Below are 50,880 nucleotides of genomic sequence, written 5' to 3' on the forward strand. Positions count from 1 at the left end.
GTACCTAACAGAAACTTGTATATTTAATTCTTTAAAATGACGTTTTCATCTAAATATATTTTTTAAGGTTGATTGCATCGAATTAACAATAGGGAATAGTAGGGGAAGGTTTTGAAGGTTCGTATTAAAAGAGGAGTCCAATATTTGAGATTTTTTACTGAATGCCACACACACCGAATCAATTATATCACTATATCAAAAAAATCTCTTATTTATTGGGTTCATAATTCTGCCTCACAAAATTCCTGAAAGTCCTTGGATTTTCCTCTACAAGGAAATGAAAATGTAGCGGCATTTTTTGACAGATGTTTTTACGAATCTGCAAAATTCAGTTTTCCTGAGCTGCACGGGTGGAAATTTTTATGAATTTTCCTCTACCCACAAAAACGACCCCCTTCAAGCAAAAGATTTTCACTGTAAATATTAACCCTAACAAACCCTCTATAACTTAGAATAGTTGCTTTTTCGAAAAGACACTTGCAGTATGCAAAAATGCATAAAATATTACACATCAAAATTACGATTTTAGGCCCATTTTTTATTTTTGTCTTTTGGACCCAGGAAAAAAGGCCTCAAGTTTGTCAGGAAATGTGAGATGTAGGACTAGCTTTTAGATTATATGTCCATGGATGAAATTCATTTGGTAACTTGGAAAAAGATCAACTTTTACGAAGCTGCAACATTACGAAGGTGCAAAACCTTCCCCTAGTAAGTTTTCGAAATTGACAGTTTGTACGAATATTGCTTTGTTCTTCTTTCTTTTTTTCCAAAACAAAACTTTCATTCCATAAACAATATATAGCTATGGATAAGCCTCAAAAAAATTTTGATTGCTCATTTAAAGGAATTTGTGCTTTGAAAATAATTTGAAAATTGCTACACTCCCGATTTCAAGACCAAAATTTAAAAATTTTTCACACTTAACGAAATGCAACTTTTGGCTAATTTCATTATTTCTCTGCTGGATTTTTACGAAATTTCGCTGTCTTATATATAACCATATGAAGGGCCATAATCGTGGATACAGGAAGTATAAATAAAACATTCTTACCGTCAATGGGTCAAGTGGTAGAGCACTCGATTTATGATGCAAGGGTCCCGGGTTCGAATCCCCTTTAGGTCACCAGGATTTTTTCTGGCGTTAAAGGTATTCGGATTGCATCCAGTGAGCTTCACTGCACTTGATTCCACGGGTATGGGACTGACAACCTCATCCCGAACAAGAAAAAATAATAATAGCTGTTCCGAACTCCCCTTGTGGGAAGGCCTAGTTCTCCTATGGAACGTTGTGCCACCATTATAATTTTAATTATTATTACTAATTATTACCTGTAGCAAACCCCAAGCGATAACTCATTTCGGGGAACTCGGCTCAATCTGGCCACGGCCCCATGGAGAATCTAGGGAACTTACAGAAAACCCGGGGAACCCATACATTTTTTCATGGAACTTTCGGGAACCTGGGGAACCCATATATTTTTCAGGAAACTTTCAGGAACCCAGACCGGGGAACTCATACAATTTTCGGGAGACTCATGGGTAATTCTTATATGTATTCAGGGAACCAGGGGAGCCCATATGTTTTTACAGAGAACTCATGGGGAATTCAGGGATAATTTTTGAAATTATTTCAAAAAATCAAGAAATTAGACGATTCGTAATCTTGAGAAATTGAATAATAGAGAACCGTTGAGCGTCGGGAGATGGGGTAGATTAGAAAAAGACGATTTTTCCCAAAGTTTTCGGCTCGGACTCCAAGCCTTCCTCAGAGCCAAAAGCTTTGGAAAAAATCGTCTTTTTCTAAACTATCCCATCCTTCAACGCTCACCGATTCTCTATTATTTAAATTATTTGTCCGAAAATATTTTTAAAAAAAATTGAAAAATTGGTTTCCGAATGGCAAATTTTCGGATTTCAAAATTTTAATACATTTGACGAGTTTGACATAGTGATTTTATATTTTTTTGATTTTCTAAGACCAAAATCTTGAATTTTTCCTAATCTTCATTTTGACTTTGATCTCGGTCTTAGAATTGAGGCCAATATTTCATCTTTCTCACACAAGAGTCTCCGCATAATTAAAAATTTTTTTTTGTTGATTTTCAAAATTATGAGCCAAATGTACTATACCCCTTTACTATAAAAAGGCTTAAGATTTAGCGATTTTAATTAGTTAAATTAATTCAGTCATTCACTTATTTTCAACCGCTTATTCCTCTCGGAGTCTCGGACTTAGGACACCTAGGTTGGCAGCCCACGTCTGATTCTGCAGCACTTCAGGAAGGAATTCGGGATCAATTCACGCTGGCTTGCATAGCTTTTCTGGAGAATCTTGTGAGAAGGGACCTTGACCTCAGGGCAGACAAGGTTAAGTTAAACATTTAATTCCAAAATTAAGGATTTCTAATTTTGAGTTAAAGATTAATGGCATTCATCCATTCCAATCTTGCCTCAATTATATTTAAAGGTATAAAAGGCCGTTCTAGCCAATTTCAAATTTAAAGAAATTAAACAAATGTATAACGTATTCAATTCAGATGAATTAAATTTGTTACTTTGAGACTAAATCCAATTTAAAGATTTGACGCTTAAAGATTTATCTCAGAATTTAGGAGACAGACGACTATCTTATTTACGTTAATTTATTTTACAAGACACCTGCTTAAGGAAAGTCTTATTCTTATTCCAAAAACTTATGACATTTTTTCGAGGAAGTAAAGGGCAAGTTTTCCTCAATTCATCACCCCTTAAACCGAAACGTAATTTTCTTGCATATTTTTTCCCTCAATGTCCTACTTTCTGGGATTTATTCCACCTCCCAATGTGGACATAGAGAAAGTTAGATTGGTGACTAGTGTCCTTCGTCCTATATTAAATAGTATCTTTTATTTATTGGAAAAATTTGTGATGATTTCTAAAGGAATATATCTGTCCCCTGAATGAAAAAAGTCAAGAGTATCATCTTTTTATTTACATATCAAATTTATGGCTCTTTCGTGCATGTTCTAAGATGTTTTCTGAAAAGATTTTCATGGAAACTTCCTCAATTTTTCCTTTCAATGCGAAGGAAAAAATCAATCTAAAAATTTCATTTAATATTCTCTCGAATAAATTCCGAGGAAGAAATTATCGACAATTCCTTCTTCTTGATCTTTTTGTATGGTAATTGAGATGCCTGAATGATAAGGGATGGTTTCTTTGTGGAAAACAAGAAAGGATATCAAGTTGCTACCAAATAAATTGGTACACGTGGTAGTGCTTTACAAGACAGCTTGATTTAACCCTTTTCTCTATTCAAAATCAGACGTTCATGCACTCCCATGGTGGGCTTCTTTTTTTTTTAGAATAGAATCACAGAAACTAGAAGAAATAAAAAGAATTCAAAATAACTTCATTGTTTTTTAAATGTACTATCTCACTTTCTTCTATCCAATCATCCCCTCGTTGGATTGTTATTTATTTTTCTGGCCAAAAAATTTACATGGAACTTCATCACGTTCCTCTCCAAGGGTTGGCTCTTTATTATTCCACAGAGAAACTCATGCAATATGTTGGGTTTTCTGTTGATGGCGTAACTTAAATTAATGGAACAAAAACAAAATCTACTGTCTGGTTGGAAGGGTAGAAAAAAAACGCAAAAAGGGTGAAAAGCATCAGACAATTTACCAAATCCGCCAAGTAGGAATAATTTTATCAGTTTTTATAAAAGATTTTTTGGTTCTCTTAGAATTAATTAAATTTCCTTTTTGTGTCCACCTGGTGATACAGATGAAGGTGACAGAAGTTGAACTTTATTAAATTTTAATTGTGGATCTGGATTATATTTTTCCGATTTAGTAACTTGAGGTATTTTTCAGCAATAAATGCAGGAAGGTCACCCAAGAAGCTACATCCTAGAACCAAGTATTAGACAAGTCCTTTAGTGCACTCTTAAAGGACTAAAAGTGAGAATTTTCTGTTGAAATTCCTATAGAAGCTCTTAAGATCCTTAAGAGTACGCCACTTTACTTATAGTAATCTCAGTGATGGAACCGAAAGCGTTATAAGCAAATAAAAAGAATTTTGGCTCTATATTGCCTTACTTAGCGAATTCTACAAGAGTATATTATGAAAAATATGCTTCTTGGGCACTGTCAAAATTTTGTTTTTAGTTGATTAAATAATGAAAATTCATTTATTTATGAAAACTTATTCAACCATTTCTGTTCAAAAATTCTTTGGTTATAATACAAATCCTTACTACCAAAATTTTTAGCCAAAACATTCAGGTCTAAAACTAAATTTTAAAAGAAGTTTCTTTCAATTAAAATTTTTGAACATTTATTAAATGCAAAAAAGAAGATCTTAATGAAACACTGAAATAATATATTGACAAATCTATCCCAAGTAGCAAAACCTGATCCCTGCGACGCAATTTTTGCCCAAACGGCGTTTTGAAGGAAGATTACCATCAGTTGTCTGCATTCTAGTATTAAAAAAAAATACATCTATTTTGATATACGTGTAAGGATCAAATTATAAAAATTGGAAAGTAATTTTTAAAGGTTATTATGAAGGTCACTTGCACCTGAAATAACTCTGAAATTCCACACGAACGCATGAAAGTAGACACATTAAACGATCACTTTCTAGTGGTAGATAATAATTTTGTAATCCGTTTTATTTATTAAGTAGTAGAGTAAGTTTTTAAAGCTTTATGACTAATAAATGTATTATATTATTATATGTAATTGTTTCTACTGATCGAATATAATATATCGGATCGATGGGGATTATACTTAAGAATTAAAGAAATGGAGTGAAAGAAAAGCTTACAAAAAGCAGAGTTGTAAATTCACCCACATCTATATGGTACTAAGTTATTTTTTAAGTAATATTTTAACTATGAATTGATACAAAAACGACGAACATTTAAAGATTTCAAGTATAGGTAGTTAGCTTTTTTTTACAATTGTCTTCCAAAAACTAATAATTACTGAGACTAAAGTATGTATTTTTTTAGATCCAGGTATTTGTAGTTAGCTTATCATCAATAATTGATTACGTAATTCTCTTAGGAAAAGTAAAAGAAATTCACATTATTCGAAGGCAAGAACGTTCGAAGTGAGAGTACTTTCCCCTACAGTTCGTAAGATTTTCTTCAATTCTAGCACTTAAAGATAGTCTCTACTGATCCGGTCTACCATGTTTGATCTGTGAGAACTATTCTTATATATTTAGAATTAAAGAAAAGTTTACGAACAGTAGGGAGTCAAATTCAGCCACAGAAGATAGAGACAACTGCATCCACAGTAGGGGGCAATAGGGCACCTTTGAAATTGGGATTTTTCTCCTACGTTTAAGTGGAACTCAGTCATATCATAATGTAATTCAGCCTCTAAATCTGTTTGTGCACCTAAATTATATCACGATAAGGCTCAATTTTATTTAAAAATTGGCGAAAAATATCAATTTCAAAGGTGTCCCACTTTCCCCTACAACTCGTTTTAAAATATTTAAACTTTGAGGAACCAACGTTAGAGGCGCCACAGTCGAAATACAAATTGCCATATCACATAACCTCAATTATCTTGGCTCCCGTATAACCGATTTTGATGATTATACGATCTATCTGTAATCGACATAAGAATAAGCAGAACAAAATATAGAATAGTTGGTCACAGAATATCGTATTAAATTATTAAAAATATCAAAAATTTGGAATACATTGAAATCAGGTGAAAGAAGTAGAATAAAAACACAAATTTTCGTCCTTGGTTAAACCTCTTATTAGAAGTTACTCTCTTGATTTTTTTATTTTGATTAAGTGCGTCATTATTTAGGCCATTATTAATGGTCACTTATTGGTCACCATGACGTCAGCTCTTCGACAATAAACTTATACCAAATTGGATTACTGTTAAAGTAGTAATTTCAGCAGTCTCCTGACATAACATGAAAATGACGTCGTTATAACTTAATATCGTACCTTTAGTCAAGCAATGCCACTTGGGTAGTAACACTGATGACTACAGTATTATTTTAATAGTTATTTATTTTTGCATTTAAATATTAATCTATCATTTTAAGTAAGGTCGAATACTCATTTCTTGTCTTTCAGATCATGCTTATAAATACTAGATTTTATTTTGATAAAAATTCCAATTGAGTCATTTCCAGAAATTGGTACCATTTGAAATTATGAATTTTGTTGAAATGGTATATATTTCTCTTAGAAGTAAATGTATGAAGGGTGAAGAAACTCAATTTGTGTGAAAATTTGTCTATCTTACAATTGGGCTCAACCCTTTTTCGGTGCCGAAAATTTGCACAAAGTGGTGCCTCTGCCACCCTTTTCATTTACATAAGACGAATGGTTTGAGCCAAAGGGACGGAAAATACTCTCTCGGTTGTAGCAATTTTAGGGCGGAAAATTGCGGAGAGGTTGATGTAGTCGCAGCATTTCCCATTTGACACAACTTTGCACTATGTTTGCTCCTGAGTTTACCACCGACCCAGCCAAGATTTCCCTTACGACAAAAGGAATCAAATTGTTCTTACCTTGTATGTGCTATGCCCTAAATCCAACCACATCACACCTTTCAGCCAAAAGATAGGAGACATGTAGGAATGGAGGAAGATTTGGAGAAGAATATCAAAGTTGACATGGCTCCTCAACTTCCTCTTGTAATCTTCCTTCCATCGATTCAAGAATATCCCACTGATTCAAGGATATTGGACACAAATGATTCTGTCTTTCTATCCATTCCCCCTTTGGTTCGAGATAAAAGAAAGGGCACCCAGGAGGATCGATGAAGGAAAATGAACAAAAGACAGTATGCTTTCTTAGCACATCCTTCCGGGTATGCTCATTGTGCAGGTTTTATCATTTGAACAGCGGAATGTTCTCTTTTTTTTTTTCTTCAACGAACACGTTTAACTAGAAGTCATACTTCTGTACTACTAATGATACATTTTAAATTTGCAATTTCATCAAGAGCACTTTGTAGTATCTCTCCAGAGAAGGCAAAAGAGCAACTCATGGTAAATTTATGTTAAACTGCTCTATAACCCAGGGACGATAGAATTATATTTACATAGGACTAATACACAATTCCCAGTGCAGCATTTTCTTTTGCAATTTCACTTGCATTTCTTTTATTGCGAGAAACCATAAGTTAATAAGAAAATTTTGCTACTGCATCACGCTTACATGAGCAGAATTTTAATAGAGTTGTTATGGGAAAAATGTTGAATATTAAAAAAAAAAAAACAATTTAGCAATTTCAACAATGAAATCATGTTCAAATAATGTAAAATATTCCCAGAATTCAATACGAAAGAGACTATATCTTTTTTTAACAACTATGAGATTTTAAAAGTAAAGAAATAATAAAATATAACATTTATATGGGAGATTAAGATTTAGAATATGTGTTTAGTATATACTAATTTAATTCATTCTAAATGAGATCGATACTAATGCTTTAACTAAACTATATTTCATTTTTGATTCTTTACATTTTTTATACGTTTCTCAATCGTGTATCTCATTTGGATTATAAATGAAATTAAAAATTGTTATTCGTAAGTTTTAGAACAAATTAAGTAAAAATATTCTTGGAAATTGTATCTGATTAACATACTGTTTGCTCTGCACTTCAAGATGTTATTTCATTTGAAAACATTTACAGAGAAATAATAATAATTTCAATTCAAAGTGTGATAAAGATTTAGTACATGACTTTAGTATATTTGATATTTTCCAAAAGGATTTTTTTATCTCATGTTTTTATTTCTTTGATTTTATTTTTACTGCTTCTTTACTATTCATGTCGTTTAATTCATTTGAAATAAAAAGAAGACAACAAAATATTATAAATAATACCATTTAGTACAAAACTGAAACAAAACTTATATTAAAGGTACACTTAACACTAAACCTATTGACTGTTTTCGGTCGTTTTTCGGTTAAATGACAAACTGCGGTAGGGTACGATGCTCAACAAAATTGTCTTGGAAAATAGCAAAAAATTAAAATTTAAACACTGAAAAATATATTACATGCATTACATGTATATTTTAAGAAATTCATAAAGTTTGATTGTGACATTGTACCGTTTAAATATGTGTTAATTTTATACCGGTCAATTTGACCGGTTCTTGGTAGGTTTAGTGTTAACTTGCAGAATATCTAGTTTGGAATCTGAACTTATTTTCAAGAAAGGTATCCAAGAATGGTTTTATAAGTTGTAATTATTTAAACCGAAGATAAATATTTAGTATAAAACCTTAGCACATTTAGTACATTCCAAATAGATGTGGTCTGCTTCTTTCAATTTATTATATTCCTCATATGATTTTCCCAACCTCTTTACTTTCCTACCATGAACATATTTATTTGGAATAAAAAAATGAATGGATAAGTTTTAGAACATCCCTGTGACTTTTAGTACTTAATACAAATTAGAAAAATACACTTATTATAACTGTTATTTTGGTTTGTAGCTTTACATCGCAACCCCTTAATATAAAAATATTTTGAAAACTATGAACATATTGCTAAAAATACAAAAATAAAGGAATAGTAAATTTGATTTTAGTACATGACAATATTATCGTGATACTACTGTTTTTTTTTGCAACTAACACTATTTTTTAGATCTTCACAAATTTTCCCTGTAAATATCTAACACAAAAACATGGAAAATATTATCATACTGATTTGAAATGCATCCTCTTTTATAGTATGTTCTAAAAATTTCGCAACGCAAATTAGTACTTTATTATAATTAGTGTATTCAGTTCGTTCCAACTTGATTCAGTGTGTCTGACCGGTGTTGTCAAATATTATTTATCACTTTTATTTAGAGGTTTTTCATTATTCCATTCAAGAATTGCAATTTTTATAACAATTTGGCTTAGTACACATGTGTCTTAATTTCTACTATCTTCAAAGTCGTATACTTGAATATTTTATCTGTGAGAAAATCACTTAAGTTTCTTTAAGAACCATCTGCAACAAAGGACAAAGTTACAATAACAAGCTGATTTAAAGTGCAACGTCAAAGTATAAAGCCAATTGTACAAGATATAACATTGAATCAATAAAGTCAACAATCCCCGAGCAAATGTGGTGAGATTTGCTGACTTTGTAATACAATTGAAGAATCTTTCAACTACTAAAGATAAATCGAAGTTCAAAATGACGATAGAAGATGATTTCCGTATCCTCCAGACTTTTTATCCCGATTTCCAGTGAAGGAGTGGAAGTAAGAAGCCGCAAAGTGAGGTAATACTATCCATTTGTCATCTGGAGCTAACACAATATTTTCTTTCTTTCATCCGAAGTACTTACAATGTGAAAAAATCGCGTGAATGCCACATCAAATTGAGGCAATTGCTCAATGGCTTGAGGGGATAAATTTTGTGGGTGATTTGCTGCTAACAAAAAAAAATGTTTGTGGCAAAAGGGATAAGACAGTGCCAAGACAATTTGCCATTTAAGCATCAATAATACGCCAAGACAATATTACTGTCATTGCACATGTTGACATGATGATGCCGCGATGATGTTGCCTTTTCCTGGATCTAAATGGGGCTTTTGGTATTGGAAAGCGTATTCCGGGCCTTCAGACGACAAAGGTCTCCTTTTAATTTTATATTTTGTAGGAGGTACTAGAGGGAGTTTTAGTACACATTTCACTTCGATAATTTCATATTATTCCTTTAATGAATGTGATATATCTGACAATATAACTTAATAGGTAGTCTTAAGTCATCAATTTCTTGGAAAAAATAGGTTAGGTTCATTAAAAGAACTTGGAAAAAATAAGAAATGTTCGAAGCCTGAGTGCGTGCAAAGCCCGAAATTCCTGAGAAATTTCCATTTTTTACAACACTTAGACGGTCCCGGTCAAAATCCCAAAATCCTAAAATTCCGACAGCCATAATCCCGAATGGGCCAAAATCCCGAATTCTTGAGAGTGTCATAGCTACTCCCACGATTGCACCTACATTTGCTGGAGGCAAAGGAAAATTTTCTGTGTCTTGGGAAATTATTCTACACATTATCCTCCATATAATTTCATCCCTTTCAGGATTTTAATCTTTCGGGATTTTGACTACCTCCGCTTTTAGACCACGCCCCTTTTATTTTAGATCAACTATGTTTGAATAATTTACATCTTTAGTAGTCGTTGCAAGGTAAAACAGATGCCCTACATAAGAATATGTCTATATAAATTGAACTGTATGTGGGACTTTGAATTCCCCACCTCCAAAAATAAGCCACGCCTCTTTAGACATAACTTGTATAAAAACGTAAAATAATGAAATCATTTTATGATTCTGATACACATAAATTTGAAATATAAATACAATAATGTTAATGATAAAAAGGATTTATAAAATAGCTCCTCTTTTTAAGCCCCGCCCACTTATTTACATTACTCGCATTGTTTGGCTCGTTACTTAAAAATTTCAAAAATTAAATTAGTAGAATTTTGGAAAATGCTAGACGCCTAGAAAAATGTTGTGTTAATTCTAGAATCTGTTCGTTCTACATAGTATGTTTTATGGGGGGCGTGGCCAAATGTTTTTGAACCTGGTTATTTAGTCAATGATCAAGATTAATAGAATACGAATAAAATTAGCTCATTTTATAAGGAAATGGCTAAAGATCGACTTATAGGGGGCTGTTTAAATACCAAATATTGATACACTCGAGCATTTTGGACCGATATATTGCCAGAATTTCCAAGAAATTTAGACATGAAACTTTGAAATACAACAACTTCTTCATCTGCTTATTCATATTTATTGCAAATTCCATTAAAAACCTTCAGTAAAGAAAAATCAACAACATAACTAATAAAATCTACAACAAATTTAAGGATATTTGCATCATTTAATAATCTTTATGAATTTGAAACATATGTATCAACGTCAACTAACTGTTTTTCTAGTGTTTAAAGTTGCCCGTAATGAACCAAATTAGTGAGAGTCTACTGTATTCAAGTGGTGAATAAGTGACTCTCCGAGTGATAAGTGTGCGGCTATCGACAAAATTGTGCCGATCTGGAGCTAGAAGTCGACAAATCGGTAAAATTTGGCAAGAAATCGACAGATTGGCATTTTAATTAGCAAGAATCGGTAAATCGGCTCGATTTTAGCGAATAATCAGGCAACATATTTAAATATCCGTTGGGGATCTCAGTGGCGCAATAGGAAAGAATGTAGGCTCTTGGGCGGATTTCATTCATTCATTCATTTATTTAACATCTCTCTCATAGGTCATAGTGATTTATAATAATATGTGAATACAAAAACAAGATTATAGAATTAATTGGCCAGACCATGTGCGAGAGAGAGAGAAAACCCCCTGTCAAGCCAAAGTGGCTGTTTGACAGAAAGGGAAAAATTCATATTTACAGGAACAGAAAAACTTATTTAAAATTATTAACCATTCCCGATCTTTCCCGAGCTTGACTCACAGTGTTGTGAGTTGGAGTCCCTCCCGGTACAAAGATCTGAATGTCTGATTTAGACAATTTTTACATGTTAATAACGTAATATATATAATCCACGCCACGGAAAGGCGCTCCTGAACGGTCTACAAGGACTTCGCAGATTCTTCCAATACAAGAATTGACATTGTAAAAATAATTACCTTGTAATACTTCTCGATACGATTAATAACAATAATAATATCCGTTCCCCTTTATGAAGTATAGCATTCGTTTGAACTACTATAATAACTTTCATACAGACAGCTGGTAAATTTTAATGTACCGTACTGGAAATACTAATCTTTCGTAGAATTTCTAAGGAAATCCTGCAGAATTGGTAGACCGGTACGAGATCAACACAAATTATGCACACAAAATTGTGCAGATCGGCAAAATTTTTACAAAAGATCGGCGGATCGGCACTCGAATGAACCATGAGCGGCATATTTATCTACCCCTTGAGTGTATTCTCATATGTTGGTGTCACAATAGACTATTAGCTGTCTGTATAAAGCACTGTATCATAAATTTCTTAAAACTTTTGAAATTGCAATAAAATCCAACCTGCTCAGTCATAACCCCTTAATGGGGTGTGACCTGAAATTGTCATTCCATGGAGTTTACTCAGCAAATTCAGTACTATACGTTCCTCAAAAGTATGGGATATTATAAAAAAAAAAGAAAAGTTTTGCTCATCTGGAGTTATGCCGAAGGAATTTCTTGGCAAAGTGACACGTCATGCAATAATGTAATAATAATTTTATTGCTTGGCAATAAATTATGATTCCCTGCACTTGCCCCGTAAACACCCAATGCTATAAATTTCACACAAGAAAGCGCCCAAGAGACGATGAAATGCGAAATTCATCGGAACTTACCCTTGTCAATGGCACAACAAAAGCTCATCTTAATTTTACCACCTCTCTTGGTCTTTTTCTTCACATTCTCTTTCCGTTTCCTAATTATACTGCCTAAAGAGACGAGAGAAAAATCCTTTTTCTCAACACACTTTCAAGGGTTATTTCTTTTCTTCACCGAAATAAGGGCTTCCCTTTTCCGTTTTGAGGGTTGGGGGAGATGAAAAAGGATTAAGAGACCAAGATGGATAAAAGAAAAATAGAACAATAAAATTTCAGCCACTTTTTTTCACCCAAACACAAATCATTTATAGAACTTATATTGTTTTGAATATTAGGTGAGATTCTTAACAATCTCACCTACTATAATCCTAACAAAATTTCATGTCGTCCGATCGACCTCAAACTTGGCCAAAATGTGTTTCGCCACTTCCTGATTACGAATATATATGTGGCTATTTTACGTTCCCGGCCGGCCGGCTGGCCGGCCGGCCGGCCGCTCTTTGGAGCTTAATAGCTCCTAAACTAAAAAAGATATCGACTTGCGGTTTTCGGCAAAGGTTATATATCGGGTGAAAATTGCAACTTGGTGCATTGACCCCCCACCCCCCACCCCTCCTTCCGCCATTTTGAAGACCCCCCTTTTTTTCTTTTCTCAATAGCTCCGCCGCTATGGCATCGAGCGGGCTCAAATTTTAGTATGTTATAGCTGGGCCTTAGAGCTTTCCATCAATACCAAACTTAAGGTCCCCCGACCCCCCTGACCCGAGCTATAAGGGTCCAAAAAAAATTTCTTAAAATGGCCATAACTCCGGTTCTAATTGTCAGAATTTAAAAAATGAGGGCTTTTTGGAAAGCTCTCGTGAAATGCCACTTCCCTTTCTAACATCGCAAGTTCATAAAACCACCGCTAGGGGCGCTATTATTAAAAAGAAAATTTTTAAATCTTATAAGTTAAATAACTCAAAAATTCCATTGTGCATCGGGCTGAAATTTTAGTATGTTGTAGCCGTTGATTATACCTATCAAACAAAAAAAACCTTAAGTCGATCCATAACCTCTGACCCGAGCTATAAGGGGTCAAAGTTCGAAGATTGACCGGCCTCTATCTCCGGTTCTAATTAACATATCGACCTAAATTTTACCTTTTTGGTTTCGTCTCGACGAGCACTTTCAGATGGAAGTTCAAAAAGTCACCACAGGTGGCGCTGTGATAGCGTCAAAATTCATAGAAATTCAAAGTCACTTTTCTCAAAAACGGCATTGTGCAAGTTAATGAAATTTTAGTATGTTGTAGTCCAGTCTAGGACGTTTCCAAAATGGTGCGTAAGTGCGCTGTGGTTTCAATAGAACCGGAGATATGAGGGGTCAAAGTTCACGAAATTCAAAAAATCATATCTCCGGTTCTATGTGACCGATTTTGATGAATGAGGGCTTAAACGAAAGATCTCACCAAATGCTACAACTTTCTAGAATATTTGAACTTCGTGGGACCAACACCAGGGGCGCCACAGTCGAAAAACCAATTTCAATATTACATATCCTCAATTATCTCGACTGTCGCTGAACCGATTTTGATGATTACTTCAACATAATTGTAGAGCACATTTGTCTCTACATTTCGTCCATACATCATTTTCCACTCAGACTACGCTATCACTCCGATTTTGCCGTTTAAGTGTGAAAAAATTGATTTATCCAATAATAACGCTTTGAAATCACTCAGATGCCAATTTGACTGCCTCTACTCCACCAAGACACTTAAAATAGGGTTTTAAATGGAAAGTCCCACAAAATACAACAATTCTTTGATATAGTTGAAGTTCAACAAATGACTACTTGGGGCACTCTGGATGAAAAAACGAGTTAAGAAACAAAAAACCTCGCTTATCTTGGCTTCTGAGTAATCGATGAGTTTAAGTTCTACGGCAAAATTATAGAGTACATTCTGGTCTACATTTCACCCATATATCACTTTTGTGCCAGTTCATCCAAATCCTTGATATTTTGGTTTAAATACAAAATTTGTATAATTTCACGAATTTGATTCAAGATAACTAAATCGTCAGTTGGATCAGCATTTGTCGTAACTTCCTCATCGCCTCATCAGCAGTTCTTGTATAGTGTGTGTATTTCCATGGTGTTAGAAGAAGTGCTGATGAGGCGATGAGGAAGTTACGACAAATGCTGATCCAACTGACGAAATGGCGACTCACAATTTCAGCTCTAAATCGAATTTGCATGCACTCCGAGTTAGCTCACGTTAAGAATCTCACCTACATAAGCCGGTTAGGATTATCTGTCCCTTTTTGTATATAAGGCACTTCGCGTTCAACGTTTTTTTTGCACAAAATCAAATGTTTTACCCTACTCAAAATAAGTAGGGCGAAGAGTGAGACAGCAATACAAATATATCAGAAAAGTGTTTTATATTTGGATAAATTGGTTAATGAACAAACTTTTGTACTTAGTTGTCTTCTTATTTTAAAAAATAATGCTTTACACCGGAGGTGTGGAAGAACCGTTGAAATCGAATAAACGTCAAAATAAGTTGGTTCAGATAGCGTTTTGACCATTGACGTACATGTTTCATTTGACGTTCATTCGGTTTCAACGGATTTTGCACGCCTCTGCTTTACACAATGATGCACTCTATTTCTTTCTTCTACTTCTCATTGATTTATACCCAGCTCCTTAACTGTGCAGAAAATAAGACTAATATTCTTTTTAGAACATGCCATAAATTTAGTACAGGAAATAGTGGAAGACTTTGCCGCAGCTGGACTTTTTTACGACCCATTTAGCAAGTTAATATAAACAAACTTCAAACTATTCAAGTTCACCTTATTCCATTTGGGTATTGACAGTTTGGAAATACACAGCAGAATTCCTAAATCAAAAATCATGCATGCTTACAAATGCTTACAAATGCAGCACTTACTTCTGAAAGAGCTTAATAACTTTCTTTTATTTAATTATAATGTTCGCTTTATAATTTCCAAAATTTCTCATTAATAAAGGCGTCTACATATTGGGAACAATTTTCGTCAAAAATTGCGTTTTTGACAGAAATTTTACGTTTCCCCCTACAGGTGTCTACACATTGAGCACAATTTTCGTCAAAAATTGCTTTTTTGAAGGAAATTGGATGCAGTGCTGTAGGCAGAAACGTCAAAATTCTGTCAAAAATGCAATTTTTGACAAAAATTGCTCTTAATGTGTAGAGGCCTTACAACGCTGCAGGGAATTTCCTTAAAAAAAGCAATTTTTGACAAAAATTTCTCCCAATATGTAGAGGCCATAATACAGCTCACCCACGTTTGTTTTAGTACATACATGTACTAAAATGTTATTTTCACTTAAGGTTTGTTAGCTTTCAAATTTCATTATTATAAATTAAAACTAAACCATAAAAGCTGCGTTCAAATTTATCTTTTAGTGACACATACAATGTTATTATTTATTAATCGCATCAGGATATATCTGTTACAATTTAATCATATTGTCGTATATCCCGTGTTGGTAGAATATGGTGATTTCAACTTATAATGTTAATATCGTATAAACATGTACTAAATAATGAAATTTAAATTATCTGGAACCACCTGATATTACAAATTTATTTATTTGGGCACTCAATGGGATAAGTGGTAAAGCACTCGCTCTATGATGCAAGAGTACCGTGTTCGAATCCCATTTAGATCACCAGGAATTTTTCACTGCACTTGATTTCACGGGGTATAGGTCTGACAATCCCATCCCTGTAAATTGAAAAATAATAATAGTTGTTCCGAACTCCCCTTGCGGGAAGGCCTAAGTTCCTCTGTGGAAGGTTAATGCCACCATTATTATTATAGTATTATTAAATTTATTTATTGAAAACATTTGAGTCATCTAATATTTATGTCACGAAATGGAGTTAGATCATGCGTTTTATAATTATTGGCCAAATGCTAAATAATTTCTGATAATGCCAAACGCTTTAGTTTTTAATTTTATTCTAGATTTTGTGAAAGATTCTTTTATCTAGAAACTCATAAAGACCATTTCATATCTAATAATATTTTTGAAAAACTCGTTATCACTTATACGCAAAATATTTGTGCTGAAACTTTAGGCGGAAGTTTTAGTACTACTTAAAATTCACGACTAATGCAGGAAGTAATATATAATAGTAAACCAAATATTTAATATGAATTTTTAGATACATAGAGAATTTCTGTAATATTTTAATTTAGTACAGACAAAATATTCTGATAATAGGCTTCGCAGTATACATTTTCCGAAATGGCGGACCATGTTCTCTTATTTGGTGAGAAAAGTTGGTCTAGATATAGAATATGTGGTTATTGAATGCTTTTAGCAGGTTTCTTAATCTGACATTTAAAGAAATTTTTGGTTAACCCTTTAAGGACGATTGGGTCACCCGTGACCCATATAGAAAATAATTTTTCCTGACTACCTGAAGATATTTCATTCTAATGTTTGTACATAATCACGAAGTAGAAAGATGTCGGAATCTAGAGTATTTTTTGCAAATCTCCAGCCATTTGCTATATAAAAAATATTCGAGCTCAAAAGTAACGAATTTTCAAATTTTCACGTTGGTGCTTAAATTTTAATATTTTTAATATTTCTATTTTTTTTTTAAGCAAAAACCTCTTGGGACTAGAAACTATAATAACTATACATAATATTCCTCAACAAAGTAAAAATTATATTTTTTTGGTATTTTCAGGAAAGCTTCATAATTTTCATGGGTCGTGTATGACCCAATCGTCCATAAAGGTAAAAAACACCGAATTTGTCTCTAGTGGATTTTCGAAGATTTGAGGTTAGACTGTTTCATATTTTTGTTTATGTGTGCGCAAAATAGTTAATTATTCGTGTAATATTGTGTGATATATCAATTAGCTGAGATTTCCCAGTGAAATACTGACTGAAGAAGGTGATATATTGATAATTTAAAAAACTTGATAATTTGATAATTTTTGAAACTTGATTTCATTGAATTTCGCCTAGCGGAAAGCTTCTCGTCCGTAAAGGGTTAATCTTCATTGTTATTTAATAAGAAATCACTTAATTTTAAATTACATTAAATTCTAAGCTTGTTAACATAATTGATTTGAAAATAAACGTATTTTTTATTTTATAAATAGGATTTTACTTTAAATTACGGTTTGAGATTACTTGTTATTATATAGCATTTTTGTCGATGTCAAGTGTTTATGAGTTCTTATCAATAATGATAGGTAAAAATCAAAAATTGCAATATACATATTTTACCTTAAGAAACCTATTAAAAACACATGATTTATTTTAGGTTAGGCCTAACATAACCTTAAATTTCTCAAATCAATTAATTGGATAATTGTAAGGAGTGTAATACTCAATAAAAACTTTCTCACTTCGACCTTATTTTCAGATATTTTTAGACAACTTATTATAAAATCTTTTTATTTTATTAGGGGTCCATCTGGAAGATGATTGCTCCATAAATATTTTTGAAATACCACAAATTGGCAATCTCAACATTTTTCTTCTCCAAATAACAAAATAGCAAAAATAGTTCCATTTTAAAATAGAAGAAAAAAGCGCAATTTTAAAGCTGCCCCAATTCAAAATTGCCCCACTGCCCCTATGATGTTTAATTTATTTTGTTCATCGGTTTCATTTTTATTGTGCATTTTCGATGAGTAAAAAGCCTCGTCCTCGTCCTTAAAGTGTTAACTAGTTAGTTTTTATATCTCATAATGAAACAAGACTTTCATCAAGAGTCTTGTAAACTTATGCAAGTTGATCCATTCATCCTGTGACTTTGGTCAGAGGGAAAATGAACAGAGCAGGGAAAGTCTCAGTAATTGAATTTAAAAGTTCCTCATGGACTAAACTTTAGTGCAGGGTTAAAAGTTTGTATCGCGGCAATGCAGCATATGCTGCATGGTAGTAACAAAATTATCAATGTGTTTTCTACTTGTGAGAAAGTTTCTAAACTTTTATTTGCAATGTTATTCCCACCCATATAACAACATTGTATTTGCGTGGAATATTTGGGAGGAAGTTGGTCTTACCTCCGGATCGAAGACCTGGCTGTATTGTTGTTGCCATCTCTTGAAGTGATTCTGGAAAGGAAAACAAAAACATTTTTTTATTAATTTTACTAAATTTGCAAATCACTGTCATTTAAGTACACTTGGCGCTATCTTATTATGAGTACTCAAGACTTGATTGTGTAGCATTTTTGTTGGCAAATATTAATTCATAAGTAGCAATTTTTCCAGTTTAAAGTTAATATTGACAATGCAAGTCACTAGAGATACCATTTTATAAAAAAAAATATATTTGTCTTATATATATGAGCAGGTGCTTTCCCAAATTGACTTCTCATTTGTGTTAAGTGCTTTGTGGTTTTGAAATCATTGTGGAAAATGTTGGTAGTGTTACTTGTTCTTGTCGTTGGGACAATTTTCCTATTTTTCCGGAATATTTATTCATACTGGAAACGCAAGGGATTTCCCTACATCAAACCCTCAATTCCATTTGGGAATATCAGGGAGACAGCGATGCGGAAAATGTCGCTTGGAACTTGTCTACATGAGCTATACAAAAAGTCCACAGATCCTTTTGTTGGGATTTACTTGTTTTTCCGACCAGCTTTGTTAATTCGTGATGCAAACCTGGCTAAATCCATTTTAACGTCTGATTTTGAGCACTTCTATGATCGTGGGGTGCACTGTGATGAAGAAAACGATCCACTGTCAGCCACAATGTTCGCCCTAACAGGACAAAGTTGGAAGAAAATGCGATCAGCCCTCTCGCCGACATTCACTTCCGGAAAGCTCAAGAATATGTTCCCCACAATCATGGAAACCGGCATTGAACTTCAGAAGTACGTTGAACCCATGGCAGAGGCAGGAAAATCCATTGAATTATTTGAGCTGTCAGCAAGATATGCTGTCGATATAATAGGATCTGTCTTTTTTGGAATATCTGTCGACACCATTCACAATCCCGAAAATAAATTCCGCCAAATTGGTCGAATTGCCCAGGGAGAGAATATCTCTGTTGCAATCAGGTCAGTGGGATTGCTTCTAGTACCCAAACTCCTGCAAATAGCTCGGGTGGGAATATTGCCATCTTTTGTTGCAAAATTTGTGATAAATCTCGTGAAAGATACGATTGAACATCGCGAGAAAAATTCAGTCACACGCAACGATTTCATGCAACTACTGCTGCAACTGCGCAACACCGGAAAAGTCAGTGCAAATGATGAAACGTGGGAGACGAAAATTAAAGATGGTAAGAATTTTCCCCTAATCGCCACTTATTTTGCTACAAGCGACTGTTCAGAAAGCAACATTCACTCAAAAGTTTACTAAACTCATTTATAAAATGCATGAGGGGAAGTGGGGCACTTTTGAAAGTGGGGCAGCTTTGAAATTGGGATTTTTGACCTATTTTTAAATAAAATTTAGCCTTATCATAATATAATTTAGCTACACAAATGGATTGAGAAGCTAAATTACATTATCTTATGGATCAATTCCACTTAAACATTGGAGAAAAATTTCAATTTCAAAGCTGCCTCGCATTTAATTTGCCCCACTTCCCCCCAGCGTTTCCATTTGAAATTAAAGCATAAAACTCTTCAAATATGGTCAAATTTGTTTCCTTTCAAGATAAATTAGTCTAATTTCCACAAGTCGATATTTCATTAAAAATAACTTCATTTGCGAGAGTTAAAATTATTATGGACTATTGAAAATGATTTAGTTAAAACACTCTGATATCTCATGACTCATAATAGAAGCATTATGCAATAACTAATGCGCTTTCCCCGCTAGACAATTTTCACCATAAATATTCCAAATATTTATGAGAAAAGTTTTATAGTGTTGAGAGCTTTTTAGATGTACTTGATGGAGATATGAAGTGGACTTTGCACAGTACTAAAAAAAAATGAGTAAGAGCTCTTGCTTTGAATATTAAATTTCACTATTTTTGTGAGATTTGAATGTTTTTAATTTTTAAAATGCAAATATAAGTACTTTTAAAATTTAATTAAAATAATAAAAGCCATTAGAATAAATGAAAAAGGAGAAAAAAATATGGCAAAGCGTCCCAGCTTTGCGGAATGCTCGAACTGACGAGATAGCAACCATTCGGCTTAATATACATGTACTAGGGGAGACTGGGGTAAAATTTGTCAAAACGAAAATTTATTGACTTTATATTCTTTTTAACCCTTTAAGGACCATTGAACACCGGTGTGCCATAAAGAAAATAATTTTTCCTGACTTCCTAAAGTTAGTTTTTCCTTAGATTTGTACGTAATTGCAAAAGTATAAGGTGGAAGGAATCTAGGATATTTTTTTGCAAGTTTTCAGTAAATAGTAAATATATAAGGGAACAGCACCCCGGATCGGAATGTTTAGAGATATGCTCAAAATTAATTGAAAATATAAGCCTCAAAATATTATTTGGTATTTTTTTGTGTATGCTAATCGGTATATTAGTGATCCATTTAACTATATCTATATATGAGTTTTAAATTTTTACAATAAATTAATAAAAATAGATTTAATTGCAACTGTGTAGTCTGTACCTCGGATCGTCACAAATTTAATCATGTGTTTCATGAAAAATAGGTTTTATAAATTAAATCTGAACTAATGCACTGCTTTCTTGTGAGAGTTAAATGGTAAAAAGTAGCTAATAATTTTTAAAAAATCATTTGAATGGACGCAACAATATAGTATTAACCTGACGATCCGAGGAACACTGCCGATTGCTGGTGCTTTTCCCTTATAGTAAATATATATAAATAGTAAATAGTATATAGTAAATTTTTAAACTCAAATGTGACGAATTTTTAAATTCTCATATTGAAAATTCATTTTAATTATTTTTTATACTTCCAATGCTACCAATTTTGCTTTTAAACAAAATGGTTTTGGTAAAATAAACTACAATACTCAAACATAATATTTTTCATTAGAATGAAAATTACCAGTCATCGATATCGTCAAAAAAAAATACTTAAATTTTTGGTATATTTTTTGTTCCTAGAGACAAAAAATTACACCAAATCAGACTCTGTTGACTTTTCAAGGATTAGATGTAAGACGTTTCACAAGTTTTGTTTATCGGTTTCATTTTTATTGCTGATTTTCGGTCAGCGAAAACTGACTGGTCATAATATGGTTAATAGCTACATTTGTTCATAAAAATCAAGGAATGGGATCACTCCTTTTCCACTAGCGTGATAGCATATAAAGCGGTAAAAATTATCATTCTTTGTGACATTTTAGATTTTCTTACTTTTTCTATGTCTTTTAATCACATGATTTTATTAATGAGCGTTTGATTCCTCAAAGAATAAGTGTTTAGTAAATCATTTTATCAGAAGATACAAACTTTTTCACAGAACTTTCTGGATATATATACCTTCTCAGGGATTCACAAACTCTTGGTTCCAACATCAAGGAACGGGTTTAATTTCAATCCTTATCAACTAGGATGCCACATACCGCTAACGAAGCAGTAAGAATTGATTTCCTTGGTGACACTGAGATTATTTTCTTATTTTTATTCTGATTTTATGAAAGTAACACCTCCTCCCCGAGGTGAGGAGTCCAAAGGCCGTCCCCTGGCCAAAAAAACACTACCCATTTCCCCAGGTGACCTCTAGACTCGATGTAGAGCGAGAGAATATACATGATATTTTGATGCTTACCGATCTAAGTAAAGATTAAATTGTTTCAAAAATCACAAAAGTATTTGAAAATCAAAATTAATAAATCGGTTCTTGACTGATTTATTACCGATAAAGATTGATGCAGTTGGGTTCGAAATTCAATACCTTTACGACAAATCCAAATTTAACCAAATCGGTTGAAAAATGGGTCCTCCAAAGTTGTTGACCAATGACTTTCAATAATTCAAAATGGCGAATTTTCCGGTCATAGGTATGTTTGGACGAAATGTTCACCTGGACTACCTATAAAACGTCTAAAACATATCCGAAAATTATTATTGAAAAAGCTTGGGATAATTTTGAGAGAAACCGAAAAAATAGCATGGTTTTGAAGGGGGTGAAGGGGGGTGTGGGGGGAAAAGAAAAAGAACGTCTGGAGATATTGTTCTTTTATTGGGGGTCATCTAAAACAGTATAAGTCGATATCTTTTACCGTTGAAACTCCAGGACGGTGACAAGTTAAAATAGGTGTGATTAGAAGGAATCACACCTAAAAAGACGATTAGGGGAAAGTACTCTCCCCTCGAACGTTCATGCCTTCAAATAATGTGAATTTTCTTTTATTTTCATAAGAGACTTACACATAATTGTCTTGCAGTTATTAATAACTGATGATAAGCTAACTAATATTTAATGGAAAAGTGTAAATCTCTTAGAAAAAACAGAAGATAATTCACAATATTCGAAGGCATGAACGTTCGAAGGTAGAGTACTTTCCCCTATATATCTGTTCTGTCTTTGAGTTCAAATTCAAATAGTAATATCAATCAAACGAATTGCGAACTGTACATTTCGGATTAACTATACTACTATACATTGAGGTCTTGGTCCGCAAAAAAGCTTTAAATGTGCCTAAAGCATTATGGTGCTATAAAAAAATGGATATGTTTTTTTTAGCTCTCTCCTGCGTTCTCAAGCGCTTGAGAATAGTATAACTGATTTTTTTTATGTTGGTTCCTGTCACGACTGTTTGGTGGTTTTAGAACACGGCGAGGAATGGGGAAAATAGTCGAGACTTGCAATCTTCATCGAGAAAAATCGATAATGCAGAAGCACTTGAGAACAGTGTAATAAAACCCTATCAATCTATGAAATAATTTCATACTTTAATCATATTCAAAGCAATGAATATTTTTTGAAATTTGCAAGCGAAGTAAACTAATCTAAATTAAATCTTTTGTTAATAATGGAAATTGCAAGTAATTTTCTTGAAATAGAGTAGAAAAAGTAATTCTGCAAATTAGTCATTTTCAATAATGTAAGGACTGCAACGTCTGACAAAAATGACTAAGAGTTTATAAAGTTTCTGTTTGTCAAAGAAGAATATTTTCATATTAATTTTGCAGGTGGACAGAAGATGATGTCCATAGAGCAGTGCGCTGCTCAGGTCTTCCTGTTCTACATAGCAGGAAGTGAATCTTCTGCCAGTACAATTTGCTTCTGCATCCATGAACTCTCACACCAGCGAAACCTCCTTCTGGAAGCTCAGAGAGAGATCGATGAGATGTTGAAGAGGCACAATGGACAAGTAACTTATGACAACATCTTGGAACTGACTTATCTCGACAAGTGTATCAATGAGACAATAAGAAAGTATCCCGCTTTGCCGATTCTCAACAGAAAGTGCACAAAAGACTATCCCATCCCAGGAACTGATTATGTGATTGAGAAGGATACTCCTATTATTATTTCTCTGTTGGGTCTACAGAATGATCCCAAGTATTTTCCAAATCCAGAAAAGTTCATGCCGAGTCGCTTCGATAAAGGAAATGAGGATTTCGTTTCCAATGCCTTCTATCCCTTTGGGGATGGGCCACGCAACTGTATTGGTAAGTTTTAAAGTCTCATTCTCTCTCTCACTTTGAGTAAAGTTTAAGAAATTCAGGAGCTTTTTTTCAAACGGGAGCTTTCACATGGCTTTCCCAATTCATAGCCTACGGAAAATCTGCCTTGTGTCAACAGAGGTGGAAGTCTGTGTTTCTTTTAGAATTTTAGATGTCCTACTTTTTGCGTTTATTTTCTTATTTGTGCTGGGATTGCTTACAATCTCTACTTATGTGGCCCGAACTGACATTCAATCTCTTAAGATCGGCCTTAAACTGTGTTAGAAGATGTTTTGATATTTATCAATAGGGAATACGTTTCGAGTTTCGAATTGATTATTTCGAATATTTCCTAAGAAAGCTGAGCCTTACAATTACTTTATTTAGTCCCATAAATGTTCAGTAGAAATTAAGTAATCTTAAAGCCCAGTTTCCTTCAGAAACCCGCAAAAAAAATCGTTATCATTGTAGCGCTGCAGCTCAAACCTCAGCCCTAGGCCGGGGAAGGTTTGGTTATATTGAGCTTAATGTCCTCTGCACACTAGAGAAATTTATGTCCACATTGAAAAGTATTTTCCTACAGAAGCATAGGGAATTTCCTTCAAAATGGGCATAAATTTATCTAGTGCGTAGAGGTCAATAGGGGAATTCTGTAACAGTATGACAATGTCATATTACAGTTTAGATTTTTTTTTTATCTGGTAAAATCGACAATACATTTATACAGCTGTTTGTAATGGTCTTTCGATACTAGGCTGACTTTTTGTCCTGCTTCTGAATTTAACCACGAAGATTTGTCATATGACATAGTCATATAGTTACAGAATTCCCCTACAGAAGCTGAATTGAAAACGCTAGTTTTCCGCATATTTCTAAAGGCAACTGGACCTAGCCATAATTTAATTTAGATCCCAATTTATATCCTAAATTAAAGTATGTCCTAAACACGCTTAAGCCTAGACTTAAGCCGAAGGACGACTTAACGTAATCGAAATAATGATCAGATTACATTTCCATCAGATTCTAACAAATTCGTCTGTGGGATTAAGACGAGAAACGGCTTCGTTAACTGAAGGAAGTTTAGTCAAATCAGTTTTTTTTTTATTACAATTACGTTAAGCCGTCTCTCGGCTTACGTCGTAAGTCTGCCTAGGGAATAGGGATAGTATTGTATTGTATTGTATTGTATTGTATTTTTATTACCAACATGTGCCTTTACATTAGCCCCCCATACCAAGCGTCCGCCGCCGTCTTAGCGTTGATGACCAGCCTCCAAAGCCAAACGGCGGAAATGCTTTTTCTCAGGCTGTGTAGTCTTTTGTCGTGTTAAACGATCTTTTCTCTGCAGACTGACAAGCAGTACTCACCAGGATGTGTGGGAAGGGGGGAAGCTGCCAGATATGACACATGGGAAATTCGACAACGTGGCTAGGGAGCTAGCACGTGATGTTGCCGTGTTGGTTCGAAGAACAATAAGTTAAAAGTTGAGAGAAAAAAGAAATTTTTAAAAATAACAAAAGTTAGGTGGCAAGAAGGAGATCAAGACACCAAAGCACATCGGACGATCCAAAGCTACGGTGGAGTCGGAGACCAATATCAATTTTTATAATCCAGATACACCGTTCAAGCCCGCTCTTTACAAGTTTGGGGAGAGAAAAGGCTGAAGGCCCAAAAGAGACCCCGGACAGAAGAGAGCCAGAAAGGCACTCTAGCAAGTAATTACTTTAGCAGATGTCTCCAAGAAAAACTCAAAAGAATGTGATATACTACACCGCACTCAGGCACACTCGCAATAATACAAGGTGTCCCGAACCCCATCGACAACAAATAAAAGCAATCAAAATTGGACATCAGTCGCGTCTCTCGGAGAAATAATTGCTCCAAAGATGAGCACATAATTCCTCCGAAAATGTACCCAACGTCAGGTGTGGCAGTCTAAGGGAAATTGGAAGGGCGTTATAGTTGTCCAACAAAAACAAACACAAATAAAACTTTCAGACTCCGACTATCAACTGGGTTGAAATGGATCGAATAAACTGCATGTTTTACGCATATTAATCGCAGGGGTTTAATCTCGACCTATTAGCTTGAATGAGATTCGCTGCGGAAGAGAAAATTTCTCTGAGGTGGTGAACTATTCAAAAGTATTGAGAAAATTTCCCTAGCAATTTTTTGTAGCGTCGGAAACTGTCTCCCCTCTTCCTTCTCTCACTTACTTTCACCTAATGAAAAATATAAATGAATAAAGGGACCACGGATTTTGACTTGAACTTATCCTCCTTTATTACCACAGTACTGTTGTTATTTAGTAATAAAAGTTCAACTTTTGACCGATTCCTAACATCGAAAAATATAAATTTCAATATAAGTGGCGTGAAGTTAAACCGTGACGTAAAGTGGTAATTCTACTTTACATCGAAAAATATAAATTTCAATATAAGTGACGTGAAGTTAAACCGTGACGTAAAGTGGTAATTCCACCTTACTGTTCTTTAGGTTTTTTGTTTCTATTTTTAAATCGTAAACTTCTGATGATTTTAACAATTGAAATCATTGATTGAATTTGAGAATCCGGACTCATATCCGGTATGTTGTAAAAGCATTACTGGAAAAAGTTCCAGACTCTCTGACAAGTTTTGGAATATTTTGATTAAATAGGTAAGGTAAAACAAGAAAATTTAAAAGTAGGGTAAAGTACCCATGCTTCGTCATGACTAAATTTTTCCTATGCTTCTGAATAAATGTGACTCCTCAATATATATTATAAAATTTGCACTTTCGTATAGTTTTTCAAATAAGTGTAAGATAAGTCACATTTATTGAAAAAAAACATTAGAAAAATTTAATAATTTTTATGCTTGAGATTGTACAAAGTACGGACACCTTCCCCTAATGTCCAACGCTTTTACGAATGTCTCAGCATTAAAATATTTATCATCATAATAGATCGAAAAATTTGAAAAATGTTCATCAGTAATTATAAGAGGTTGGACTGGACCGTATCTTGTTTTTGATTTGCCATTTTATGCTTGGCTTCAATCGCATTATTAAGGTTTCAGAATGATTTTTTTTGCATTCAGAGGGAATTTTGCGAATCTGCTATCGTAGGTTTCGGCCCTTTTGTCCCCTGCTTTGGTAGGTGAGTGGGTTGAATTAACCCATGGAGCGCGCAAACTATTAAAAAATCCCTCTAATGTGAATCCGAAAACTAGTGGATATCATTAAACAGATTTTATCACAAGTTTATCAAAGTCCGAACTTCCAAATGTGTTTGTTTAGAATTTTAACTTTTGTTCTAGAAAGTTTTAAGAAATCTAATAAATTAGATACAAAATATTCAAGATCAAAATACTAAGATTATACTAATTCTGTTTTTCAAAATGAAAAAAAAAACTTTGTATTCTTATCAAGTATGAGATCTCCGCTGACCGACTGAGGAAGACCGATACAAAGATTTTAGTGCAAATTCGAAATCTTTTATCGGGAAGGAAGTGACTGTAGATAAAAACCAGAAAGATAGTCCTGATAGACTACTTTCTTCAGATACAAGGCGTAACACGGAGTTCTGAATAGTGTCTCCAAAACAATTGATACACTGATAGTCAACGCTGATACTGAAACTGATAGAGTTTTCAAACTGATACTGGCAAATACTGGTCTCTGATACTAAATCACAGAGACTACTAAAAATTTCGATCATATTTCGAAATATAACGTATGAAATTTAGAAATATATATTGAAGGGAGTGAATATGCCTTATGGCACAAACTTATGGGTATCGAAATCGAATTTCCGTATACTAATCGAATTATTCCTCTGGTGTTGATATACTGAGAAAAAAAGAGCGTGCGATTATTTTTTTTTCGTCATAACTTTAACACTTTTTAGGTGTAAAAATATATCAACATTTTTTAATGTTAATTTTACACTTTTTTAAGGGTAAAATTAAAATGAAAAAAGGTAACTATAACCCCCAATACACCTAAAAAGCATAATATTTACACCGATTTCAGATCAATACTGCAGGGTAAAATTAACATTTCCGTAATGTTATTTTAACTTTTTCGGATTTCTCTCAGTGTAGCTCCGGCTGATAACAATACACGTTTTTCCAAGTTCACAAATCGTTCTTGAATTTAATTACAAATTTTCACGAAGAACCTATACGGTTTAAGAAATTTGCAGGATGGAAAACTATCGTATATGAAATTCTAAGATGTTTAGACGTATAATCAGTTATGGTTTCAATTTATAAATAAAAATCAAAATATAGTTTGTTCTAATTAAATTCTAGAATTACGAGCTTTCGGACGGAGCTTGCAAATACAAAGAATCCAAACTCCCTTAAGTTCACTAGAGCTTATTCATTGGAATATTTTCCTTTTGAAAAGAGATGTATCCCCAAGAATTACACAAGTATATTGGGTATTGCAAAAGCAGTGAAGCGTACACATAAACACAAAGTTGATTGTCCGAACGTATCGTTGAAACAGTCACTAAATAAACGATCCTATTTTGTCCACAATCCCAGGAAAATGGTGTTTGTGTGGCTTTGCAAATTGATATTTTAAACATATGACATATACTCCATCCATTCTATCATCACCAAAACCCCAATTGAGTTCGGCGCAACAAGACCGAAAAGTTGTCATGTATATCCCAGGATGAGTGTGCAAGTGAAAAGTTTAATTAATTGCATGAATGGGTTTTGTTGACAATTCAAACTGAATGAGATTGAACGAATTGTCATGTAATGCAAAATTGAAATGTTCAACATGTTTTTCATCACTTTCAAAAATTCTCCTGAATAAATAAATTTTCTTTACACACGACTCTCACTAAAAGTTCTGTGCAGAAGCTTTCGGCCATCTGGAATCCTCAAAAAAATGGAACAAAGTATATTCTATAACGTCCAACAAATTGGCAAAGTTTTGGGGCAATGATGCTTATCGTTGTACCAAATGGATGAAGTCGAGGCTAAAGCAAAATTAAGCTTAACAGAGATTGCCCAAAGTATAAAGTATAATTGGTTTATGGGCTTGCTCAATAATGTTTTTCAGGAGGGGTAGGGAAAGTTTAACCAAAATACCGATCGATAACCTCACTTGCATCCTTCAAACACTATCAAAACCATTTTGAAGTTAACTAATCTAGTTATTTTCTACCCATGCTTTGCATGGATATTTAATCACCAAATTCGTTTAACCCACTAATGGATGGTATTAAACCGCCAGTTTGGAAAGCCACTCACCAATTCGCACTCAACTAAATTAGAGTTGATTTAAGAGGGCAAACTCTCTTTTCGCCAGAGTGGATATCAAGGCATTTGAAATTCAAGTGATTCCCAAAGAAAACTTTCTTATTACAAACTTTCAATCCCAATGTTAAAGAGTTCCTCAGGAGGGTAAAACGTTAATTTTTGGGGATTGAGACAACCCAGACAAGCAAGATTATCACATTTCAAATTTTCAGAATTAAACCTGTCAGTTCGGATAAAGCATATTCGTCTATTATTAAGGTCTTAGGTCTATCTTTTTGCTGTCCAAAGAGATTTGTTCCGCCTTTTGAACACATTTCACAAATTCAGAAATTTCGTATATTGCCAAAGGACTTCCTACATTTAATAATACATAGAGTTATTAGTTAGAGTTATTAGTTGCATAAAAAAATATGCAAAATTTTAATATTCATATTATAAAATATCTTGCGAACTTTATGAATTACATGAAGGTTAGCCAAGCGTTTGAGAGTTCTTACATTAAAAGAAAAATCCTTGTAAATCTTATGGTTTTTTTAATCCAAATAATAGTACATCCTACACTCAGAGTATTAGTATCATAGAATAATTTATAGAATAGGACCCTAAGAATATTTTCTTTTAGAACAAATTTTACCTCTATCTATTCGTTTTCCTTGAAATTTTCCATATCTTTCTCATAAATCATTAAATACCATTCAAGTCCATAAAAAACGTCGCAAGGAACGACTTACATCCTTTACAAAAATATTCTACTTGCAAAATAAGCTAGGGCCACTGTGGATCATACAGTCGATAAAAATGTTTTATTGTTTTCATTACATAGAGGAGTGTCGGGCAAAATTTAAGAAATTTATAGTTTTATTTTCTAAAAGCTTAGGTGCACAGAAATATATATTTCGTAAAATTGTTCATAAATGTATGTGAACTCCCTCCGGGTATTTACGAAAACTCATAAATCTCATAACCGACAAAAAAAGTTCGTAAAAGTTCGTACTTTTCCCACAAAACATGGTTTTGTAGCTTGAGAACTTTACTTACGAACATTTTTTATTCCTTTACAAACGTTTTTCTGTACATTTTTGTTTATTTGACAAAACTTTACGAACAAATAACAAAATTTTACGAACATTTTCTGTATGTTCACGACATACAGGAAATGTTAAAAAACGCAAAAAATGCTCGTCAAATGATCACATTACGAACAATGTTTGTGAAAAGTACTAACTTTTACAAACATTTTTTGCGGATTATACGGTTTACGAGCATTTCGTATGTTCCGAATTCAACTAATATTTACGAACAATTTTACAAATTTGCCTTTTTCTGTGTAGATCTGAGAGAAACGGGCTACCGATTAACATAAACGATTGATTCAAATTTGTTGGTTTCTTACATTCTGATAAACGGTTGACTTTGACATTTCAGCTTCGGTACTATGAAGTTTGTTACAGTTTCCCCTTAAAGGTTTGAATAAATTTGGCTTTAAAAAAAGTTTTTTTTTGGAGAATGTAAATCAAACTTTAAGCCATTTCTAAATAAATTCTATCAGTTATACGGGCTTCAAATTTAAGATTTAGGCTATATGGTTTAACTACTATAATTTGATATCAATCACAATTTTTTGGAAAAAATTAACTTAGAATATGATGATTAACGGCGAATGACCTATTAGGCCCTCAAAAAACAATAAAATTGTTCGCTACTTAAGATTTTGATATATTCGGGATCTGGACTAAACCTCCGGTCTGAAGATCGTCTCATGTAGCTCTTTTAATACTCCCAGTTGTATCTTGACTGAAACAAAAATCCTTGCAAAAATCTGACAGACTTTCTGTTTTATTCGAAAAGTTACGAATTTGTTTTGAGGTATATGGAATTGAAAATTTCTCAATAGAAGTCACAAGGATACCAAGTGAATACCCATGATTAATGATGAGTAAGTGAAAAGCAAGAGGATATGGGGTGGGAAACTAACTCATTGAACTCACCCCACCGCAGGATTTTACGTTAATGTTATTAAGAATAATTAAAGGAAACATCGTAAGCTGCTTTACAATCGTAGCTAATTATTTAGTTTCCTTTAAATTATTTACGATAGCTAGAGTTTATTTTCACTTTTTGGGTGACATATATACAAAATTTATTTTCGGTTCCTTATTTACAATATATACATACATATGGGTATTTTTTAATATCAATACTTCCAAAAAAAATAGTTTTTGTTTATATTGGTATGTTAAAAGATCTATAGTTTTTTTTATTATTTATGTACATCTTGTTTTTTGTTTTATTTTATATTTGTCGTGTCTTTATTTTATATCACTGTTAACTTTAAATTGTTTTATAAACCCACCCACCCTTTGTATTTTAACATTTGTTTTTGTTTCTACTCTTCTGTAGAATTGACTCTTAAGGTACTTTTATATGTTTTAAGTCTGTAATTATACGTGTTATTAACAATTAAATTATTTATAATTTTATTATTTATAATATGAAATTTGTCTTTTGATTTTTTGATAATTTCGTCATTGAATTCTTTTAAAGTGCTTAAGTTACATAAGTCTAATAATTTTATATTAATAATAAACTTTTTGGTCTCGTTGTTAAATTTTTCATTTGTTGCCATACGAAGACATTTGTTTTGAATTGTTTCAAGTTTTTTCCAATTGGTTTTAGATACTGTTCCCCAAATGATACTACCGTATAGAAGTATAGGTCTTATAAACAATTTATAAATGTTCAATTTGTTTTTAGTATTTTACTTACTATCATACTTAATAAGTGAGAATATTTTGCTCATAGCAATTTTCGCTTTTTTAATTGTATTTTGAATATGTGTATTGAATTTTAGCTTATTATCAAAAATTATACCTAAGTATTTAATATTGTCACTATGTTTGATTTCATGATTTTTAATTTTTAATTTGATGTTTCTTTTATATTTTATTTTAGTTGTAAAATTTACTAAGACAGTTTTTTCAAAATTAATATTGATTTTCCATTTATCATAATATTTTACAATTTCATTTAAATATTTTTGTAATCTTTTGTAATTTAATTCAATATCCTCATTTGAGGTGAAAATTGCAGTATCGTCTGCATAAACTGATAATTTACAATTGGTACTTTTAGGCATATCTGATACAAATATATTATAAAGTACTGGGGATAGTATAGCACCTTGTGGACATCCCGCGTTTATATATTTAGATTCTGATTTGTATTCACCGTCTTGTACAATTATTTGTCTGTTTTTTATGTAGCTATTTATAAGTTTTATAATATTCCGTCAAAATTATAATCTATTAGTTTATACAACAGTCCATTATGCCACATTTTATCAAATGCTTTTTGTATATCAAGAAATACACCTGTAGTAATTTTGCGTTCATGTATGTTTCTTCTAATACTCTCTGATACATGTAAAAGAGCGTGATTTGTCGAATGAGAGTTTCTAAAACCGAATTGTTCATCTTGCATTAAGTTGTTGTCTAAAATATGTGTGTTAATTTTTGTCAGAATTGTGTGTTCGATCACTTTACTAAGTGATGACAACAAACTGATGGGTCTGTGATTACATGCTAAGTGAGGATCTTTTCCTGGCTTGGGAAAGGAGATCACTTTTGCTATTTTCCAACATTTTGGAAAGTAGCCTAATGTATGTATTGCTGAAGCAATTTTAGACAACAATATAAGACTGTTTTTAGGTAGATTTTTTAACGCAATGTTTGTGATATTATCGAAACCAGGGGGCCAATTCTGAAGTTTATTTGCTATGTAGTAAGAGACTACATAGCTTCGTTGAAATGTCTCTGTGTGTGTGAGCCACAGGATGCCGAGCTTTTGCCACTTCACATTTTACTACCTACGAATACAGGCACTAAAACACTTTGGAAAAAAGATGATACCTTATTGAAATGTATTTTACAGATTCTAATCGAATTAATAGGTTTTTCCGCAATTAAACTGCACAAAACTGTCTTTTGCGGAGCTGTTGTTTTTCATTTAGTCAACAGCGAAAACTCGTCGGTGACTGAGACAACACCGCAATTGACGAAATTCAGTGGAGACACACTGATTGAGACTGAAAATCGCTATTTATTCTCGCGGTAATTATTTGAATTCAAAATGCATCATTTTTGGGAATGGGTGCATTAATATTGTGGGTGCATTAAATTACCCATTTTCTTCATTTAAAAAAGAAGTAAAGTAATAAATAATTCCTTTATTTCTTGCAAAAGGTTTGTGGTATTTGATGATAAATAATTTAATTTCTGGCTATAATCGTTAAAAACAGTTTCAATTAAATTTAAATTTATTTACAGCAAATAGAGTTTGATCCTCGTACAAGAACGTGTTAAAACAGTTAAATGAAGGCCTTGGGGTAGTTAACGGGTAATAGAAAACGATAAAGTTCTGCATTATTTTCAAAAAAGTTTTATGACATTTTGCTAATAAATTGACGGTTTTTTTTTTTAATAAAACTCTTTTAGAGTTAAGAAAAATGCGGTCTACGATAATTCGTAATGAGATGTGAATTAATTTTTTTGGGATAGGACTATTTAATTTTTGTTAATTTAATATGCTTGCACTGTACATAGGCAAATTTAGGTATTAAAGCTTAGAAGCTTGCGGGTATTGAGAAAGACAAGGAGAAAAATTATTAAAATTCTATTATAATTTCTTATATCTTTCTTTTTTAACAACTTTAAAAGACAAATTGTTATTTCTAAAGGATTTTTCCTTTAGAAACTTTTCAATTTGGAATTTGAAAGCAACATTAAGGCTTAATATAGTTATTTATGCATTCTTTTTATAGCTTTTACTAAAACCATATTATTGGGATTAAAAAACTCTCAAGTTGGAAATAATTTTTCTAATTTCATTTGTATTATTTATCGGAATATCACAATTTTCAATTAATTGCAAATTTGAGTATTAGTGATTTAATTTTATCTATACTTTATTTATAAATTATATTTGAATGAGAAAATTAATACTCCCTCTGTCCCAAAAATGTCGTACATTCTTTCATATAAAATGTATTAGCAAAAGTATGAGTTTTTTCGGGACGGAGGGAGTATTAAAATTGGGCATCGTTCATAAGAAAAGCTTTTTTTCGGTAAATACTCTATCATTGTTTATTGTTTATTGTTTAATATGATATAATGCTTCTGAAAGACCACAAGAATATTGTTATAATATTCTAAAGAGATACTAAAGAGTTCTACTAATTTTTGTGTTAAGAATGTAAGAGTACTTCAGACAAAATGTACGTAGCTTGCAGAATTTTTAAGTCTTTTTTCAACAAACCTCGTGGATTAAAAACTATTTTTTATATTTATACATCTTTATAATTCTTTATTTTCACTAATTATCTTGATTAGTGAACACGAGACCTCAAGTCTATAAATGTTTATATCTTCTAAAGAGGAAAATGAACAAGTTAATACATCAAAATATTTTATATCTCTTTTTTTAAATTTAATTTAATCTTCTCTTTCAAAGAAATGAGAATATTCTTGCTCCCTCTTTGAATTCGAGCAATAAAATTTAAGGGTGGCGCATTTTTAAATAGGCAACCATACATCCATAAAAAATTAACCTTAGAAAAGAAATTTTAAATTCAAATAACAGCGATTCTAAGCTTTCAAACGTTAGATGTAAGGAATATTCTAATTTTGAGTGGACTTTTGCATACAAAAAATGCAATTTTAAATATGTGGAATTTGTACATACATTTCATATAACTTTAATTATTTAGCATTTTTTACATTTACTGAATGTCTTCAACTATATTAAAGACATTTTTGGTCAATTTCAGAGAAATTTTTGCCATCTAGGCATGTCCAAGAGGTGCCTAGATAGCTTTTGGCTATGTAGTCTCCTATCTAGTCAGGGGTTGTCGCGTTTTCAATTCGTTAACCAACTTAACGAATCCCAGAGACTAGATAGGGATACGGCAACACTGAAAAATGTGTCTCGACTACACTCACACACATTCACCAGCAGTGTACATGTACAGCTATGTAGTCAGACTACATATATGTAGTCTGACTAGATACGGTCAGAATTTGCTCCCAGGTGCTTTATGATTTTTTAGATATTTAATTATAAACTTTAGTTCTTTAGGCGTAATTGAAACATAAGATGGAGACTGTACATTGTTTATATAATTTCCAACTCTTCTATCAACTTCTTCGGAAAAATTGTCATTGTTCAGTGTATATTGGTTATGAACTTTCGCAAAGTGATTGACTAATAAATTGGCTTTATCTTGAGGATCATATATAAAAGTGTCATTGTTCCTTAAAGGTGAAATTGGAGATTTACTTTTCGATATTTTCTTGGAAAATTTGAATACATCATTTGTGTTTGATTTGTAATTTTCTAATTTACTTTCCCACTTTTTATTATTATAGTTTTGAATTGATTCTTTTATTTTTCTACTGACTTTATTCATTATTTGTTTATCTTCTTGTCTTCCATACTTATTGAATCTTCGTCTTATTTTATTTCTATAATTAATTGCAGCTAATATAAAGCTTAGTAATTCGTTTTTAAATTCTTTCATTTTTGGTGTACTTTTATGCAAAGCTTCTTCAATGTTATTAGTCAAAATAGCAATATTTTCTTCGATTAAATCTTCAGAATTAATATTAACAAGATGATTTGTATTTTTTTGTAGTATGCTTCTATAAAGTTTCCAATTTGTTTTGCTATAATTTAATTTTTGAGAATGAGTTTCTATATCTTTCTTATTGAATAGGATATCTGCAATTACAGGAACATGATCGGAGTCTAGACCTATTTTTGAAATTGGTTTACTCATATTAACATTTTTTGCTAGAAAGTAGTCAATAATACTAGGTCTTTTTTTCTTAGTCATGGGAGAATACGTTGGTGTATCTGGATTGACTAATTTAATACGACTAGAATTGTTGTTCAAAAAGTCTTCAAGAATTTTACCATTATAATCAGTGCTGTGACACAACCATTTTTTATTCTTGGAGTTAAAATCTCCTCCAATGATAATCTTATCATTAGTTGAACAAAGATTAATAAGATCACGTGTGATAAGTTTGACACTAGGCCTTAAGTATATATTGAATACTGCACAGCTTTCATTGGACAGAAAAAATTTAATTCCAATAACATTTGACAAACTTTTAATTTTTGGTATGTTTATTCGTTTGTGTTTGATGTTTCTTTTTATGAAAATGGCATTTCCTCCTTTTTGACTTTCTACATTATCATTTCTATAGACTGTATAATTTTTGAAATATATGTTTTTACTAGGTTTTAAATTAGTTTCATTGATTAACGCAATGTCGATCTTGTTGGATTCTAGAAATAATTCAATTTCTTTTACTTTACTAATTATTCCATTGGAATTGAATGTCATGATTTTTAGGTTTCTTTTTTTGAGATCCATTATTTACAAACTTCGAATATGAACTCCATTAAGGAGCATTGTTTTTCAAAAGTGTTGTTAAGCTGCTTATATTTCGGAAGGAAGTCCTTCACTTTTTTCATTAACTCTATCATTGATAAACCAAAAGAGAGAAGTTATTTCATTGTTGAGAAAACTTACTCCGTTACTTGTATCTTGTGTATTGCTGGTCGGTGAGTGTTGTTCGTTGGATATCACGCCTGCATAGGAGATTCCCTGTCGAATCTTCGCTGTGTCCATTGATGTTGGGACATTTCGTTGGCGAGGTGCCTCATCATGAGATGTTCTCAACTGACGCTGTTTTTGACGATTTTTTTCAATGAGATCCTTTCGTCGTTCAATATATGACTTAAATGCTGGACATTCTCTGTATGTTGCTGGATGATTTAGCTTACAATTAGCACAGGTAGGAGGTCTCTGCTTGTCAAGGTCACATTTCTCTGGTGAATGAGATTTTCCGCACTTTAGACATCTCAAAGGCATGTTACAGTTAGAGGCTCCGTGTCCCCATCTGGAACAGCGTCCACAGAAAGTAGCGGGATTGGCCCGCTTGTTGAATTTCTCCCAAATTACCATGTGGTGCAGGACAATTTTGATATTATTGATGACGTCATCGATGTTTGCCTCTCGTTTCAGATAGACGACAAAAACGCCTATCTTCTCTTTTATTGAAGTCTCATTGTCTCGTCTTGTGGTTTGCATTTGTTTCACATCCACTATTAAATTGTGTTGCATCTGTAGATCATCCAATATCTCTTTGCACGGCAGGTTTTTGTCCAAACCTTTGAGCACCATTTTTTTGCACAACTCATTTTTGGGTGTGTAAGTATACACACAGAGAAATTTTAGTGGCATAACAACTCCAAATGGTGTTGTCGGACACACCAACCTCAACCCCAAAATCAACTAACCCCAATTCGGTGTTCAGAATACACCAAGTGGTGCCACAAAGTAACCAACACCGGCTTTGGGTTTCTGATTACACCAATTTTACACCAATTATTAACACCAAATTTAGCGTTGTTGGAACACACCATTGTGGATTTTGTATCACACCATCTCAAGAAAATATAGGTGTTCCTTTTACACCAATAAATGAAAAATGTCTACAGATTGCAACTAAAACTAAATGATCAAAGGATTTAGAATTAGGGCATTGGCATTCATTGGATGGGATTTGAAATTAAATTCCTGGGTGTTTCTATTTAAGAATTTTCCATTTTTCTGCGTGATTTTTATTAATTTTTGACCATTGTTTGAGGGCTTGGGGCCCTCCCTGGATGATATTCTCTGTATTTCAAAGCCATTTGGTGCGTGAAAATCTTTTTCCAACATTTAAGCCTGCGCCGAGATTTGAACACGCGACCTTTGTGATGACAGTCGAGCATCTTCCAGCTGCGCCACGAACTCCTATAATGTATTCAAAGCATATCGGGAACCGTTGCATCGGCACACACGATATTCCAAAATTAGAGATTACAATTAGAATTACAGATTTGCAACTAAAACTAAATGATCAAGGATTTAGAATTAGGGCATTGGCATTCATTGGATGGGATTTGAAATTAAATTCCTGGGTGTTTCTGTTTAAGAATTTTTCATTTTTCTGTGTGTGTGGTCGATGGTGAGCGACGAACACCATTTGGCGTTGCAACAGCACTGTTTAGAAAATTGATGGTGTTACTTTTGCACCATTTCAGAGATTTCTGTGGCGGAGTTAATACAACACCGCCAAAGCATTTCATAGAACACCATTGATTCAAAACTAGGTGTTAATTTGGTGTGAATGCTACTACGTTTGGTGTTCAAGCAACACCAACACCAAATTCAACCCCAAATTCAACACCGCTTTCTCAAAATCACTTCTCTGTGTGTAGAAATCAATATTGATCGAAGAGAGATATCTCTTGATATTCCCAAAATCTTCCCGTGTGTAAGTATACACATGTCTAGTGGTTGGATATGTTCTGAAAAGAACAGTTTTAGCCACGTTTTTCAACGTGTCATAAAATGCCTTGATATCGGGAATATCACTTTTCACAATGATTGGAGGAATTTTTTCACTTTGCGTGGAATCACTGCATATCATGTCCTGATCAATAGATGCTGGTGCATCTTCCACTGATCCACCATCATCGTCGTCTTGGAGAGCATCGTAGTTCGATTCTTTCAATTTTCTCTCGGTTACTTCTGCGGTAGGGTGGAGTCTACACTTATGGATGTTATACACTTATGGACAGCGTGCAAAAATCTTAAGTTCTTACGTAAAACAGATTTCGAAAAGTTATAAAATTATTAGTTTATGATGTAATTAACAATACTTTTAACTTTTCAAAATCTGTTTAATGTAATAACTTAAGATTTTTGTGTTGTCCGTAAGTGTGTATAACATCCATAAGTGTAGACTCCACCCTACCCGAGATTTCTTTTTTGAGCTTCCATCAGCCATTTTGGGCCTAAGCCCACATGGGCCAGCAGAATTCACTCTTTTCACAGTCTTAATTTTAGGAATTTTCACTTTTATGCTTCACTCACTGTGGCGAAAAATTCAAGAGATCGCAAATGTTTTTATTCAGTCTAATTTTTCATAAACTTTTTTACAGAAATAGTTGTTTTATTAGCACTCCACTTTTTCACGTCTGCTTGGTTTGACGATCCAAACCGGAATCCTTTTAGGTGACAAAATTCATAATTGCACACAATTTCGTAAAATAATGTAATCATATTCTATTGAAGATTTAGAAATATATCGAGAAAAGTGATGAACTCTTCGCTGATCTACAGAAAGCAGAAAAGGCGAACTGGAGCTGAACTAGACAGAATTCGTATTACGTATTTCCACACATATTTAATACATTTTATATAGGTTAATTTTTTTTTATAAATGAATTTCTAGGGTAAAGTCTTTAGAAAGTCTTTAACGTGCAACGGTTTCTTAACTTGCCTTAGACAATATCAAATTTCAAAATTTTCCTCTCACCAGTTTTTGAAACAACAATACAGAATTATTTTTTTTATATGTTAGATTTTTTTCTAATAACACAAAATTTTTCTGATTTATTTCCGTAGTCAAAGTTGAAATTACTTGACAATTACTTCATAAATTTGCTTATGAGCTTTTTGATTGTGCTTGATAATGCTGCTTATTTTATGGAATTTATAGACTATAATGACTATTTTACTATTTTGGGAACACCTAATATAGCTACACAATAAAAATTGTCGTAAAATAATTTACGATTCAGAAAACAAAAATAATAAAAATATTTTTAACTAAGGCTGACCGTCAATCAAATTTCAGGCATACGTTAATTAAAACTGCTGTGGTAAATTTGAGCAATATTTTGGTGAGAATGGTCAATACAATATAAAAATTTATTTATAAATAAAATGGAAAACATTTTTTTAGTGAATGCATAAAAATAAATCTATAAATTATAGTTGCGTAATAAAATATTCCTGAATACCAATTAAAAGTTATGAACCCTTTTATATAGTCGCTTTGTTATAAGACATTTCTGTTAACTTTTTAGTTCTTTACTGACCAAAGTCAATATATTTACTGACCTTTTAGAATAATAATGCCTGATTTGATCTTTTTTACTAAGAAAAAACTATTAAATTCCTGACTAACAAAATTTATTGCAACAAATACTAAGCTCAGTAGGGGGAAGTAGGGCACCTTTGAATTGGGGGAGCTTAAAAATTGAGGTTTTTCTCCCATTTTTAAATAGAACTGAGCCTTATCGTCATACAATTCACCTTCATAATAATTGATTCGTGGAGCTAAATTATCTGATGATGAGGTCCACGAGGAGTATTCAGTTTTGTAGCAGTATGACAATGTCATATGACAAATTTTCATGGTCAATTCGAAAGTAAGGACAAACTTAAATATTAGTAATCATTAAATTGCCATTGCAAGCAACACTAAGAAGATTTTAGTAACGGATATGACACGGTTTTTGAATAGTTCTTCCGAGATTTCCACTCAAAAAAATCAAATTTGTGATATGACATTGTCATAGTATTACAGAATGCCCCTATAGGTTCATTTGGAAATAGGAGAAAAAGCCCTATTTTAACACTTCGTAGAACCCTAATTAAAAGTGTCACGGATGGACCAAGTGGCAGCCGCTGCCACTTATCGGATTTTACATAATATTTTAATATTTTTACATATATTTTAACATTAGGAGCCTCAGTCAGTTCTTTTCTGGTGTCTGAATCAGAAATTTTATCTCCTTGGGTACTGCGTCTAAAGATTTCTAACCATTCGATGTTTTCATCTTTATCAGAATCATGGAGTAGGGGAATGTGGTCTGCCTTTTAATACGGCCGCCTTTGAATTTTTAATTTTTCTATTATTTTTCAAAGCAAATATTCTACTTTATGAACAATAGTTAATACTATTAACTATTTTCTATTAAATTCACTTAACAAAATGGAATTTTAGCTTTGGGAAATAAGAGAAAAATTGAAGCATTCTGATTTTGACGCATTTAAAGGTATGTCACTTTTCCCTATATTTCATCTCAATAATTAGCAAAAACACTTTCAAACTGTTCTTTTAGGGCTTTTAAACATTAATAATCAAGAAAATAACATCTGCAGAACGTCAAACCCTAATATAAAATGCATTTGGCAGCAACTGCCATTTGGTCCTTCCGAGTGCAGTTTTTTGTTTTTGCAATAGATCTACATTAATATTTAATTTTTATTAAAACTTTTATAACGAAAAAATAGCCAGATAAATTCTGCACACATTCAATCAAGCCTCCAGGCGAAATGATATATTCTTCACTATAAAAAATAACATTGAAAACTAAATTGGCAGCGGCTGCCACTAGGGTCCATCCAAGTGTTAAAAGGTGTTTCACATACCTCTAATATTCTTTATTTTGAATATTGACACATTCGCGGACATCGATCTCTCAAAAAGGAAAACAATTTTTTCTGACTATTTAGGGGACAAAATATTTTTCTATAGACAAAAACGAACTCGTTCTAAAAGAGTTAAAGCTTTAGTCTACAACTAACATTGTAAATCTTACACCAGAATAGTGCTTAAAGATTTTAGCCCATGGAAAGGAGCAGAAATTGTAGGAAAATCTTTATGATTTCCCTTTTAAAATTCAATTGTCAAACCCATAATTTTATATGGAAGATCTTCGAAATTTGTACATCGCTTCCAATATAGTATTCTGCCCATTGATCTTCAATTTCTTAAATACAATCAGGTTCTAATTAGTTAATTTCAAAATATAAAAAAAACCAAGCTATTTTAGCATTCAGTCTACCATTAATTGCCCATTCCGAAATACACAAGAATTCCAGAACAATTCTAAAAACTTTAAAATTTTCTAATTAAAAAAAATGCAAAAATCGGTTCAAGTGGGTTAAATGTTGGCCCTTGTACATATCGTGTGAAACCTGAAATAAGCTATCCATAAGTTGCACATTTTCAGTTTAAGTTACTTAATTTAATTTAAACTAATAAAGTGTCCCAGAACACCGAATGTATACCATTAATCTAATGTTCTTGAAATTCTATCGATCAATCTAATCAAATTTGCATAACTTTGCTATGAATTCTATTGAATTTCTCAAACTTGCGTGAATTGTGATGCATTTGGTTTTGAAAGTTGTATTGCATCATTCCAACTTTGAAGTCCAACTTGTCGTTACTGAAAGTTATTTTAAATAAAGTTGTTTGAAGAAAAGTTGGAGAAACTTCTTTGGGTTAGGGAGAATGCATTCTTTCCACTTCGGTTTTAAATTACAAAATACGAAAAGTACTTAAAAGGCAAGTTTTTCGAAGCATGAAGCTAAATAAAGATAGTACAAAGCATCCGATTGATAACTACAATCCACTCTGAGTAAACTGTACTGAATTAAATGGGATAATGGCTTTTCGCTTGAAGGAAGAAATAAATTACAACAAAAAAAATATCTTAATTTCCTTTTTTGCAGCACAACGAATGGGAAAGATTGTGGTGAAAGTGGGATTAGTGATGCTACTCTCGAAATATGATTTTCATTGCAATGAACCCAATGGAGCACATGAGTTGGACTTTAAGCAGAGTACCCTGAACCTGAGCTTAGCTACCGATGTTAATCTAAAAGTAACCATCCGGAAATCCACACTGATGGCCAATAGCGAAATAAATGCAGGAAACGGCAAAATATGGCACGGACACTGATTGAAATTGGGTTAGTTATTGTTGAACTTTCATCCGTTTTCCCATCAAATTGTGGATGAGTGAGCTGAAAATTATTCAGCATGGCGCAGGAAAGAAAATATGTAGAACATCCCATCCCATTTATGCATTTGTGATTTTGCACAGAATTCCCCACAAATGCCGCATATAGAAACATTGAATATTTTTTCCATGAATTTATTGCTATGAAAAGAAATGGAAACTGTCTCTATGCTACAATAATAAATGGAAATACACATGATAGAATCTTTTCTTTTTCTGTTTTGCACATCACCCAAAATTGCGAAAGTGTTCGCGGTAGTTAACACAAGGTGGAAAGATTTATTTAATGTGGTGTATCCTCAAGTTCTAGTTGTGCCTTGTTTATTCAGAAGAAAACATTTCGAAATTTAAAAAAAGGGGGAGGCTTTTAAACTTCGCACATACTCTGGATTCGAACACTTCATTTTTTCTCATTATTCCCTCTAATGAGTCCTACTTATTATTTCAGAATATGTGTGACTTAAGCCTAGGTAATAAAAAATACTTCAGTTAGGTCAGATGCTTTAAAGGAATATGGAAAAAAAATATGAAGTGTTCGAAGTCAGAGTGTAAGTAAAGCCGGAAAGCCCTCCCTTACTCAAATTTTGAAAGCCATTCGAAATTCGAAATACACCAAAAAGCAGAGTTTTCAGCATATTTTTGCTAAATCGATCAGCAAAAATATGCTGACCGGTTAGCAATTCTCGAACAAGAAGTGCTAACCAAATATATGGAAATAACACTGTCTCGCGATTGTCGTTTTAAAGTTAGCAGAATTCAGCTGAAAACACATATGGTATCAGCTGGATTGGAATCGGTTAGCATTTAGTGCTTTGCTCGCTGGGACTGAGGTAGCTTTCGAAGTGCCACAACGCCACCTGGTATTAAGTTAACATGAGGAAAGATGTCGTATTACTCTTTATTTCCTAATCTTATGCAAACTTCTTTCCAATGGACGATGGTATACGCTTGCAAAAAGAGCTCTCCATGGATTACACTAAGTCCCGGCATTATTCCCTGACGGAATTATGCACATACAATTATGCAAGATTGCCTACCATTGGGAGTCAATTTATGAAATCATTTTTGAAATACGCCTGAATGTATATTATGTTATGAAACTTTAATTTCTTTTATTAAGGTAAAATTTTTAAATATTCTAACCATTTATTGAAGAACTCTGGCAAGAAAGTACTGTTTGTTAATGCATTTCTATTAAACAGTTGAATCTTTTTGTTTTACCTACTTTTACTCCACGCGAAATTCGTTCCACGGCCGATTTATTCAAAAGAAAGTCCCTGTAGGCATGCAAATTTTCTCGATGCGTAATGTCATTTGGCGCGTTTTTTTCGGTCCCGAAAATGTGCTTAATCCCGGAACTGAGTATATATTTCCGTATAGTTAATTGGGCGAATATCGGTTTGCTACCGATTGAATTGATACATAAATTTAAGAAAAAATCGAAAATAGAATTTTTTTTAACGAGAGTACATTTCAGAATATTTTAGTAATTCGTATACGGACAAATAAAAAGTAAATTTGCGAAAGGTATATAATTTACGAGTGCTTTACTGATTCATTGTCGATTGAAATCGATTCTTTCGATTTGGAAATTTTAATTCCCATCAAAAAAAATTTATTAATGCAAATCGGTTGAGAAATAGGCTACTCAATGTAGTTTAATTTTAACTTTCGAAAATTCGATATCGAAATATTTAACCGTTTCATTTTCGTTTTGTTTCGCTTTCGAAACAAACTAGAAACATAATTTTGTAGGGGTAAAATGGGGCGGAGAAAAAACGAGAAAACGTCTTAAGATAATGTTGACTAAACAGGGGGTTAGCGAAAACCTTAAATCGATATCTCTCACCGTTTGTGCTCCAGGTCAGTAAAAAGTTGGAAAAGTGGAATATATAATTGTTCTCCATTTGATTTCGAGCAGTAAAATCAGTGTTTACAACTACATCATGTTTACTACCAGCCCCAGTCCTTCTTATATTTTGCTAATATGCTAGAATTTGCATTTTTTGTAAAATGACGAGATTTTTATATAGTTAAAAATGTAAGAATATGAGTAATATTTTATAGTTACTGCGTGAAAACTTTGATAAATGGTTTTCACAATCTTTTTTTACAGGAACGCCGACAGAATTTTAGAAAAGGAAAGGCCAAATTGAAAACTTTGTTTTCGTGATTGTAACTCGCTCGTTTTGTTATTTATATTATTAACTATTTAAAGAGAAATTGTAAAATACTAAACGCTGTGACAAACTATTAATTCATTCATTCATTCATTTTCAACCGCTTATCCCTATTGGGGTCGCGGGCCCATGACACCAAGGTTAACAGCCCACGCCTGTCGGTCCTCCGCCACTTCAGGAAGATGTTCGAGTTCGATCCCAAGGCGCTCCCATGCAAGATCCTGAATTTGATTCAGCCACCTTGTCCTAGGCCTGCCTCGAGGTCGAGGTCCTCTCACAATGGCTTGCATAGCTTTTCTGGGGAATCTTTCAAACTATTAATTTTTTTTTCTAATTTAGATTCAAGTTTATTTTACCAAAGATTATAGAATTGAAAAATATGTCGAGCTGTCTGTCGATTTTTTCATCAAGAGCCAGAGCTACAGGCCAAACAACTTGGATCTACGGGAACCATTCATAAGTCGAGAGAAGACCTTAATATTTTAATGACCCTTATTAATCACAGCTGCAACAGATTGCGAAGTATATAAAAAAAAATAGTTAGGAAAAATTAAAATTGGTATATGGTAATATTATTGGCAAAGTTAAAAAGTTATAAACTTGTCATTTCTTTCCGATTATTTTAAACTGTTAGTGACCAATCTGAATTTTTTATTAAGTGAATTTACTAATCGAAGATATTTTTCCCATTTTTCATTGACCTCTGTCCTCATTCATTAAAACCAGGCCTTTTAGGTCATCTTGAAAATTTTTGACGAGATTTCTTTAATTTTTAAAGCCTATAGGAGCAATTAAAGAAAATGTTTTTTTAAGAAAATTTCCTTAAGAAATTTTAAGAATTAAGAAAAATTAAAAAGAAAATTAAGAAATTTTAAGAAAAAAAATTGTAAACAGAGGCGTCAAATTAAAGGGCATTTTTTGACGAAAATTGATTCTAGTGTATAAACGCCATAAGTCAAAAAAAATTACATTGATCCATCTAATGGTTTTTCAAGTTCATAGATTTAAAAGGCTCTAAAGAGCATATTTCTCAACCGTTTTCACCGATTTTGGATTCGTTGAAAAGGTCTTCGAATCCTCGATACTTTTTTTTTAATACAAAACAATCAATAAGTTATTTATAAAAAGAACATGGAAATTAATAATAAGTATTCAGTTCGTGACTTGGAAATATAGAAAACACTACGATGTTTTCTAAAGTTCAAAAAATGGTTAAGAATAAAATTGTTCTTTGTTTTTTTTTTTAATATTAGGAAATTCTTTGGAAAACTGTAAATAAATCCGACAAATGTTGCCTAAATTTCAAAGGTACCAACTTTCCTTTATGGAATTTTCTTGGATCCACTAGGGATATTTCCATGTCTCTTTTATGAGGTAAGGAGAACTTTTATAGGGTTCATGAAAGTTTATGTTGAACAATTTCACCAAGTGAGAAATGTGTCTTACGAATAAAGGGGATGGTAATGCGAGAAGTTGAAAAAGTGGTGTACATTAATTTTGGAGGAAATCTGTCCCTTGGTCGTTGTTCGACGTTTTTCATCACCATGGTGTTTCCCAAACACTTTCTGCGGGTGATTCCGCAGAATGTCTCCACGGTATCGCTATCCATCCAGAAATTTAGGAACAGTGAGTGATGGTGATGGAAATGTCTTGTCACATGGGCGTTGATAATTCCCTCGACCCCGTCTTTTCCTTCCGCCTAATCTCTATGATGACATTTTTTCCTCGTGACTGGGAAAACTTTTGCATTTTACAAATTTAATTCTACCATCTTGGCTCCGGGGAACCATTACAATTCCAACCACTCATCTCTATTTTTTCGCCTTTTCCACTCATTGTTCCATGCTCTTTTTTTTAGTGCTTTGGTAAGAAATGTTTAAATTTGTACACGTATTATTTTTACGAGCATCTCTTTGTTGCCATCGCCTTCGTCCGTATCTTCACCTTGCTTCTCCTCATCCCATAATCTTCAAGAAATCTTCAATTGTACACAAAAGGCACTGACAAAAGACGTCTAGACGTACTCGAAAGTCAGTGATGGTTTTAATTTTGGAAAAGAAGAGATAAAATCTCACTCGATAATCCCACCTCCCCCTACAAAATCTCTCCCACGTGAAAATTTTATTTAATTCCAACATTTTAAAGTGTCACAATTTTCTACTTTTATCCTCGAGCAATTCCTTCATGCTCCTCTGCCTTTGCTCTTGGCATTCCAATATAATAATTTCAAGTTGGATTTGTCGTCGAAATGGAAAATGTTATGATTAGGGTTTTTGGTTTTGTCACGTTGATACAGCCACCCCTCATGAATTTTTCATTAGCATTTTCCAATTTTGTCTACTATTCAAAGTAACATTCAGTCAATTCGCATGTGAAATCCTCCCCATTTGTACAAAAACTCCACTCTTCAAAAGCAGGCATTTCATTTTGAAGTACAGGAAAACTCCTAACAATCCACAATTTATTCGCATTTTATTGCTCAAAAAAAGAGAGAAAAATGGGAAACGAAAATCATATTTTATTGATCGATTTTCACCATCTCTGAGAATTCTCACGCAATTTATTGGAATAATTGTCAGAATATTAAATTCTGGCTCAAAAAATATTATTAAGAAAATTCATGTGAATCACATTCATCTTTAAATATAGTTATTCCCGTTATTCCGTTCCCTTTTGTCGACTAAAGGCTATTTGGATTGGTTATTTGATAACCTTCACATTAGGGTATGCTTCCCGAAATATTAGAAAAATCAAGACTTATAAAACGATATTTGAAACGATTATTATTAATCGCATCGGAATACTTTATTACAATGTAATCATGTTCTAAATTCAGTTTTATCTTCTCTTGCAAATTATCTATTTCAAAATATATTACACACCTCCAACATATTAATCTATTATCCCAAAGATTTATATATTCACTGAGAAAAAACGGGGGTGCGATTAACTTTTTTCCTCATAACTTTAACACTTTTTAGGTGTAAATATATATCAACATTTTTTAATGTTAATTTTACACCTTTTAAAGGGTAAAATTAACATGAAAAAGGGTAACTTTAACTTCTAATACGCCTAAAAGGCATAATATTTACACCGGTTTCGGATCAATACTGCAGGGTAAAATTAACATTTCAAAATAAAATAGTATTAAAGTCATATGAGGAGTTCAGAGCAGAAAAATTCTCCTTTAATAGGGAATCGCATACAATCTTAGAATGTTTTTTCGCTTTGAGCGTCTCCTATTTAGTTATAGAAGCACGTCGATCAAAGTTCAGAAAGCCAAGATTCTCAAAGCCCAAATCCCGAAAGTCAAAATCCTGAAAGGGCCAGAATTCCGAAAGCCAAAGTTCCGAAAAGGCCAGAAAAAAAGTCAAAATCCTGATAGGGCCATAAACCCGAAACTCTTATTTCTTTAGGACAGAAAACCCTTCCGGTGAGGGTCGGTGTTTTAAGTGGAATCCGAGAATGAAACACAAAATTTACCAGAGCTTTCGACATCTATATTGCCTGCTTCAGTGGCTGTAAATTTAACTGAAATTTAAACTGGCTGACGTATTAATCTTTTGAATTTTTACAACGTTGTCCACTTACTTCTTGATTAGTTTTTTCTTTAGCTTTTGGTCAAGTTTTTCTAGTTTCTACCACAACAGTTAATTGAGATTAGTTAAGATTAGTTAATACACCGACGCTCACCGGAAGGGCATTCTGTTCTAAAGAAATAGAGTACCACCCACCGAGGCGTCGGCTCATCTTTCTCTATAATCCTGAAAACGAAAAATTCCTGAAACCAAAAATCCAGAATTCTTAAAAGTGTCATAGCCAGACCCATGATTCCACACGCAATTTAGTTTAGTTAGTTTTGGAAAACTACTCCTCGCAATCACCTCTGTAAAATTTCAATTTGGAGCTTTCGGAATTTTGGCATCAGAAATTTTGGCTTTTGCGATCTTAACGTTCTAGATTTTGGTTCGAGAGAGCAACATATAATCCTTCGATTTTGAGATATATGTACATATTTCAACTCCTTCCGCCCAAGGAATCGTATTTTGGTAGAATTTCGGAAATGTGAAATTCCGAGTTTTGTTCGAGTTTATGAGGAACCCCTATGAATCGATCCAAAGATCATATTAACCTGCCCCCCGTCCATTTTCCTCCCACTCTTCCCCTTCTTCATCAAAACCATGTTTTTTGGGCTTGCTCTGAAACGTCTCGTGCCATTTTTGGATATTTTTTGGATATTTTTTGGGATTATTCAGAAGGACATTTCGTCCTTATACGAAAATCCCATTGAATCATTCCAAATAACGATTTTTTAAAGTCAAAGATTAAAAACCCTCTAGAGAGAGTATTATTCAACAGAAAGGAATCAAGTTTGTGCTCGTTGGAAAGGTCTTGGAATTTTCAGTTATAAACCGGTTCATAACCGATAACTAATTTTTATGCGAAATTTATTTATATTAGTCGTAAGGTATTTTGCGAAATATTTTAATTGATTTATGGCTAGGATAAATTTATTGTGAACTGGTTATGAACCGATATGTAATTTTTGTCCGAAAACCAAATTTAATTACTCTTAATTTTATGGTTTTTCATGTGATTTATGAATCGGTTGAAAGCAGTTGAGAGCCGGTCAACGGTAAATAATATAAAAGCACTTTTCAGGTAGGTGGAAGAGGGGCAACTTTGAAATTGGTATTTTCTCCTATGTTTAAAGGGAACTGAGCCATATCATAATGTAATTTAGCTTCTAAATCTGTTTGTGGACCTAAACTATATTACGATAAGACTCAATATTATTTAAGAATTGGTGAAAAATCCCAATTTCAAAGATGCCCCACTTGCTCCTACTGCATCTAAGTCATGAGTTTGAGCAATTCGCAAAGCCTAGGACGAATTGCCACCCCTTTCATAGTAATTCTTTATATTTCTTTTCTTAATAAAACTTAACATTTATTTGTTGTTAAATAAATGAATAAAATAGGGGGAAGTGGGGCTACTTGGAGCTGTGGGGCTACATACTTTGATATACAATTTTTTCATATCTAAAAGAAATTGGGATGTAACGTAATGTAATTTAGATTGACAAAACTATTGTCTATTTAGAAATATGCGAAAAAATCGTATATCAATGTAGCCACACAGCTCGAAATAGCCCCACCTCGCCCTATTAATTCCTGTAGCAACTTAAAATTGGTAATAGTATGATAGATACGTATAATCAGAATTGAATAAAAATGGATGCTAATGGAGAGCCAGTTGATCTGACCAGACACTTGTATTGGACCTAAAAAATGACACTGCTAATTGACTTAGAGGTTTTTAAGCTAGAATGGAAACTTGATTGGAGCCAGAAACTGACAATATAAAAAAAGAATTCTTTGACAAAAAGAAAAATAAGTTTAAACTACCGGCCAATCATTAGAGGCAGTGATACAGCAAGGATACTTTAGAAGGTTCGATACATATTTTTATTGGAGACTAAATGGGGTCGGGAGGTAATGTGATACATAGCCTTTTCCTATGTTCACCTTCAAGTTGGTTAGATGCCTGGTAGGCCTCGGTACAATCAGGTGAGTGATAAAAGATTGGGCAACCAACCTCAGTGGGAAGTCACGAACCTGAGGCTAGCAAATAAGGGATGTAACCCTTACAGAGAGGATTGTGCGAGGGGCTAACAACCCCTCCCGATAAAATCAAGATTGTTACGAAAACTCGCAAGGAGCCTACGATAGGACGGACTTTACGGCAACGACATGATGGATCTGGCAGAGTGCCACCAGAACTAAACGAGGTT

At 33.0% G+C, this 50,880-nt stretch overlaps 1 protein-coding gene across 1 annotated transcript; it reads left to right on the top strand.

The window, feature by feature from the left end:
• The first annotated feature begins 18,625 nt into the window (after positions 1–18,625).
• On the top strand, positions 18,626–43,104 carry LOC129808316 (probable cytochrome P450 6d4). The gene is made up of 3 exons (XM_055858158.1): positions 18,626–19,645; positions 23,450–23,932; positions 42,614–43,104. Exons 1-3 carry the CDS (start codon positions 18,775–18,777, stop codon positions 42,841–42,843), a joined length of 1,584 nt encoding a protein of 527 aa, XP_055714133.1. The 5' UTR covers positions 18,626–18,774; the 3' UTR covers positions 42,844–43,104.
• The last annotated feature ends 7,776 nt before the right edge of the window (positions 43,105–50,880 follow it).

Source organism: Phlebotomus papatasi, chromosome 3 (assembly GCF_024763615.1).
Source record: "Phlebotomus papatasi isolate M1 chromosome 3, Ppap_2.1, whole genome shotgun sequence".
NCBI lineage: Eukaryota > Metazoa > Arthropoda > Insecta > Diptera > Psychodidae > Phlebotomus > Phlebotomus papatasi.

Coding starts and splice junctions, on each gene's coding strand:
- LOC129808316 (XM_055858158.1), top strand. CDS start 18,775: ATGTTGGTAGTGTTACTTGTTCTTGTCGTTGGGACAATTTTCCTATTT. Junction 19,646..23,449: donor GGAGACGAAAATTAAAGATG/GTAAGAATTTTC, acceptor TTAATTTTGCAG/GTGGACAGAAGATGATGTCC. Junction 23,933..42,613: donor TGGGCCACGCAACTGTATTG/GTAAGTTTTAAA, acceptor CCTTTTTTGCAG/CACAACGAATGGGAAAGATT.